Raw genomic sequence first — 60,948 nt, 5'->3', positions numbered from 1 at the left:
GAAAATGTCCATATCTGCCTATAATGTTCTAAAGGGCGCATGGCAGTATACATAGATAGATAGATGACAATTAGGACAAATCTTTCTAAAATGTATTGTTCATTTTCCTCAGGATTTTGCAAGGATTTTTATCACTGTAAGACTGTCCCAAAAAATTCACAACTTTATTTTGTGTTGTTTTGTCAAACATTTGATTTAAACGAGGAAGTTAAATCTGTTGAGTGTTCGATAAATGGCTGGACACATTATGGCATTATACAAAGGTTGATGCAAGAAGAAATAGTAACTAAGTCCAATCGAAATGGTACTCAATGACCGTTATAGATACAACCAAATGGAAGGTGTTTTGTATTGCTATGCATAAACAAAACTCAAAACAATTTCATTTAAAATAGAATTTATTTAATACTTATACAGTGATTGGGTTGGTCCACATAATGTATATAATTAGTTAACATTTTGATAATTTAACAACTTACTAATTAACACATTTAAGTAGATGAAAAGTATGTTACCAATTAGTATTCAGAACTGTTATCAAAATGAGTATACCTTATACAGCGAATCATCATAAACACATTTTATCATAAATATAAACGTTCAATTATGAAGCACTTTGGACAAATTAAATATTGCACAATAAACAAAATAACTCTCACAATTAATTAACATTTTCTGAAGAATTTGTGTTAAAAGCATCAGGCATATAGTTTTAAACCATACCCAATGGAGAAGAACCCCATAAGATCGTGATCTTTCGTTCTAATCCTTTTTTGGAATAACGTGACTCAGTTGTAACTGTATATGTTATCGAATGTTTACCATGTTTGTTCATTAAATAAAATATTTTTAAACTAAACCTTGCAAAATCATTTAACAATAGTTTTTTAATGAAAAGAATAATATTCTAAAACCCAGATTTTAACGACTATTGTTTTGGTAACAAGTGATAACAGGGGAACAATACCTTATTATGCTAACAGAGGCTGAGAGACACTGCCAAGATGTATCAATACATTATAAGAATATTTAAACTAAATAAATACGGTTAATACCTGATTGTGCATTTGAAACAATTAACCCAAAATTACATTTATATTACTATCTCATCTCATTTGGTTAAACAGATGTATTGTAGTTATTTCCATAATGTCATTAAATAAAACTAGAACTGACTATTAAGTATGAATTTATACACATCAAAATAATTCACACATGCACTAGACTTCAGAAATATTGACTGCAATTCACAAAGCATTGATATTTTGCAGAATTTCTCACAAAATGTCAAAAGTAATGACGTTTGAAAAGAGCTTTGATATAATTTTAATACTACACAATACATTGGAGCATCTCTACATAAGTATTATGATCACAAGACTAGAAATCTTTAGAACTGCAACAACTACTGCATAAATGGATCCACTTAAATGTGAACAGACGACTTTTCCTTTAAAACAGGTCATTAAATAAATCCACGTTGATATTCACACAATATTTGAAAAACAATTCGATGTTTGCAGCACAAAACATCAAAAGCTATCACAATTTTAGAATGCATTAGATTTTAAAGCTGCAACAAAATAAAATTTGGCAATAGGTCTTACAAAATTATTCCTTTCTTATGAAAGTCATTTTATCATTAATATGCTCAAAAACACTTGGTACAAATCAAATAATAGTATCATCTACCCATGCATTGTTGAATCAAGTAGTGTTACCACTTCAATACACAGTATCAAATACAGAAATGATGCAAACAAATTAACACTAAGAAATAAGATGTAAATTAGATACAATTTCCTCCCATTCCTTTCAATTAACTACTTTGTGCCTCTTTCTTGGAAAACTGAGCATAATGCCAGATTAGCCTGTGCAATCTCCTTAGACTAATCATTCCTTCTGGACTTTCATTTAAACCTTTCAGTGCGGGAACTGAATTTTGAAGGCCTTTGCAAACAGTTTGGATCCAGATGAGACGCCACAGAACGTGGCGTCTCATCAGGATCCAAACTGTTTGCTATTATGATAGTATTCTTTGAAAAAAATCGAAGAAAATGCTAATTTAAGAAATTCAGCAGACGACATTTTAGCAGAAGACAAATTTCCCAGCATTCAAAAGGTTAAATAAGACCTCCTTGAAATGAAAGAATTCCATAAAAGATGAAAGTGTCGTACCGCATTAGCCTGTGCACAGGGTAGTCAGGGATGACACTTAACGCATGAATTAATCCCAGTTTTGCCAGGACAAGGCCCATATATAGGCTGCTGCATTAAGTCAATAATTTGTATAATTTGCTATCCCTCCAGTGACCCTTTCACGTCTTTCATCAACATTGCGCCTATCACCATTTTCTCACAATTGGTTGTAAGTTTAGCAGCCCCGTTTTTAGTATCCACGGAAATGAGCACCAGAGTTTGAGTTGCCAGGGTCCGAGCAGCGAATAAGAATTTATTTTCTTCTGCAGACGGCACTTGTAGAACATTGGCAACTTTAAGAACTGCTGTGACTATTGACTTCATGTCACTTTTATCTGCGGGAAGTTTCACTTTTGTTGAGTTCTCATTCATTCCAGCCAGTTTACCTGAAAGACATTATTACGGGCATAATGTGATTATATAACAACAACAACAACAAAATTAAGCTACAAATAAGCTTCTAGCCTCAAGCAAATGATCAAGCAAATGGTAATTCTTCAGGTATTCAGGTTTACATGTACACCTGCAAAAAACAGCAACATTATTTCGAGCATAATTATTTCAATATAAAATACATGTGAAAATAAAACAAGAGGGCCAAGATGGCCCTAGTTCGCTCACCTGGGAGGACTCAATTCATTTAATCTTTACCAAATGTAAAACTTGACCTAGATATTGTCCAGACAAACATCCTGGTCAAGTTTCATCATTATTCAACCAAAACTCTGGCGTATGGAGTGTTTTTGTTTTTGTGAGATTTTACCTGGTGACCTATATTTTGAGTTGACCAAACATCAAACTTTGCTTACAAAAATATATATATTGACCAAGATTCATAAAATCTGAAACAAAATTGTGACCTCTAGAGTGTTTACAAGGATTTTGTATCATATAATGAACATTTGGACAATCTAAGGGCACTAATTATGGCATTAATTATGTGATTTTGCTCGTTATCAAACTTGACCTAGATCTTTCAGCAACTTTCATAAAGAATGCTTGAGAAGTGTGAATGCTAGAGTGTTTACAAACCAAATGTGGATGAACAGACAGCGGACAAAGACCAATTCTAAAACCTCACCCAAGCAGTCAGGTGAGCTAAAAAGTGTGTTTCACCGATCTGAGCCATTTTCCAACTTGTCCGAGAAATCAATAAAACCAATGTATTGACTAAGTTTCACGATGATTAGGCAAAAAATTAGACTTCTATAGGGTTCGATCACAAGGTTTCTCTCTAGTAACATAAGGAAAACTGCACCCCCCCCCCCTGGCGGCCACGTTTTTTTAACGGATCGAGACCATTTGCGAACTCATCTGAGATATATATAAAACCAATCATTTCACCAAGTTTCATGATGATTGGGCAAACAATGTGACTTCTGGAGTGTTCACAAGCCTTTTAACTATATAAATAGAAGGAAAACTGCCCGTCCCCCTGGCAACCATATTTTTCAACGGACCGGAACCATTTTCGAACTCAACTCTCATATCAAGAAAACAAATGTTCTGACCAAATTTCATGAAAATTGGGCCAAAAATGTGACTTCTAGAGTGTTCACATGTTTTCACTATATACATATAGAGCAAAATGCCCCGCCCAATGGTGGCCATGTTTTTTCACTTATCTGGACCATTTTCGTACTCGTCTGGGAAATCAATAAAAACAAAGTATTGACCAACTTTCATGATGATTGGGCAAAAATTGTGACTTCTAGAGTGTTTACAAGGTTTCTCTGTAGCCAAATAAGGAAAACTGCCCCGCCCACTGGCGGCCATGTTTTTCAACGGACCGGAACCACTTTTGAACTCAACCAACATATCATTAAGACAAACATTTTGACAAAGTTACATGAAGATTGGGCATGAAATGTGACTTCTACAGTGTTTACAAGTTTTTTCCTTTTTTTGACCTAGTGACCTAATTTTTGACCCGGCACGACCTAGTTTAGAACTGGACCGAGATTTCATTATGACAAAGCTTCTGACCAAGTTTCATGAAGATCAGACAATAAATGTGGCTTCTAGAATGTTTACGAACAAATGTGGACGGACGGACAGACGACGGACAAAGACCGGTCACAAAAGCTCACCTGAGCAATCAGGTGAGCCAAAAAAAGGTTATTAAGGGCATGTGATGTGAATCCTGAAAGTCACAGGCATAATTGATTCCATTTACAATTTAAAAGCGGATGGTGCATTAAACAATATTTATTTTTTTAAATACCATTGTCATTTAAAGATATGTTTTCAAGGAACTGTTTGTACACATTATAACAATATGACAGGTCAGCTTCAGCTGATCCAGTGAAAACTGACTTAGGAATATTAAATAATGTGGGGCCAGGGCCCATAATCACCAAACAATTCTTTGACTTAATTTAAAAGAACAGACTTTGAACCAATACATTTTACTTCAGACTTTGAATTGATGTGTGCTATCAATGGAGCTTATGTCCTCAGCACACTGTTCTAAATGAATAGTGATGAAATTTGAAGTGTCAAATGCCAAGTTTTACTAAATAAGAAAGAATCTTTTCAAACATTATAATATGAAGAATATTATTCATTTTAAGACTTAAGTCAAATAATTAGTTGGTTTATGAAGGCCTAGATGTAATAACTCAAATCACAATTTTCATTTAAAGATATGTTTCTAATGAACTGTCAACACTATTATAAAAATATGACATTTCAGGTATCCAGACAATTGCTTCCACGGACAATCGCTCTTATGCTAATTTTGACAAGGCGGACATTCGCTCCTACCTTGTTTTGACAACCTGCACAGTCGCTTCTACATTATTTTGACAACCCGGACAGTCGCTCCTACATTATTTTGACAACCCAGACAGTCGCTCCTACATTATTTTGACAACCCAGACAGTCGCTCCTACATTATTCTGACAACCCGGACAGTCGCTCCTACATTATTTTGACAACCCGGACAGTCGCTCCTACATTATTTTGACAACCTGGACGATCTCTCCTACATTATTTTGACAACCCGGACAGTCGCTCCTACATTCTTTTAACACCATGGCCATTGGTTCATACAATTAGATACAATTCTTCAGAGTGTTGGGCACCAAATTTGTCTCGGGAACTAGAATGTGTTGTGAATAATCATTATTGACTTGTATACATCCAGCTGTGTGTATAAATATACATAAAGGTTTCTTTTCGTTTTAATGTGTTTTGTTTTGCATATTTTATTGTGTTTATATGTATATAAATGTTAATACATGTATTTGCATATTTCCTTGCTATACATCCATGTGCATAATATCATAAATACAAGTTAATTAAAGACCAACATTTCCATTTCTCCTGCCGTTTTGATATTTTATTTGCTTCGCAAAATCGTCACTTATTCCAATAAATATCATTTGCGAAATAATGTCTCTGATAGGAATTACGTAGGAACAATTGTCCAGGTAGTCAAAATAATGTAGTAGCGATTGTTCGGGTTGTCAAAATATTGTAGGAGTGACTCTCGGGGTTGTCAAAATAATGTAGTAGCGATTCACAAGGTTGTCAAAATATTGTAGGAGTGATTGTCAAGGTTGTCAAAATATTGTAGGAGTGATTGTCCAGGTTGTCAAAATAATGTAGTAGCGATTGTCCGGGTTGTCAAAATAATGTAGGAGCGACTGTCTCCACCTTGTCAAAATAAGCGTGGGAGCGATTGCCCGTGGGAGCAATTGTCCAGGATTCAACATTTTAGCTTAGACTGACTTACTCCTGCAAAAACAGGCTAAAGAATATTCCAGAAAGGGCCCAGATGTCATTACTCACCCCCCCCCCCCCCATTCTCACCCTGCTCTTTAATGAACTCCTTCTCATGCATGTTGTATGGCTGCAAGATCTCCCCCACAGGTGCCGTGATCTTGACATTGTATTTCTTCTCCTCGGTGACAACCTCGAAGGTCGCTGGCTGGGTTGTATCGTTAAAGTTCACACCCATCAGCACTGATGTGGAATTCTTGGTGGCTAAGGCAGCTGTACGGAAAGATGAGATTCAATAGGCTTTCTTTAAGACTGCACCAGGAATTTTATACATGCAATGTGACTGTATATTTCATAAGTTAGTCCCTGGCTATGGCACACCTTGGAAGATAAGAAAGGATCTCAATGCCTGATTTTGTTGACAAGATATCATTGCCTGATTTTGTTGAAAAGATTCTATTGCCTGATTTTGTTGGCAAGATTTTATTGCCTGATTTTACTGACAAGATTTCATTGCCTGATTTTGTTGACAAGATTTCATTGCCTGATTTTACTGACAAGATTTCATTGCCTAATTTTGTTGAAAAGATTTCATTGCCTGATTTTGTTGACAAGATTTCTTTGCCTGATTTTGTTCACAAGATTTCATTGCCTGATTTTGTTGACAAGATTCCATTGCCTGATTTTGTTCACAAGATTTCATTGCCTGATTTTGTTCACAAGATTTCATTGCCTGATTTTGTTCACAAGATTTCATTGCCTGATTTTGTTCACAAGATTTCATTGCCTGATTTGGTTGACCCTTTATCACTCAAATACGCACTTTAAAGAATTAAGAAAAGTCCCTTAGAAAAATCTTATTTAATTTGAGACCAATCTTACAAGATTCAAACTGTAGAGATTTCATTTCATACCTAAAGTAACAAAGAGCAGCAAACATCATAAAGCCTGAACAGCCTGCAAATTACTCGCAGACTGTTCATGTTTTATGCTGTTTGCATATAGCCATTTTCAATTTTCTTCCGAGGGGGAAAAGGTTAAGATTAAACTTGTAATTTTTTACTCAGTAAATTTTTACAAACAGTAAGCCGTGTAAAATAGTAAAATTTACAGAACACCGTCCATTCCTACAGGGCTGAAAAGTAACTGAACATAATCACAACCCAGTATAATTGCTGAAAGCACTGTGCTTAAAATCCTTAAAATCAAAATTGAAGCCAGCAAATTCAAAATCCTTACCAATTTCAGGGAAGTCTTGTACCTCCATATCAGGTTGGATTTTCTGAAGAGAAAGTTACAAACTTCAATATTCATACTTAAAACACTATCCTTAAAAGTAGTGCCTAAAACACTTCAGCCTAAGTAAGCTACATGTATGTATGGAAGTGTACTTATAATCTCCCCCCCCCCCCCAAAAAAAAAAACACCAAGTACTGGTTCTACTATGGAAACAAACTTGCGAGTGTCTAAATCAGCCTTAGGCTTTCAATGCAATCAAGCAAAAGGAGTTTTAAGGAATTTTCTTTTTGAAGGGAGTAAATATACATGTAGCTTCTAATCCATTAGTGTATTTTTAATCTGAATACCAAGTCTAAGTTCTCCACTATTCACGAATTGCAGTAACCCTAAGTGTCTGCTTTATCCATATACCAACTCTAAGTACTCATGTACTCACCTTCTGTCCTATCCTGATATTGGACACTATACTTTCACTGCTGTTAGTGAACGTGAGCTCAATAGAGACCATTTTTGGAGTGAATATGGATATTGTTCGGGTGAATTTGTATGTGATGCCCAGGCCATCGCCTGACAATTTATTCAATAACTCATACGTCTTTCCCTGGACTTGTGGTGTGAACTAGAAAAAGGAAAGATAAACTAAGATTTGAAGATAAACTAAGATTTGTTTACGCTTAAAGCACTGTAAAAAGCTTTCGTAGCTGTTTATTTATCAATTGATTACATCAATATTTTTTTTGATTATATAATAGAAAAGCAATCTAAGCAATTAAAAGGCTTTACAAACAACTTTTATCTAAAAAAAAATCTGATGAATTTCTATGAAGTAAATGCTTAAGTGACATATATTCTGATAAGTTGTGAAAATTTTTATGTACAAAGAGGTTGCACAAAAATTACACTAAAAATGTGTGAAAATAATTCCAAAATCAGAGGCAAGGAAGCCAAGGCTTTCAGTGTGCCAAAGTTAAGAAAAAAGTATATCAAAGACAATTTTGGGGGTTTACATTTTTACTTATTTGTCTTTTTTTTACCATTTTAACCTTGACATACATAACCAGTGTGTTGACAGCACCTTTTATCGCATAAGCAAATCACAAGAAGTTCTCCAGAAATTAAATATAAACTTCAAATAATATTAGGCTATCAAATCACATAATCGAACTCACCATTTGCGCTGAAGGTGTTGCTGCCTTAGGCTTGGACGTCTGGTCAAGACTTAGGGCACTCATTGGGGTCAAAAGGTCACCAGCCCCTGACCCTGGCATTGCACTCGAGGTCATCGGTGGTGGCACTGAAAATACATGAGACCGTAAGGAGATATGATTAGAAAGCAGTCAGCAGAATCAGCAGTAAAGCATGGCAGTCTTGACTTTGTATACGAGCCTTGCTCTTTTAAAAATTGAGCTCAGTGCATGAGCATAAAGTGTTGCTCCAGATTAGCCTGCGCAGTCAGCACAGCCTTATCTAGAACGAAACTTGGCCTTGACTGGATTTCTTTGCTAAGAAAACACTTCCTTTAAACAAAAAATAACATAAAAGCAGAAAGTGTTGTCCCTCAAAGCCTATGCGTACTGCTCATTACACTCATGCACTAAGCTCAGTTTTCTCATAATGCCACACATATTATGGCATGAGATTACAAACATGTCGATGGCTCTCCAATAATAACCTGCCATGACCTTTATTCATGATTACATTAAAGTAACAATATTTAAAAAAAACAGTTGTATTACAACAACTGCAATACTTGTTAAGATTTTACACAGTAATTGTTTTATTTTTTTAACTTTCGTTATTGTATAAAAAAAACACAGTATTTGGACAATAGACCCTTTTAACAATACAGATAGTAACTAAAATAGCAGTAAGTGCCCATCATGAAGTCCAGGTGTATTCCTCAATGACTCCATTAACAATAAGGCTTATCTGCTACAACCATTATTATATTCATTTGCACATTGTTTGATTTAAGAAAAAATAAATTTTAAATACAAAGTTTTCCTTTCTTTAATATTAGTCATACCAAGAGAATAATTTCAATGCTTTACAATTAAAATGATAATGTTTATGAATATTTTTTTGAGTTCTTATAAAAATACTACAGGATAGATGTTCGACTAGATGTTTTACTTGGTCTTGATCGCTGAGGTACTCAAATGGTTTGCCACCATGTTAACTCGATAAGAAAACCAACTGCTGTCTCACAAAAGGCACAAAACACATAAGGATTAGAGGGCGTTTTTTGCATCAGAGGATGAGAGCATCGTTCTGCTTGAGATGATGAGAGCATCTTTTCAATTTAGATGATGAGAGCATCTTTTTGTTTTAGAGGATGAGAGCATCTTTTTGTATTAGAGGATGAGAGCATCTTTTTACTTGAGATGATGAGAGCATCTTTTTGTATTAGAGGATGATAGCATCTTTTTACTTGAGATTATGAGAGCATCTTTTTGTATTAGAGGATGTGGGAATCTTTTTGTGTTAGAGGATTAGAGCATCTTTTTGCTTGATAGGATGAAATCATATTTTGTTAAAGAAGATTAAAGCATCTTCTTTGTTTAGAGGATGAGAGCATCTTTTGCTTGAGAGGAGGAGAGCACCATTTTGTTTTAGAGGATGAGAGCATCTTTTTGCTTGACAGGCTTTGTCATTTTGTTTCATCAGTTCTTGTTTTCTCACCATCTCCCAAGTCCAGTAGCAGGTCAAGATCCTGAGGTTTACTAGGTGGCGACTTCTGTTGGGCCTTCTTCAAGGGCTCCTGCAAAAACAAGTAACAAGCATAATTTGTCTGAAATACCGGGAAGCCTATGCCTGCAAAACAGTACAAGTATGGGGTTAAAATGCTGCTCTCTAAGAAAAAGATAAATACTATCAAAGCATACAATAAAACTGTGAAAGATTAACTAGACTATTCTTAACAAAATGTACTTAACAAACACAAAGCACAAATGGTGATCAGTATTTGTTATCACAAAAACAACAAGACTTTTGCCAAGCAATATATGTCCCCTACCAGCTCCACCAATGACAGAAATTCCACAATTGTCAGAATTTATTTATTTTTTATTTTTTTATTTGTTGCCATAGCAATCAGAATGTTAAACGTAGGAACAAAATGAAATGATGTGCATAATGTCCATATTGCCATCTATCAATGTTTCAAGTTTCATGAAAAAATATGAAGAACTTTTAAAATTATCGCAGGATCCAGAAAAGTGTGATGCACAGACAGACAGACAGACTGACAGACAGAGCGCAAACCATAAGTCCCCTCCAGTGAAACCGGTAGGGGACAACAACACATATTTCCCAACTTCAGTAAAAACAAACCAATTTTTGCAATCCAAAGCAACCCAGCCTCATTCCCAATCTGCAAAAAACACACTGCATTTAATTCAGGGGCGTGATTTATGAACCACCTCAGGGAAGGAAAATACACTACCCCTCCCCCTCTTTAAAGGGTTCAACTTAACTCTTCATTTGTATATAGATCCTGCACACTTAATAATTACTTTTAACATAACTTTGACATTGAAAGAGAGGAAATCAGCTGAAAGGAGGAAAAATTACACCCCTATGATAATAACCAACCTGTTTGGGTTTTTTCTTGACTTCTGGTTCACTTTCAGAGGTCGACTCCTCAGAGCTTTCATCATCTGAATCCTCAGTGACGCTGTTACTTTTCACAGCAGGCCTCGTCACTGCCACTTTCTGAGTGGGCTTTTTCTGTGGAGTTGACTGAAAAGATGATACTGATAAGTTGACTGAAAAGATGACATTAATGAGCTGACTGAAAAGATAATACTGATAGTTGACTTAAAAGATGACACTGATAGTTGACTGAAAAGATGACATGTATGAGTTGACTGAAAAGATGATACTGATAGTTGACTTAAAAGATGACACTGATAGTTGACTGAAAAGAAAACACATATGAGTTGACTGGAAAGATGACACTGATGAGTTGACTGATAAGATTACAATTATGAGTTGACTGAAAAGATGACACTGATCATTTAACTGAAAAGATGACACTTATGAGTTGACTTTAAAGATGATACTGATCAGTTGACTGAAAAGATGAAACTGATGCATTGACTGAAAAGATGACACTTATGAGTTGACTGAAAATATGATAATTATGAGTTAACTGAAAAGATGACATGGATGAGATGACTGAAAAGATGACACTTATGAGTTGACTGAAAAGATGAAACTGATGAATTGACTTTAAAGATGATACTGATGAGTTGACTGAAAAGATGACACTGATGAGTTGACTGAAAAGATGACACTAATGAGTTGACTGAAAAGATGACACTGATGAGTTGACTGAAAAGATGACACTGATGAGTTGACTGAAAAGATGACACTGATGAGTTGACTGAAAAGATGACAATTATGAGTAGACGGAAAAGATGACACTGATGAGTCGACTGAAAAGATGACATTGATAAGCTTACTGAAAAGATGACACTGATGATTTGACTGAAAAGATTACAATAATTGGTTGACTGAAAAGATGACACTGATGAGTTGACTGAAAAGATGATATTGATAAGTTTACTGAAACAAGAGCACCGCATAACGGGAGGTCACAGTGACAATGACCTTTGACCTAGTGACCCCAAAATGGGTGTGACGTGTAGAACTCATCAAGGTGCATCTACATATGAAGTTTCAAAGTTGTAGGTGGAAGCACTTTGATTTTAGAGCCAATGTAAAGGTTTTAGCACGACGCAGACGGCGGACGACGAGCTGGCAATCACAATACCTCGGGTTTTCTCCAAAAACAGCTGAGCAAAAAATGACACTGATAAGTTGACTGAAAAGATGACACTGATAAGTTGACTGAAAAAATGACACTGATGAGTTGACTGAATAAATGATAGAAATAAATAGAAGCACAAAATAATCAGATTTACAATGACCTCAAAATCGACTCTGGACGGCTAAAATCCGGATATCCGGATAATTGACACCCCTGCATTTAAGCCCCTCTAAAACAATTTACCCCGTATAATGTGAGGTTTGGTGAAGATTCAGTGGAATATGAATAAGATAAGAGATCCGAAATGGAAAATTTTGCATTTTTGGGTAACCCTTTCCCACTTAAACGCAAAGTGAAAATGGCTATATGCAAACAGCATAAAACCAGAACAGCCTACGAGTAACTTGCAGTCTGTTCAGATTTTATGCTGTTTGCTGCTCATCAGTATCTATGGGTTGGAAATGAAGCCTTTAAAACTTGAATCTACTAAGAAAGGTCTTGAATTAAATATAACTTTCTAAGAGACTACAAATGCGTCAAAATACGTATTTAAGGGGTCAAGGGTTGAACAAATGGCAATAACTCTGACGTGTAGGTGCAATTAGACTGGTCATCATTATCGATTGCAGCCACTACTTAGTTTTTTATCTCCCTTTACCTTGTCATCACTGTCTTCAGAGGAATCTGTGACGTCATCAGAAGAATCTTCTTCCGTATCCTCACTGTCCGAGTCGCTCTCTGATTCACTCCCTGTCTTATCCTCATCTGAATCATCACCTGAGTCTTCCTCATCATCACTGTCTTCGTCTGAACTCTCTGTTACTCAAGTAAGATTTTATATTATAGACAAATTTATTCTTAGACACAAAAGACTGACATTTCATATATGAAACTTTTACTTCCTGTCATAAGCGTCTTCTTCTGAACTCTCTGTTACATCCAGTTAGATTTTAAATAATGAAATAGTTTACTCCTACACAACTGAGTGCCATTTTTTGCATAAAACATTGACTTATAGTTTTCAAAAAACCATTAAAAAATGCATGGATATGATGCAGATTTGTAAACTATTGCTAAACATTTCTTGTATTTTTAGATTGTCATTACTTGGTAGAACACGTCAAAAAGACCAAAAGACAAGCTGAATATTCATGGTAATACATGTTGAAGGCTTATTGTATGAGTCTTCAGTAGCAAAGGTTGACACACAAATAAGGGTTTAAGTCAAAACTGAGAATATCACAAACATGTTAAACCCTTACGCATTCTCTCAATAACAATCATGTATTTCGTGTGTAGCCTGCGACATAAAAATCTCAGACACATACATGGAATGTACATTGGAAATATAATCCCATCTGTTTTGAACATATGGTAAAAAAAGAGATGTTATGTTTTCACTTACCATCTGCGCCGGAGGTCTCAGAGCTCGAATAGAACGCCTTCTCCTTCTTTGGTTTGCCTTTCTTTGTCAGCGGCGTCTTCTCGGTCCAGGGCATGACCACCTCGACATTCCTCACTGCTGGGTCAGGGGCCACTTCTGGCCATTCAGGGAGCTGCTGGTACCCGGTTGCTCTGCTATTGATCATGTGAGAAAGGGTACCGAGCTGGTACTGATCGCGGTCTGAAAACAGAGATGTGAGACAGGGATCCAAGCTGGTATTGGTCATGATCTGAAAACAGGGGCATCTTGCAGAAAATAGCTAAGATTAGAATGAATGCAGGTCATTCACTGTTGCTTATAATGATCATAAAACAGAGGCATAATGTAGAAAATTATGACAGTGGGACAGGGTAGCGAGATGAAAATAGAGGCACAATGCACACAAAATTGCTATGATAATAATGTCTGCAGGGTAGAAGACTGGTGCTGGTTATGACCAGGAAATAAATGTGGTACTGGTCATTATATACAATTTTTATTGGATGAAACAAGAAAATCCAAACACAAATATTTTACTCAACAAGGGACAATATTGTCACAAAAGCTGGTTTTCAATGTGAAAAAAGTCTGATAAAGGGAGACAACTCAAACTGAACTGATTGTTTATAATTAACCCCCTTTGTTTCAAAATAAATCTATTTTTAGTTGTGGCGACCCTGACCTTGGAGATATTGACATAATTCTTTCGTGTGACACACCGTCCCATGATGGTGAACAAATGTGCCAAATGATTTTAAAATCTCACAATGAATGACATAGTTATGGCCCGGACAAGCTAATTAATGCCCATTTTTGACCTTTGAACTCAAAGTGTGACCATGACCTTGGAGACAGTGACGTCATTCTTTCGCGTGACACACCTTCTAATGATGGTGAACAAATATGCCAAATGATTTTAAAATCTCACAATGAACGATAAAGTTATGGCCCAGACAAGCTTATTCCGCCCGCCGACATTCGCCAATCTAATAACCAGTTTTTTCCTTCAGTAAACCTGGTTAAATATTTGCAACCAGCTGTTATGGAAAAGGCATTTCGGAAAAATAATAAAGCAAATTAAATAACTTTTCCGTCATACCACCAAACTGACCTTTAAACTTCGACTCCAGAACTGGCGCAGGCTTAGTTGCGAGGAAAATCTTCTTGGCATGCTTGGCCAGGATCCCTTTCTCCCCTGAAGGCAACACTAGCTGGCGGAGGAACCGTGAGCGGTCACGAATGTCGTAGTTCTGATCGTACTTGGCGAGGTTGAACACGTACTGACATAGAAGCTTGGTCTGCTTGCTGTTGGTTATGACCAGTTTGGCACCGAGATTGAGAATCTGCAGCTTTACTATGTCCTCCTGCAATCCAGGTCAATCATAAATAGTTCCTTTACCTCTTAGATATGTATTTTGACGCATTTGTAGTCCCTTAGAACGTTAAATTTAATTAAAGACCTTTCTTACTAGATTTAAGTTTTAAAGGCCTCATTTCAAACTCTGAGAAACTGATGAGCAGCAAACAGCATAAAACCTGAACAGACTGCGAGTGACTTGCAGGCTGTTTTGATTTTATGCTGTTTGCACATAGCCATTGTCACTTGGCTTCTGAATGGGAAAGGTTTAATTGAATCCTTTTAATTTTAGCTCAATTGCAGAGAAAGCCTAAGGTTTATTGAAACAATCTCAAGTCAGGTTCCTGAGTAGAACCAGTTCTTGGTGTCTTTGGGGGAGATTTAAAGAACGCTCCCACAAGCCTTGAAGTGGGATCGAACCTGTGACCTTTTTGTTGCTAGGCACACCATATTCACTACCACCTTTTTGTTGCTAGGCACACCATATTCACTACCACCTTTTTGTTGCTAGGCACACCATATTCACTACCACCTTTTTGTTGCTAGGCACACAATATTCACTACCACCGTTTTGTTGCTAGGCACACAATATTCACTACCACCTTATTAAATCACAATTACACTGTCTGTCTTCTTTGGTTTTATTACATGTTTGGTTAACATGCCCATAAAAGCTCTGCTACACTCAAAATTATTTAATCAATTTTCATAACAAATTAGTTGTCGCCACTTTTTCTTTATGTAAAAACCATCTAACCTTATTATAAATGACAATTATTTACGAAAGCTTACAACTAAATTAATGCCATTGGCTATATTATTACTTTAATTGCTATGATTTCCAATAATCACACAAATTTGTTACTTCATAACTCTTAATATGCTTTCTTTTTTATATAATTAACATTTTGATAAACAATACAGGTGAACTAAATAATCAAATAATGTTAACATTGTTGTAACTGTACTAAGTTGATTAGTAGATTCCTATTTCTCTATGCAAACTCAACCACACATGCTTTATCCTTACCTCTTGTATGAAGGTCTTGGCCATCTTTCTCAGCACATCAGGGGCTATTTTGGGCACGCGGTCGCTATACTCGCCTATCAACCAGAGAATGCTGGCCCGCGCCATGGGAACAGTGATGTTGTCGACCATACGGGCCATGTGCACGATGATGTCTTTGTGGGTTGATGTCTGGAAAAAATCAAACAATTGTATAAATTGCTTTGTTAATTGAGTTTCATTTGGCGTAAACTGGGCTGTATGCATGTGTGCAAAAAGCCATCCCAGAGTAGCCTGTGCAGTCTGCGTACAGACGGACAATGCAAATTATATCTCCCTCCTCCTTTGGCGATGGATAATATTAAATGATATAATTAATGTTTTACTTACCTGTTTTGAATATATTTGCCCAAATAAATTTGAAAATCTGTAAAAGCAGTAAAAAGAACACGCTTTTGTTTATTTTTGTCCTGAAAATCATTTTGATATTTGGAAATAGCAAAAAAGGGCTCTATAAACCAATTTTACAAAAAAGTAATGAGTGGATATTCTTTTGTTATATTATTTACGAACATTTATTTATCACTGATTTTTTTTAACAACGAAAAGAATATAAAATAGAACAGAGAACCAACCTGCATTTGTAGTAACTTCTTGATGACAACAACACTTTCTGCTACCACACTCTCTGAAACATACAACATAAACAATTTACATAGAAATGGATGTAGCATATGAGTGAACAACGTAGGTACAGATACATGTACTGTATATTTAAACAAGATGTGTTTGTGAAACACTATGTCCCCCCCATATATTTGACCTTTGACCTTGAAGGATGACATTGACCTTGACCTTTCACCACTCAAAATGTGCAGCTCCATGTGATACACATGCATGCCAAATATCAAGTTGCTATCTTCAATATTGCAAAAGTTATGGCAAATGTTAAATTTTGACACAAACAAACCAACAAACAGACAGGGCAAAAACAATATATCCCCCAGTATATAACAAGACACCGTCGGAGACAGGTGATACTCCCCAAAGGTTTTTTTTGTCACAATATTGCACTATATATGCAGACAAGGCTATTGTCAAGCAATATGGTCCCCTACCGGCTCCACCATTGTCAGAAATTCCAACATTTTCAGATTTTGTTTTGATTTTTTTTGGTTGCCATAGCAACCACAGTTTTTGACGTAGGAACAAAATGAAATGACATGCATAATGTCCATATTGCCATCTATCCATCAGTGCCTTCCCCAGGCCATTTAAGCGCCCCTTGCCGGGGCGCTTGAATTTCGAAATCAGAGTCCCCGGGGCGCTTGAAATTTTCCGATCAGTGTATTCTTCAGTAAAAGAAAGTGGAGATTGTCCAAAAAAATCAAGGTTTCCCTATCAGTGTATCAATATTCCCTGTTTTAAAAGAGCACTCGGTACCTACTTTCACAAGTAATCGCTATAAACACCACATGGGGTAATGGATAATCCACTGATAAGAGAATAGCATGACGCGCGTATCGATTATTCTAACATTACACGGTCATTTAAATGCTGACAAGGATGTATCTGGTAACTTTCCAGTCGTCAAACTGTGAAGTTCATCGTCCAATCGGTTACGCGAATGCTTATGGGGGCGGGGTTAACTATCGACCATTATTTTTGATTGACGTCGGGCATGAAATAAGAGTTTATCGCAGCTTGATTAGCAAATAGTTGTACCATTTGAGTAATATAAAACCGGTAATTAGTACAGTGCACAACATTAAAGACGGTTTCGGGCATCATCATCACACCTTTTTACTGTAAACAAGTGTTACCTATGACTCATAATTAATACGAGAAATTAATTGCAAGTGGTAAACAATTAATTATTATAGCGGTTACAATTATGTGATAACAATTTATTTAATTCCAGAACATGTATATTTCAACATGTCCATTTATAGAACTGATTCACCTCGTTTTTTTGACATTTATTCGACACGTAATGCGCTTTAACAAATTTTCGTTGAATTAATTACGCACACTTGTAAATGTTTCGTCCGATAATCGATAGTTAGAAGACTGATGATGGCAACCGGCCGTGATCCTCGTGGACAACGTGAATTTCATGCATAATTCCGTCAAAACATTTATTCGACTCGTAAAGTGTGTAAACAAATTATCGTTGAATTTATTACGCAACGGTTAATATTTGTTGAAATCTCAAATGGGAATAATTAAATTTGTAACCCGAAACCCATTACCGTAAGTCGATGTTAACGCGTTTTTAATCCGAAACACACTTCCGAATGTAAATGTTACCGCAACGTTAAATATTTTTGCTTCAAATAAGCAGTGCAAATTTATTTTGTGTCGAATCTTTTTCTCAATTAAAAAGAGCGCGAAAATTATGCAGCATGTACAACGTCGCGTCTATTGCATACAAATGACGTGTATTGAGCGTTTTAACAAGCACACAACAGGTCAGGGGATTGACGCATATTCAGAGGCAATATTTCATCAAATCTATAAATAGTCACTTAAAAAATGGCAAGGTTTGTGTTAAAGAAATAACTGAAAGCTTTTATCGTAAATATTTACCAGAAAGAGATTGATAAAAACGGAATAAACGGGATTATCGGGTAATAAATAGAAACTTGAAAAATAGTAAGTATACAGTAATAGAGTCGGGTTGAAACGGATGGATTGGGGAATCGTTCGAGTCGGGATTTTACTATTTGTGCGGAAAAGTTTTAAAACAATTAAACAATAAAAAAAAATATTTTTAAATGACTGGGGGATTTTTTTGAAGAGTCATAGTGCACCAAATGACGTCTTTTGACGCTGTTTTTCTTTGAGTTATAACGCACCACAGAACGTGAATTGACACGTTAAATTAAAAAAAAAATCAACGTCGGGAGGGGACACCCCTCCCGAACCCACCCCCGGGGCGCCTGAACAAATTCCTGGGGAAGGCACTGATCCATGTTGCAAGTTTCGTGAAAAAATATTAAGAACTTTTAAAGTTATCGCAAGATCCAGAAAAGTGTACAGGATCCACCATTTTCAGCAGTATTTCTAGTCTATTTGTTGCCATAGCAACCAAAATTATTGACGTAGAAACAAAATGAAATGACGTGCATAATCTCCATATTGCCATCTGTCCATGTTTCAAGTTTCATGAAACAAAATATGAAGAACTTTTAAAGTTATCGTAGGATCCAGAAAAGTGTGACAGACTGACGGACCGACGGACACACAGAGCGAAAACCATAAGTCCCCTCCAGTGAAACCGGTAGGGGACAATAAAAGGAAATCTCTTGAGGGGCATAACTTTGTACAAAATAATATGATGGATGGTTTAGCAACTTAAAAATTTCAAAGGGCCTTAACTCTCTTAATAAATCATCTAACCAGAACCCACAAATAACATGCGCATCTCCTCAAGGTAGTTAAGCTTCCCATAAAGCTTCATTGAATTCCAGTCAGTAGTTGGGAGGACAAGAATTGCACTATATGTACAGTTAATGGAAAATTTCAAAGGGCCATAACTCTGTGAAAAATCATCCGACCAGAACCCGCTGATTATATGCACATCTCCTGGTAGTGAAGCTTCCCATAAAGTTTCATTGAATTCCGGTCATTAGTTGCTGAGAAATAGCCCAGACAAAAATTGTGCACGGACGGAAGGACACACGGACAGACGAAGCATCGACTATATGTTCCCCCCAAAAATTTTTGGGGAGCATAAAAAACTGTAAAATTTGACACATTTGTTTAATAATTATCTTACTGTTTGCTTATAACCTGCAAACGAACACAAACCCCTTCACATTATTATTTCAGTGGTTTAATTATGCTTCAAAGTAGGCACATGATTCACAAAAGAAGGAAGGGAATTTATGTTTCTCTTAAGTAGGCAAGTCATGTTCAATTTAACAAAAAAAAAAAAAAAACAAGATATTTATCTGCCTCTCGGTATAAAAAGAAAGACCTCGGTATAAAAAGAAAGTTCCTGTCATATTTCAACATTTCATTATTTATACAGGATACCCTTGAGCTTTCAATCAGGGCTCTTCTAAGAGACAGACGCTCATCAGCACATGGAACGCATACCGTCTCTGTTAGACATGAGCAGGACAAGACCATTCAGGCAGGTATCTGTGACCTCTGCAATGTTGCTGGCACAGCGACCAATGGCTTGTATAGTGGCCGCTGCAAACTCCTTGTCTGGGCTTGTCACATACGTCTGGAAGATTAAAGTAATAAGAATAAGGGCTGTCCAAACACATGGCTCTATACTATTCTTTCACTTTGATAGTATGATGTACATAGTCAAGCTGAACTGATAAATGAAAACAATAAATACCACCATGCAAAGACACCAGATTTTCAACTTTTTACCAATTGCTTTAATTGAATTTAATTAACTTCAAAAGCAAGGTCTGCATCAAAGCCACCAGCGCACACAATAACATCACAATACCTCCATCCAAGTTTAAAGAATTGAGCAGAAACCAATTATCATTTTTTAAGAACTGGACACAAGTTGCCCAAAATAAATGCAAAGCATGTAAAGCATGTAAGCTACCCACAACTATAATTAAAGCACAAAACCTCCATCCAAACTTAAGTTATCAAGCAGAAACTTTATCTCTTACTTTAGTAAGTGACCTTGCCACAACTGATCTGAAATGCAGTCCCAACTTTGATCAGCCTGTAACGATCCTACACAAATGATTTCAGTACAATATCTCCACCCTTACTGCAGTTATTGAGCGTAAACTTTTATGATTGTTTAAGATACATTGACCTTGAATCCACTGGCCCCAAATATAACCCCATACTAGATCTGCATGTCAGCTAGAGATATAAGATGTTGGATGTAACCTGAATTTCCTTAATTTACTTTGTATAATTAGCGGCATAATTCTGCAGGTCAGCGTTGCAGGACTTCCAAATAAACAAGTATGGAAGCTCCTGGACTTTCAAACTTGCCGTAATTGAGATCTATCATGGAAGGCTGAGCATTTGGAGGAAAACAAGAGATGTGTTCGTCAGAAACACAATGGCCCTTCTGCGCCGCTTTGAAATAAAAATTTGTTTGACCTTGAAGGATGACCTTGACCTTGAACTTCCACCACTCAAAATGTGCAGCTTCATGAGATACACATGCACACCAAATATCAAGTTGCTATCTTCAATATTGCAAAAGTTATGGCCAAGTTTTTTTCGGACGGACAGACTGACATACTGACGGACAGTTCAACTGCTATATGCCACCCTACCGGGGGCATAATAAAAGTTATCTATTAACCTGTTTTTTTCGTAAATTTGGATGTAAATACTTACTGGAGAGTTCCTGTCATTAATCAAATTCTAAAAATATGCTATATATAAATTATGATCTGCTCAGGATTGTGTCCCCTACTTCACATTGTAATTTCACCTGGAGCTCCCTGACAATGGTGGGGACGTAAGTCTCGGTTGCGAGGCTGGTCAGTATCTCCAGCTTCAATAGGTTTACGTGGGTTGGGTTGATGGAGCTCACGTAGAAAAGGGACTTTCACGCATGTGCGTAAAGTGTTGTCCCAGATTAGGCTGTGCAGCCTGCACAGGCTAACTAGGGACAACACTTTCCGCTTTAATTGTATTTTTTTGTTAAAAGGAAAAAAGTTCTTGACGAAAAGCCATCAGCAGAAAGTGTAGTCCCAAAGAAGATTGCACAGGCTAATCTGGGACCACATTTACGCATTATGCATTAAACTCACTGTTCATGGAGCGAGGCTCATATCTTAGTGATAAAATGTGTCATGTTCTGATAAAATTGGGCTTAATGCATGTGCGTAAAGTGTCGTCCCAGATTAGCCTGTGCAGTCCGCACAGGCTAATCAGGGACGACACTTTCGGCTTTTATGGTATTTTAAGTTTAAAGGAAGTCGCTCCTTACAGAAAATCATGTTGAAGCGGAAAGTGTCGTCCCTGATTAGCCCGTGCGGACTGCACAGGCTAATCTGGGACGACAATTTACTCACATGCATTATGCCCAGTTTTCTCAGAACAAGACACAAGCTATAGTCTCACCTGAAGCTCCCTGAGGATGGTGGAGATGTTTGTCTCGGTGGCGAGGCTGGTCAGGATCTCCAGCTTTAGTAGCTTCACGTGGGTTGGATCGTTGGAGCGAACGTAGAAACTCTTGAGGAATTGCTCAAACATGCCCCGCTGCTTGATTGACATCGTCGCGATGTTGCTTAGAACTACGTACTGAACTTCTCTGAAAAAACAACAGAGGAATATAGAGTTTTTATCCAATTTTCATGCTAATATTTATAACATAAAACTGTAAGAAAAACATGCCCCGCTGCTTGATGGATACTGTCGCGATGTTGGTTGGCACCCAGGGTTTTTTTTAGACAAAGGGGAAGACGCTGAAGGCTAGTAGAAAGGGGAAAAAAGATTGCGAAAGAGACATTTGGGTAAAAAATAAAAACTGTTTTAATCAATGTCTATAACTCATCTTCTCTGATTTCAGGTTTTTTTTCACCACTGTCGGCGCCTCTGGAAAAAAGCAAAAAAAAAAATAGGCCCCATTCCCAATCAAATCTAGATGAAATTTTTCCCAATTACAACACAAAGTTTTCTGTCAAAATCATTAAAAAAAACGTTAACAAACACTAATGACATTAAGAGTGACTTCCCTTTATCCATTACGTTATATAGCATGCACTTAACGACTCAGATGTAAGCATGTTTAGTTTGAGGAATCTTCTATCAACATTTACAGAAATAAAGTGCAAAAATGTTCTGCATGACTTTGCAAAAATTAACAGGAACCGCAAACTACACATTCTAATCCAACTCCGTAAACGCTTATTTCTATTTTAACGTGTTTTCGCGACCAACGCAAATGAGCTAGTATTGCGATGGATAATTAAGCAATGAAAATTAACAATAATCAATTTAAAGCTGAAATAAATGCTACTAAAGATGTTTTGGTGAAAAATGATATTATTGGAGGGGAAATTGAATTTTGTGGGGAAAACATTCTGGTAGGGGAAGACGCCGACTATCGGCGTCACTTTCTTAGTAAAAAAAAAACCTGGCACCACATACTGAACTTCTCTACATACAATTGTTTTGTTGAATAAAATAATGACTATGTAGTCTAGTTGTACGAAAAAACTTTAATAAAGCCTGTTTAGGCAAAATCTATCAGAAATGAGTGAAAAATATTTTGTAAATTAATTTTTGGATACAAAACTGAGTATTCTTTACAAAAAAACAGAGAAATTTACAGTTTAAATCCTATAATCATGTTAATATTGATGAAATTACTCTTTAGGATAAACTTGGCGGTGTTTCTGTTTTCTATCCTCTAGAAAAAAACCACAAACTTATAGGAGTGTTATCAATAATAGGATAATAAAAATTAACAGGATGAAATTACAGTTAAGAAAATGTTGGACATACAGAGGCAAACGCATAAACTAAAAGCAAAACGTTCATAATTTGGATACACTTACAGGGAATATCTAATAAATTGTTTAACCTTACAACATCTTGATAAAACTTATGGGTAAGATGTCAGAAACTAAATAAACTTACAAGGAAGATCTCATGAAGCGAAGTGGATAAACTTATGATTCAGATCTGAGAAATTGAACAAACTTACACAGTAAACTTATGGGGAAGCAACTTATAAGGAAGATCTCATGAAGCGAAGTGGATAAACTAATGATTCAGATCTGAGAAATTGAACAAACTTACACAGTAAACTTATGGGGAAGCAACTTATAAGGAAGATCTCATGAAGCGAAGTGGATAAACTAATGATTCAGGTCTGAGAAATTGAACAAACTTACACAGTAAACTTATGGGGAAGCAACTTATAAGGAAGATCTCATGAAGCGAAGTGGATAAAGTAATGGTTCAGATCTAACAAATCGAATAAACTTACACAGAAGATTTCAGAAACTGTATAACCTTTCAAGGATATACATATCAACTCAATTAAATAACAGGGTAGATCTCATCAACTACATAAACTTAAACAAAAATTGTTCATTAATTGATTAAACTTAAAAAGAAGATGTCATCAACTGAAAAAACATATGGGGAAGATCTCAGAAACTGCATAAACTTATGGTGAAGACATCAAATAAATAAACTGACTAAGAGATCTAAGTCATCTGATTCACTTACTGGAAAGATTTCATCACATGGATAAACTAAACAACAAGATCTACTCCACCAGTTAAACTTTTGGGGACAATCACATCAAAGAGATAAAGTTCAAGGGATTCAAATAAATAAGAAACTGGAGAACAAATCAGCACGAAGGTAAACTTACGGAGATGATCTCAGCAATCTGATGAGAGATTTGGCCACCACAATCACTTCAGAGCGTGGGGCACAGTGGTGGTACAGCTGGGCCACAGCCATCACAACCTGAAGCAGGATGGGATGAGTCTTTTATTGGGAGCAGTGATGTTGTCAACCATCTGAGCAATGTGCACGATAATGTCCTTGTGGGTTGATGTCGGAGACAATGCAACAATTGTTTGATTTCTTTTGCTATTTGATGTCCCCAGAAAATGTGAATTTATTTAAATTTACTTTAGAAGACCTGTACTGTAAAGAAGCCAGATTTTCACAGTAAATATATTTAAGACTTCATACAAATTAAAAGATATCCAAATCACACAGTAAATACCTTATCAGTTCCAATATAGTCAATTCATAGGTTTGCATCAATATTCACTCTCTTACCAAAAATAAATACAACATCTTACATTAAGAATTTAACTGTCAATGTGTTATTATTTACACTTAGTTATATATAACCTATTTAATCTTGCTCAATTGCATCAAAAGCCTAAGGCTCATTTGAAACGCTCTTGAGTTCATTTCCTGGGACTAGAACCAGTACTTGGTGTCTTTGTGGGAGATTTAAAGAACGCTTCCAGTGTCAAGATTCGAACCCGTGACCTCCCAATCGCTAGGCAGACACCATATCCACTACACCACAGTAACCCGTGACCTCCCAATCGCTAGGCAGACACCATATCCACTACACCACAGTAACCCGTGACCTCCCAATCGCTAGGCAGACACCATATCCACTACACCACAGCGGCCTCTACATTAGATCGTTTACACTTATCTATCAATGTGAGAAATGATAGGTACATAACAGTGGGAGGTTACTAGTTTTATATGAAGAATACAGAATTTAACATTTTACAACTCAAATACGCGTGGCCAAGTGTTGTCTCGGATTATTTTCTATGGAGATGAGGTATTGCAAATGTACAGTTATTTCCAGGATTCTGAAATTTGAAGTATGATTTGTTATCATTAGATCACCCCATGCAATGCTTATGGTGGGCAATTGTAGTTTTTTGTTGTCCATAGTCATTATTGTCATCAACAATTACCAATGATACAACAATCTTTATGAAACTTGGTCACCACATTTGAAGGAACAAAGTTTACGTAAATTAAAACTAGGAAAAATGTGTTCAAAAAGTTAGTTACCTGGTCAAAGAACGACATCCACAGTTATGTACTTAATATACTATGAATTATCACAGACAGATTCAACAATTTCAATTTAACAATTAGGAGACAAAAGCGTTAACAGTTTATATCTGACAGCTAAATGATTTTATAGATGCAAACTCTTTGTTTCACATTAATGTGTGCTTTTAATGCCAAGTATGCTTTATCATGCATTTAAATATACATAGGGGCAAGCCTAGCCATGTAAACCTTTCTTAAACTCGATAGATAAATTTAAGCACACAAAGACGCTTACATAATTATAATTCTGAATTCTTAAGTTTTGCTGTCTAGGAGAGGTTTACACTGGCGCAGACTCAATATCAATTATCATATTGTATTTCATTTTAACAATTTAAGGAGACAAAAGCATGGTCAGCACACTCACTGCAGCGTTTCTGCTGTTTAGGAGAGGTTTACACTGGCGCAGAATCAGTCGATGGTCCGCGTCCATGATGTAAGGCTTGTGTTTCTGCTTCCCGTCCCCAGCCCCCGTCTCCTCCTTATCCTCCTGGTCTTCTTCCTCCGACTTCTCTGACTCATAAAAGGGCTTCTCAGTGTCCCCAGCAGGATCCTGAGAAATTGCGAGACAATTTTATTGGAAAATGCAATCAGTTCATAGCCGTATAAACACAGCACATACCAATTCAATAGCATGTCAAGGGAATGCAATTAACAGAATTAAGTTTACTTACGGACATGTTCTATAAGGGTGTTATATTTGAAGTCAAAGTATTGCTAAAACAAAATGAGTATTAATTATTCAGGGCCCTCAATCTATCAAATCTGCTGCCGAATTTCGGCGGCAGTCCCCCACCTGAAAAGTATACTTTTTTCCCCTTTTGGGGGGAAAAATTCCCCCTAAAAAAAGAAACGCAGCGAAAATTCCCCCTCCTAAGGGCTGCGGACCCCTTCCCCCAAAGTAGTGTGAGGGCGCTGTTATTACTTCTACTATTAAATACCTTTTAACCATTCCAATAAAAAGATACAAACAGCAACGAAAAATAGAAGCATGGAGACAATAGCAACATTGTCTTTATTAACTGATTGCCATTGAAATGAGTCGCACTCAAAAAAGTGGGCTTTAGGCATGCGCATTAAGTGTCGTCCAAGACTTCAACATAAAAAGGTTAAAACCCCTGACATTCTCAAACTCATATTAGCCACTATTGATGAGAACGGTCGTAGTAGGGGTAGTGGAGAAGCATGAAAAACTGTGTGAGTGAAACACAATGCCTCTGCCTTGTAACTTTCTTATATCAATGGACAAGAAAAAAAAGGAAGTCATGCGGGTAGACTCACACACCATAAATCAGGTGAGTATCTGAGAGGGTCTCCGAGACAAATCTGGAACATTAAAATCACATACCCCAGTGTTAGGGTTGAGGAACTGCGTGCGTGCGTATCGGGTGAGCATGTTGATGATGACGACCTGACCCCATTCCTCCACATCCACGAGAAGGTTGCACAGTTTGCGGTAGTTCTTGTGTATCAGGTCGATACGCTCCGGGCACAACTCCTCGAATGCTTGAATTGCACTGCCAGCAACCAACTATATGGAGGAAAACAACTGATGTGTTGTGATACATGAGCAGAGTTATGAGAAAACTGGGCTTAATGCCTGTGGGTTAAGTGTCATCCCAGATAAGCCTCTGCAGTCCGCACATTTAAGGCCAAACTATACTTATAAGTAAAAATATTCACTTACTGTTGTCTTGTCTGCCAGGAGTTTCTCTATCACTTCCACCAGCTGGTCCTTTTGTTCAGGATCAATACTATAAAAAACAGTTAAAATAAATATGGATGGAGAATTTAACATATTAACAAGCAAATTCGCTGAATTGATATCCCATGCCCAATTAATCTTTGTTTATGGATAGGAGCAAATCAACTGATGTACAATATAATAAAACAAAATGAAGTATAGGGTAACTATTTTTATGCAAGGCAATACTCCTCATAGATATCTTTACATCCATAAAGTTTCATTTGGAAATCTTGTATCTTATCTGCGAAAAAGCCCTGGGGCCCGTCTTATCAAACATAGTACGACATTCTCACCTTACGATGCAATTTTTGAAGCGCCATATATACCTTACCGTCAAATATATTTGAATAAAATATTACTTTTGTTGTACATTTCCATTCATTTCTAAATAAGCTGTCAAATATCTAATATATAACATACAGATCATAATCACTTTTATTTTAAAATTAAAACAAGAGCACCGCCTTGCGGGTGCAGACCGCTCATCTATTTTCTTTTTAAAGGTGAAGGGACTCTCATTTTCAATCACAAAGGAGGGAGGAGTGGAGTGAAGAGGGGTGTATAGTGTGGGGTTGTGGACATTTATTACATTATCTTCCAAAAAAGCGAAAAAAAAAAAAAAAAAAAAAAAAATCGGGGGGGGGGGGTATAGTGTGAGGGTGTGGTGATAATTTGTGAGATGATCTTAAAAAAAAAAAAAAAAAAAAAAAAAAAAAATCAAAAAAAAAATTTGGGGGGGGGGGTGGGGGGGGTGGGGTGGGGGTATAGTGTGAGGGTGTGGTGGTCATTTGTGAGATGATCTTATAAAAAAAAAAAAAAAAAAAAAAAATTAGGGGGGGGGGGGGAGGGGGGGGGGAGGGGGGGGAGGGCACGGGGGATGGTTTGGGTGAAGTCTATTGTGGTATGTCAGGTAAGAGTAGTTTCATCAAAGTATCAATCAAATCTAATCATAAATAAAGAAGTTATGGCAATTTTAGCAAAATTTAATAATTTGACCTTGAGAGTCAAGGTCATTCAAAGGTCAAAGTAAAATTCAAGTTGCCAGGTACAGTAACCTCATGATAGCATGTAAGTATTTGAAGTTTGAAAGCAATAGCCTTGATACTTCGAGTGGATCGAAACACAAAATTTAACCATATATTAAAAGTTACTAAGTCAAAAAAGGGCCATAATTCCGTAACAATGACAACCAGAGTTATGCAACTTGTCCTTTTACTGTACCCTTATGATAGTTTGTGAGTGTTCCAAGTATGAAAGCAATATCTATGATACTTTAGGGGTAAAGTGACCAAAACATAAATCTTAACCAAATTTTCAATTTTCTAAGTATAAAGGGCCCATAATTCCGTCCAAATGCCAGTCAGAGTTACATAACTTTGCCTGCACCGTCCCCTTATGATAGTTCATAAATCTTGCAAGTATGAAAGCAATAGCTTTGATACTGTAGGAATAAAGTGGACCTAAACACAAAACTTAATCAAATTTTCAATTTTCTAAGTATAAAAAGGGCACATAATTCTGTCAAAATGCCAGTCAGAGTTACATTACTTTGCCTGCACAGTCCCCTTATGATAGTTAGTAAGTGTTGCAAGTATGAAAGCAATAGCTTTGATGCTTAAGGAATAAAATGGACCTAAACACAAAACTTAACCAAAATTGTCAATTTTCTAAGTATAAAAAGGGCACATAATTCTGTCAAAATGCATGCCAGAGTTATCTAACTTTGCCTGCCCAGTCCCCTCATGATAGTAAGTAAGTGTACCAAGTTTGAATGCAATAGCATTGATACTTACTGAGAAAAGTGGAACTAAACGCAAAACTTAACCAAAATTTGCAATTTTTTAAGTACAAAAAGGGCACATAATTCTGTCAAAATGCACGCCAGAGTTATCTAACTTTGCCTGCCTAGTCCCCTCATGATAGTAAGTAAGTGTACCAAGTTTGAATGCAATAGCATTGATACTTTCTGAGAAAAGTGGACCTAAACGCAAAACTTAACCGGACGCCGACGCCAACGCCAACGCCAACGCCAACGCCAACGCCAACGCCGACGCCAAGGTGATGACAATAGCTCATAATTTTTTTTCAAAAAATAGATGAGCTAAAAATTCAATCATAAGTTTACAATGTCGTACGATCTTTGATAAGACGGACCCATGAAATGTAACATCATACGAAATCAGTGTAAGCTTATCGTTCTTAAGCATTGCCATTCTCCTAATGGATATCAATACAACCATGAAGTCACATGTTGAAATCATGTATGGTAACTGAGATATAGCCCTGAAAGGTTACATCATACAAAAAAACAACTCCAATTCTATATCCCTCTGCATTTTTTTTGGAAGGGGGGGGGGCGGGATAGATATGCTATGTTCAAAGATGGAATATGCTATGTTCAAAGATGGAATATGCTATGTTCAACGATGGAATATGCTATGTTCAAAGACGGAATACTGCTACGATCAGTCACAGTCCAAAGTAAACAATAAGATCAATGTGAAGTGAAGCCATACAGTCAAAGTGAGGTTATTTGGTCTCTGCCAAAGTGTGGCTAGTAGGTCTATTCCAAATTGAAGCCATACGGTCAATGTCAAAGTGTGGCTATTAGGTCTATGCCAAAAAGTGGCTATTAGGTCTATGCCAAAGTGAAGCCATAGGGTCAATATCAAAGTGTGGCTATTAGGTCTATGCCAAAGTGAAGCCATATGGTCAATATCAAAGTGTGGCTATTAGGTCTTTGCAAAAGTGAAGCCATACGGTCAATGCCAAAGTGTGGCTATTAGGTCTATGCCAAAGTGTGGCTATTAGGTCTATGCCAAAGTGTGGCTATTAGGTCTATGCCAAAGTGAGGCTATTAGGTCTTTGCAAAAGTGAAGCCATACGGTCAATGTCAAAGTGTGGCTATTAGGTCTATGCCAAAGTGTGGCTATTAGGTCTATGCCAAAGTGTGGCTATTAGGTCTATGCGAAAGTGTTGCTATAAGGTCTATGCAAAAGTGAAGCCATACGGTCAATGTCAAAGTGTGGCTATTAGGTCTATGCCAAAGTGTGGCTATTAGGTCTATGCAAAAGTGAAGCCATTCCGTCAATGTCAAAGTGTGGCTATTAGGTCTATGTGAAAGTGTTGCTATAAGGTCTATGCAAAAGTGAAGCCATACGGTCAATGTCAAAATGTGGCTATTAGGTCTATGTCAAAGTGAAGTCATACGGTCAATGTCAAAATGTGGCTATTAGGTCTATGCAAAAGTGAAGCCATACGGTCGATGTCAAAATGTGGCTTTTAGGTCTATGCCAAAGTGAAGCCATAGGGTCATTGTCAAAGTGTGGCCATTAGGTCTATGCCAAAGTGAAGCCATATGGTTGATGTCAAAGTGTGGCTATTAGGTCTATGTAAAAGTGATGCCATAATGTCAATGTCAAAATGTGGCTATTAGGTCTATGCCAAAGTGAAGCCATAATATCAATGTCAAAGTGAAGCCATATGGTCAATGTCAAAGTGTGGCTATTAGGTCTATACCAAAGTGTGGCTATTAGGTCTATGCAAAATTGAAGCCATAGGGTCAATGTCAAAGTGTGGCTATTAGGTCTATACCAAAGTTAAGTCATAAAGTCAATTTCAAAGAGAAGCCATAAGGTCATTGTCAAAGTTAGGCAATTAGGTCTAGGTCATTGTCAAAGTGAGGCTATTAGGTCTATGTCAAAGTAAATCTTTAAGATCAATATCACAGTCAAGCCATAAGGTCAATGTCAAAGTGAAGCCATAAGGTCGATTTCAAAGGGACGCCATAAGGTCAATGTCAAAGTGAAGTTGTAGCGTTAATGTCAAAGTGAGGCTATAAGAACTATGTAAAAGTGAGGCTATAAGGTCTTGGTCAAAGTGAAGCTTATAAGATTAATGTTAAAGTGAAGCTATAAATTCATGGCAAAGTCGAGATATAAGGTAAATGTCAAAGTGAATTTTGAAGGTAACTGGCAAAGTAAAGCTATAAAGTAAATTTCAAAGTGAACTTTTGAGTTCAATGTCAAAGTAATGCTAAAGATATTGGGGTCACAAGCTATCTGGCTACAATGTCAAAGTGAGGATATAATATAAGTGTAAGAAAAATTAAGTTATAGAAGTCATTTTCAAAGAGAAGAATAAGCCCAAAGGCAAAGTGAAAATATAAGGTCAATAAACACAGTTCAAGAGTATAAAGACGCTATAAGTTCAATGGTAAAATGACTCTAGATAAGGTAAATGTAACAGCAAAGCTAAAAGGTCAGAGTGATGCTATGAGGTTACTTAACAAGTGAAGTTTCAAGGTCAAGATGATGCTATGGGGTGAATTAACAAGTGAAGTTTCAAAGTCAAGATGATGCTATGGGGTGAATTAACAAGTGAAGTTTCAAGGTCAAGATGATGCTATGGGGTGAATTAACAAGTGAAGTTTCAAGGTCAAAATGATGCTATGAAGTAAAGTAAAAAGCGAAGTTTCAAGGTCAAGGTGATTCTATGAGGTGAATTAACAAGTGAAGTTTCAAGGTCAAGGTGATGCTATGAAGTAAAGTAAAAAGTGAAGTTTCAAGGTCAAGGTGATGCTATGAGGTGAGGTAACAAGTGAAGTTACAAGGTCAAGGTCAAAGTAAAGCTATATTCCAGGAAATCTGCTACCATTTACCTGTAGAGTTTAGGAATGGCGTGTGCGGCAGTTTTTCTCACATACGGTGACATATCCATCACTGCCTCCTTGATTGACAGCATCATAATCGGTGCAATCATCTGAACCCGAATATTGGACAGGACACGTAGGGCACTGGCTCGAATCAACTGGTTAGGGTCCTGTAACAAAAATTGCATAATGGAATAGTAAGGGAAGAAAAACGTTGTACATGTATTATATGCAGGTTTTGTTGTCTGCTGTAGTTTTGTGTATTTTTTTCTACACAATTTAAAAAGTACAATATCATTTGTACATGTATTACCCAAAACCCTAGCCACCCCCCCCCCCAAATAAAAAGGAAAAAAAGCTATTGTTTTGGTAAGGTCACAATTTCAATGGATTCCTTGTTAAATTTCAAATTCAATTTTTTTTTACAATGACACAAAAAACAATTACATACATGTATTAACATAATTGTATTGTCATTTGGTTAACAGTCGGGTTTGCGCCTACTTCTGCTAATACCTGTTCGACATAATAGCAGCTAACTTTCAGTTCACATAATGTGCACAGACTTTGGAAACCTTAAAAAGCAAACTGGTAAATACCTACATCAAAACTCAAAACTTAAATAAGACAAGGGCTGTTTGTAAAACACGCATGCCCCCCAAATGGGCTGTCAGTTGAACCGGTAGTGGCTTCAGGTCACTGTGACCTTGAACTTTGACCTAGAGTCCTGAAAATCAATATGGATCATCTGTCGGTCATGACCCATGAACTTTCCTGATCCTAACCCTAAGCATTCGTGAGCTATCATCCAGAAACCATTTTACTGTTTAAAGTCACTGTGACCTTGACCTTTGATCTAGAGTACTGAAAATCTATAGGGGTCATCTGTCAGTCATGACCAATGTCCCTATGAACTTTCCTGATCCCAGGCTTAAGCGTTCTTGAGTTATCATCAGGAAACCATTTTAGTGCTTCGAGTCACTGTGACCTTGACCTTTGACCTAGTGACCTGAAAATCAATAGGGGTCATCTGCCAGTCATGATCAATGTACCTATGAAGTTTCATGATCCTAGGTGTAAGCATTCGTGAGTTATCATCCGGAAACCATTTTACTATTTCGAGTCACCGTGACCTTTACCTTTGACCTAGTGACCTGAAAATCAATAGGGGTCATCTGCCAGTATTGATCAATGTACCTATGAAGTTTCAGGATCCTAGGCGTAAGCATTCTTGAGTTATCATCCAGAAACTATTTTACTATTTCGAGTCACCGTGACCTTAACATTTGACCTAGTTACCTGAAAATCAATAGGGATCATCTGCCAGTCATGATCAATGTACCTATGAAGTTTCATGATCCTTGGCCTAAGCGTTCTTGAGTTATCATCTGAAAACCATTTTACTATTTCGAGTCACCGTGGCCTTTACCTTTGACCTAGTGACCTGAAAATCAATAAGGGTCATCTGCCAGTATTGATCAATGTACCTATGAAGTTTCATGATCCTAGGTGTAAGCATTCGTGAGTTATCATCCGGAAACCATGTTACTGTTTCAAGTCACTGTGACCTTGACCTTTGACCTAGTGACCTGAAAATCAATAGGGGTCATCTGCCAGTCATGATCAATGTACCTATGAAGTTTCATGATCCTTGGCGTAAGCATTCTAGTAGAATCTGATGTTCAAAGTGACTTATGATTGGAACATTACGATCATAATATTTTACAAGGGTGGGGGGGATTAAAATTAAAATTTGTAAAAGTAAGGTTTAATAAATTTTAAAAGACTCATAACTTTAAAGCTGTCATAGAATTTATCAGCGTAACAAATGTGAAAAACAAAAAATAATGTTCCTAAAGAATAATGTAAAATATGTTTTTATAAGATATAAGTGAGTTTTGACAAGACATTTAATAATTATTTTTTCTCAGAGAGGCAAATTTGAGAGTTTAAATGTAGTTCCTGAAGATATAATATAATTTAAAGGCAGACTAAACTTGTGCAAAGGTTTGACTTTTTTCAATCACACTTACTTATACAAATCAAAACTTTGTGATTTGATGGATTTTTGAAGTTAATTTACATTACATGTTTGGTTAGCATATTCTTCAGTATTACAACAGTGAACCCTTTCACTATTTAAACATAATATAATACATGAATTAGCATCAACCAGTGCTCCAGCTAGGCGCAAATGGAAGGGCGCCCTCCCCTGCCCTTCTGAAGCCCCGCCCTACCTTTTTATCTATAAAAAATATAAATAATTTTTTTTTTGACGTATGATAATTTATAAATCTTTTCTTTCATTGTTATTAATTTATTCCTCATTGTAGACATTTTATTTGAATGGTTTAATAGTAATGGGATTAATATATACTAACAATTATTAATAACATGTAAATTAATATGCAACAGGGAGCATTCCAGATACGCCCGCGCACTCTAAAGTGCCCTTTTGCCAAAATAGCCCCCCGTGTTCTTTTCAAATCCTAGCTGCAGCACTGCATCAGCATAACGCATTGCATTGTGTTTGCAGATTTCTGTTTTCCAATGTTTTGAACTGCTTGCATTGGTTTAAAAGTACGCACACACACGCCCTAAAACCCAAAATCCTGCACATGGAATTAAGCCCTGCTCAGGAAAAATGTGGCTTAATGCATGTGCATTAAGTGTCATCCCAGATTAACCTGTGTCATCTGCATGTGCTTATCAGGGTCGACACTATCGGCTATTATGTTATTTTTCGTTTAAAGGCAGGCAACCTTCTCTTCGGAAAATCCTGTTTAAAGCAGAAAGTGGCGGAGGGCACAGGCTAATAGGAAACAACACTTGACACACGTGCATTATACATGATTGTTTTTCCCACAATGTGCAGGTATGGAATTACGGGCAACCATCTTAAGATTTTTGGTTGCCCAGCTTAAGACTAACGAGTCCAGTACCATGCACATGTAGTGTCATGTGTATACTTATACTTTCTTTAAATAAAGTAATAGATAACTACATGTATACAACAACATTGCTTACATGACACTTTCTGTGTATTATGTCTTAACATGAGTCTGAGTTGAATCATTTCCTTGGCCTTTATAAATTAAAATTATAAAACTAATTATTAATCAACAGTTGCCAAATTTATTAAATGTTGAATTGCACTGAATTATTTCAAGCTTAAACAACCAAGTTGCCAGGGTGGACTACCATCTTTTGAATATAGGTCGCCTGGGCCAAAATCTACCGGCCCCCGGGCTCACAGGCAACCACTAATTTCCATCCCAGGTGTGACTGAATTACCTTAAGAGCCCTCTGGAATGTGCTGATAGACAGGAGAGCCAGGTCTTGCTGCTCTTCAGCATACCTCGTCAGATACACATAGACCAGTTTCTTCACCTAGATATCATTAAGCAAGTGAAAAATACAGGGAAACAAAGAAAGTTTTACAGCGCAAACAACATTCAATCTGTTTTATTAGTGGCTTTTTAGTGGAATATAGGATTGTAATAGAAACAAAATAAATTTTACCACATCAGATACACATAGACCAGATTTTCACCTGGGGATCATAATACAAGGGAAAAATAAAGTAACAGCAGTAAACTTCAAAACATGATACAAATTAAATCTGTTTTATTGTATGCAATTATCTATTTATTTTATATTGAATATTATTTCAACTTTTTTGTTATATTCATTAGTTTTATATCTTTTTTAAATTATCTTTTATATTATTTATCACATTAAATGGAATATAGAATTGATTCATTAAAAAAAAGCCATTTCAGGGGCGAAAAATGCAAAATTTGTCCATATAGTATATCCGTCTACCGGTTACTCAGTTACTTTTTATTGATATGTATTCTTTGATCTGAATAATATCAACTGAATACATCAACATATACATGGTTGATCAGCTATTCTAAAGAGCCAGAATTCTTTCCTGAATTATCCATGGAAACTTTCCACAAAACTAACATATACTCATTTAGCTTCTCATATAATAAAGTAAATGTCATAAATGTCATTACCTCTAAGTTTTTAGAAACTACATTTTTCACAACAGCTGGAAACAGTTCCGATGCATCTTTTCCTTTTGCTATCATCTGAAAGACAGTCATTTCATCGCATGATGTTCAGATATCAATGTGTATTTCAAATATACATTATCAAGATGTGTCAATATGGCATGTATGCCTCCACTTTCTTTTTGTGTTTCAACACAGCTTTTGTCATCAACCAGCTGTTTATGGCTTAATATAATATTTGAAGACTTGACCGTTTAGGTAGTGAGACAAATATAACAGGTGACAAGTTGTATTATTATGGATTGAATTCGTCCCAATCCTTTTTAAACAATCAATAAATGGCAAACTTATGGCCGAGACAAGAATTTTCTAACTGGCAAAATTTTAATTTTGACTTAAAAATATGACTTATGTCTTTAGGTAGGGAGATTCGTCTTATAATGGTTTGCATTAACGACACAATATTTCAAAAATAAAAATCTGGCAATATATGGCAAAGTAACAGCTAAGAAAAGAATTTTCAAGCAATTTTATTCCCTTACAACAACAACTTTAATAAAGAAAAGAAAGAAAGGTCATCATCTGGGTTTTATATTGTTGACAATTTGAAGATTAATGTTTAAATAGACAAGAATTGCCAGTGTCTAAGTCTGTAACTTACACCAACTATCCTTTTCATGGCATCTAATTTCTGTGAATCTTTGTTGCTGTCAAGCATAACCTTCAGGTCATCATGCCTAAAATTAAACATAAACAATATAAGCACAGCAGCATTTAGGTGTGGAATAAATCCACTATGAATATGCAGCGAAACCCTTCATAAAAGATGTTACATCACAAATATTTTTTAAATAAACGATAATTAGTCGTATTAATATATTTGCTTTTTTTCCCAAATGTGTATAGTCTGTAAACATCAAAACAATTAATTGTGTTGATAGTCTCAAACTGCTATCTTGAAAATTGTGGTTCTTCTTGAGCTGTGGATTCTGATTGGCTGTCTGAATTTCAAGTTTGCATGCTAAATATAATCTTAAAACTGACATTTCAGGGGAGATTTATTTCTTGTGAAGAAATGTAGACAGACAATGTAGTATGGAGAATACTCATAGATAAACGAAGTTTTGTTACTTAAAAACCCTATATGAGCAAAACATTAATAATGAAATATTTTATAAGAATGTATCGTGTTATGATGAATTACGATCTTTACCTTTAACTTTTATTTTTTAACAACAAACCAAAGGTTACTGAGTCAAAACTTTTTCTGCAATAACTGCATCATATGTAAACGTTCTATCAAGGGATATTGCATAATATTAATAATTTATACCCGCGTCTCAAAAAGAACCCACAACTCCACAATAACCCGGTATGGTCTTAACGTCTTAACATCGTTTCACAACAATGACATACATAAATACAATGCAATGAGTGTCTAACTGTGCTCATTAATTCGAAGAGATCACTAAATGAAACCTAAAAAATTAAAAAGTAAAACCAATTTTAAAAATATCACATGATTATATTCCCCACCCACTCCCAACGCATTACTTTTTATAATCATTGTTGAAAAAGCTACTGCTGGCTGGGTCTACCGCGGCGTCAGCCTCCCCACTTCCGGTAGACGACGGTGGTCTCTCATTGTAGCCGCTAGACGCCTGGAAGCCTCCGTTTGCAGCCATTTGTAGGCAAAACTCGAAAAAAATACACCGCCAGCTGTCAAACTCCGACTTACTTCCGGCGTGAAGTGTAACCAATTAGGTTATAACAAACTAAATCCTATTCCATTAAAGATTTTTGTTCAAAAACATACTTATATGATATATTCTATAATTGGAGTTGCTACCTAGTTTTCGGGCAAAATATTGCTTGATAACCATGTATAAAGCCATTAATATCATAATAAAATAATGTGTAGAAAGTACATTATATCCCTTATTCTCATAGCATCGGCCTTCCTCAAAATATCGTGACTTTAACCAAAAAAAATAAAGAGATCTGGAAAGAAAGTGTCTTCGCTTTTTTATAAGTTATGATTTATTTGATGGTTATCCATGACTATAAAGACGACCATTCTCATGATTTCCGATGTTCATTGGAAAAAAGCTCGTGTTTATTCCAGGGTGATGCTATGTTTCGTTTTTCCATTACGATACTTTAAATTAAGAACAAGCCCATGATGTGCATAGTAGCAAAATTACTACAGGGAGCTAAGTGTTGGAAGTATTTCGACAAAAAAAAAATCGATCAACATGCAGTTTTCGTTGTTATGTCCTAGAATACACATTTATCTATAGATATAAATATAAAACATGCGTGTTTTTGTATTTGTTCACTTCCAAAATTCGTACGTATTCATTAAGAGGACCAATACTACGGGTAAACATGCTAATGCTTTCAATAAAAAGTAACTCAGCCAAACAATTTAATTTGATTTCTTGATGAAAAAAATGCTATTTTACATCTTCCAAGCCGTTAGAACTTATTTTATTAACTTGGTTTGTGGTATTTTAGCGTCATGAAATCAAACCTGCCTAGGTCGCTTTGACATTGCGGATATGGTACTGTCGCCTGGCCATCATCATCATCAGCAGCAGCAGCAACAGCAGCAGCAGCAGCATCATCATCATCATCATCATCATCAATCCCTTAACCGGTGTAGCCGTTGGGAGAGATAACGGACGACGATTCAGAAATCCTCCTCAAGTCAGGTCTGCTGTGTGCTGCTGAGAGTAATTCATCTATGGGAAGGGATGTGTATTTTTTAACATTATCCATCTAGCGTTTTTTTCTGACGGCCTCGACGTTGACCTGCTTCTAGAGTGCCCTGTAGAACAGTCTTGCACAGAGAGACGTGCCTGGTGACGTGTCAAAACCAAGCCAAGCCTCGTCGTTTGATGGTCACCAGTAGGGGCTCTTATGGACCAACAAGTCTTGCAGTCATGTTCCGGACGTAATCGTTTGTCTTGTGCTCCGTATAAGACTTCGGAGCAGTCTTTGGAGACCTTTATGTTCAAATGCCTGTATCCTGCGTTCTGCGTGAAGCGTCCAGGTCTCGCAGCCGCAGAGTAGGATGGAGACTACGAGGAAATTGTAGAGCCTGTACTTGGTGGGGGAGATGATGGAACTGCTTGTCCAAAACCTACCATGGCACTTCTTATTGGGACCTCAGCGGTATTGGTACCATCCTTGGCCAGATTTACGCCCAAGTACTTCAAGCTGGTCACTTCTTCTAGATTCTCGCCGTTTATGGTGATGCCTGTTCTGGTGTTGGTCGTGCTGCTCTTCGACTTCTCCGTGCTGACCTCCATCCTGTATGCTCTAGCTTATTTATAGTCTGTGGGTATCTTGAAGTTCACTGCTAGTGCCACCAGTGAGGTCAATATCATCAGCGAATCTCAAGTTGGATATACTCTTGTTATATTGTCCAGTTTTATACGACCAATATACAATGGCAATCCAATCCAAGATTTAAAGGAACGCATGTTTGTTGGAGCAGCATCCGGTTACCACATGCAGCGTAAAATAATTATAGTAGCTTTCTCCCAAGGACCATTTAAACTTAAGGCACTGATTCGGTACTGTTCTTAAGAGCTCCGCAGCTGTCATATTTTGGTCCCGCGGGTGGTATTCTCTCAGGACTGGGCTTGCAGCAACCTAGTATTCAACTACGCGTTGGTTTTCTGTCAACTGTTCACAGATTTCGTTGTTGGTGTAATGAAATGAATTTACCAACAAAGCTGTATTATTAATAGTAAGTACAGAGTACACAAAACTTTTAAGAAAAAATATACTACTGCCTCTTTGTGGACTATCGAAAAGCATATGAATGTATACATAGGAGCAGCGTTTGGTACAAGCTAATTAAAGCAGGAATGGCCGGATAATTACTATCTGTTTCAAGGTCAAAGTATTTAGTTAAACTTCGTGTAAAACATTTACGAACATTTTTTAATAGCAATTTCAGATTTTTGTATGGTAATATAACCTCTCCGATCTGTTGCTCTCCCTTTCGAAATGCAATTACGAGACAATACAGATGTGGTATTAATATTGACCAAACCGCTTGTTTTGTTTATTACTGTTCGCCGACGACACAGTGCACGTGACGGAATCTAAAGACGGCTTACACAACTCCCTTAACTGTCTACTTTGTGATTGTTAAAAACGGAACCCAACAATGAATACCGAAAAAAAACCGCTTAGGTCATGATCTTTTAAAAAGGGGGAGAATAAGTGTACACGACAAATGGTCTTATAATTACCAGGAACTTAAGATAGTTAACTCGTTTAACACTTCCTGGGTTGTGATTACCAGCGGTGGGTCATTCGCTCTAACTACGAAACCACTGGCGGGGAAAGGATTGCCATTATTATATTCACTAATGTATTTAATTAAGTTTAACAAAGTACCTCTAAATGTACAGTTTAACCTATTTGACGCTTATGCTGTATCTGTCTTAAATAGCTGTTCAGAAGTTTGGTTTCATGATCAAGCAGATACTTAAGAAAGAGAACACAAACGTTTTGGGTAAATGGGTTCTTAATGTTTAACCATTTACGAATGCTCTTTTCATTGTATAGCGCATCGCGTCGATTTCCATAGTACATCGAAAGATATATTATAATTATTATTAGTACATGCATTTTAAAGATTCGCCCTGGTAAAGAGAACATTGTATTTTGCATACCATTTTGAATGATGATTTAAATATCATACATGTACAAAATTCTCGTACAAAGAGTGACTCACAGTTAAGCTTTATACTTCAATCATCTGGTTTAAATGAAATATGGCTATATCCTCACTCCATTAAAAAAAGAAACATGAATCCCAAAGCTACTAACTCGACAGAAATTTAACTTTGACTTATCTACCTGGCTTATTTAAATTGGAAATCTTCGATGGGTATATGAATAAGTTTGCTTTTCTGATTTAAAGGTTTCACTTAAATTCAAAAGGTTTATAATGTATGGTGTTCTTTTTGCCTTCGCTCAGTTATTTTTTCATATATAGAGGTTCTCATGTTAAAGGTCAGAGTTACCATTACATCCCGCAAAGCAGCAAAGTTCTTGCTCCATCATTGCTTTTCGGGTTTCACTTGCTTTTAGCTATTGAACCTTAACAATGCGAGAACTTTTGAAAAAAAAGCAAATATAAGCCATTTAGATATTTCAGAATACATAGATACATCGGCATATTGAAATCGTTCGGCAATATAATGTAGCAAGGCAGGATAGAACAGGTACTCTCTGCGATCTAAATGGTATTGAAGACGAATTTCACTAGGGTTTTTTAGTGAAAATATACATGTGTCTACTCGAAAAGAACATATTCAAAACACACGCATATGCTTACATATATTTGTTGAATGCAAAGCGAAAAATAAACAACTGCATGTATGCACAAAATTCGCAACATACTGTCATTAAACCTTTAGATTAAGAGCCATATTAATTATGCAGTTTAAAAATTATACATCTTGGAGTACTCAAACTGTTCAAATACCATAGCCTTGTTGAATGTTTTTGTTATGGTACCTTTTAGATGCATGTGTATGTTCTTTACAACAAAATATTGAATACTTTGTTCTATTGATGCTGTAGTAATTATGTCGCTTTTGTTTTCTAAACCGTACGCTATTATTTAATTTCTTACAATGAAGTATATCTTTATAGATCATCTTATTAACGTATATAAAGACAGCAATATGTTCACAACATAATTATCCCGAGGCGACACCTTGTATAAACATGCGACAACATTCCGCACCCAAGTCACTGCCCTAGAGTCTGCATTATAGTTTTGACACGCTTTCAAATCTTTAATTCACATTTTGTCATTTCATGGATTTAATTATACTTGACCGCATCAGCTATGCTCCGTTTTCAAGTTGATTGCCTTTTTATACACTGACATTATGGGCGGAGTGTTTAGGTAAACACCAATAATTAATGCGGCTTTCTTAAGCTATTAAAACGCTTAGTGTTACATCGGTGACATTTAATTTCAATACGTTATTGTAGCGAAAACTGAGCTAGCGTTAAGATTTTTATTTTTTTTAAAGAAGGCAAATTTGTTAGTTTGGCCGACAGATTGTCGAAATTGTATCGTCTTATACATAAAATTCGTCTTCTTCGTCGATCGTTCACATAAGTATTACACTGCTAATCGGACGCAGCAGGGGTTTAGGAATCGGCATTTAATTGATGCGCGCAAAAACAAACGAATGTGTTCGCATCTCAACGGTTATTTCTTACGCTATCCTATCCGCGCATCAATTGACTGACATCGTCAAAGAGACAAGTACAGCCGAGATGTCATCGTTAAAATGAACAGTTGGGGGGAGTAATGCGAAATTAAATTTGTGACATGATAGGTTTTACATTAATTTAAATTGTAATCTTGTGATGAATTTAATACGGGTGCTGTGTTATGAACATAATCGTTTATCAAGTATGCATTAAATTTTATAACCTTGTAGCATAAGTTTCGTGTTCGTATTTGAATGCAGTCTTTTACTTCCAAACTGTGTGCAATTATAGAAATGTAACTCTAGTACATTTATGAGACAAAATTATTAAAGTGAAATAAAACGCCTGTACATTAGCGCCTCTAATAATCCACCCATTAATCAGTTTACAAAATAACAAGATAAGGAACTATTTGCTGAACATACTTGGACTAACATTGCAATGGACAACGTAAGTACATGATTAATACTTTTCATTTAGGTATGCTTTGGTTTGGTTTGAATCTATACAGTCTCAAAGTAAGTTTAAATATTACCAGTATATCATATGCAAAAAAGAATTTTGTTTTGAAATCTACTGGAGTGTATTGACAATCAAAAGCATAGAATTGCATTGAGTAGATTTCTGTTGTGTTCACATCATTTGTAATAGAAAGAGGAGGATTTAACCCATGTATGCCTAGCGTCTAGAAAAAAGGCCTTGGCAAACAGCGTAGACCCAGATGAGACGCCGCATGCGGCGGCGTCTCATCAGGGTCTGCGCTGTTTGCTTAAAGGAATTTCTGTAAGAAATATTATAAATATAGAAATAAATTTACTAGACATCCCTAATTTTGGAAATAAATTGATCCAATTTAGAAGGAAGGGAGAGTCCACTAGGCATAAATGGGTTAATAATATTAACGTCGATGATCGTAAGTGTATAGAATGTACCACAGTAAATCTGAATATCATTTTCTATAATTTTCATTTTCCAATTTATATAGATCTGAGGTTAAAAATAAAAAACAACAACATAAGGCTATCATTTAACACATGAATTATTTCGAAAAAAATATGCCGCCAAAGTCTGTAAAACGTATCCGTACACTATCGAAAGTATCAATGTTGTAATGTTTAAACGAAAAGATATTACTGTTTCTGTTGCTTCTTAGTTGTTTAAAATTCCTTTATATTATATACAAATGCTTTTATTTTGCTTTTGTGTGTGTTTTTATATATCTATATCATCTATCGTTAGACATTATGTGTATGCTACGAATTACTTTTCTATACTTATGGGATAGTAATAATCACTATTGCATACATTAACCTTCTGTATAGCCGAACTTCATTTTCCGGTGTAGATCTATATGTATTTATGATATTATTTATTTTGCCAAAAGCATGTAATGCCGACAATGCGAAAAAATAAACCATAAACAGTATAATTATTTACTTGCATCATATATCAGCGTTTTAATTAAATAACTGTCATTTTTGTTATTATTATTATAATGATGATTATTATTATTATTATTATTATTATAATAATAATAATTATTATTATTATTATTATTAATTTATTTATTTATTTATTTATTCACTTTTTTCATATTATTATTTTTTTTAAAGATCAATTTCTAACATGTTTGCACTTTTGGCAATACGAGTTCGACCGGAAAAGTATTTTATTGAACTGTCGCGTTGTTCAAGATCAATGTTTTGCTTAAATTATATGTTTTTTTTTGTTTGTGTTTTGTTTTCAGACTTTATCTTAACTTTTGTACATTGTAATATTTCGCTGTTACAGATTCGACGAGCAATGAAGTGGTTCCTTGCAGGCGTTGTCTTAATTTCAGCAGGTCAAATACATATGTTTGGTTTTGTATAACAAGGGGTCGAAAATGTTATGTTCAGTTCACGCTTCTCTTACAAAATAGTTAATATGCAATTTAATAATATAACTATTTGCATACATTTGGTAATATACCAGTGAATATTATATAATGATAACAAAAACAATCACATCCACAGTCATGTAAAGGCATTGGAATGAAAAGGTAATGGAAGCTGACAGACATACAGAAAGACGGAAGGACGAACCGACCGACCGACCGACCGACCGTCAGCCAGACTGACAGACAGACCGACCGACCGACCGACAGATTGACTGACTGACTAATTCATTAATTATTTCAATAACTCATTCATTCATTCATTCATTCATTTATTAATTGAATTCAATTCATTTATTCATTCGCTCATTAATTCATTCATTCTTTCATTCGTTTATTCATTCGCTTAATCTCTCAATCAGTAAGTAATATATTCATTCATTCATTCATTCATTCATTCATTCATTCATTCATTCATTCATTCATTCATTCATACGTTCATTCATTCATTCATTCATTCATTCATTCATTCATTCATTCATTCATTCATTCATTTATTCATTCGTTCATTCATTCATTCATTCATACATTCGTTCATTTATTTATTCATTGATCTGTTCAAGCATTGTAATATCCTTTACAAATTTTTTTTGTTGGTTAAACTCCTTATCACGTGTGTATGAAATAGACAAATTATTTCATATATCGTATTTAATAAATATAGCAAGTACAGATTTGAAGATGCGCATTTAATAGAATTTGATACTTGGTTTCAATCATCGGCCATATGCTGACAAACACCCCGTGAATCGCCCTGTCAGATCTCTGTCAGTACGCTGTTCTCTCTTGGTTGACAAGCCGGTCAATGTTCACGACATACATGTACTTGCTAAATCAATAGCGATTTCACGTTAAGCAGTTTACGGTCTTGCAAAGGCAGTGACTCGTTTTGTTAAAGGGACTGTCAACCACGAATGACGAAAAAAGAAAAGTTCAAAAAACCGTATTTGTTTACTGGCGTTATTTAAAGTTAACTGGTAGTTACCTGGTAGACATACCCAGTAAAATTTATTTCCAAATATACCGAAAATATGAAAACTTAACAACTTTTTTCAAGTATTGTAGTATACCAGTCATGATATTTTAATCAATATAAACTAATAATTGTAAAATAATACGGTATTTTACAACTTTTCTTTTCGCCGTCGTCGTGGTTGACAGTCCCATTAAAGAGCAAGCGTATTCAATATGTCAGTTTGATTTATCACACTGTAGTATTTTGTTTATGCTGGCAGTTTAACAACTTATATCTAGCAAACTTTTGGCTCTTAGGATGATGCTTATTTTCATTAAAATCAATTTTTGTCTGTAAATTAAATGCTATTTTCAAACAGTATAAACTTATTTTAGATGTAGTACAATCAAAATGACACATATTTTTAAAAAAGCTTTAAAAATTTAATGCTATATTGTTTAAGGCTAAGCAGACTGAAGCAAAACTTTTTACAATATCATTTTTTATAGTTATGCATAAGAAATTTGTATTCATAAATCATAATTGATTTATTCAACAAATACTTAATTGGCTATAAATCAAAGCGTTTATTTTGATATCAGATTTTACGAATGCACTGCCAAGATAAGTTTTTTTCTATCCAAAAATTAAGATCAATATAATGTAAATATCAAGTTGGATTATCATATTTTGTTTCCTCAATGTTAATACAGTTCTTTGAAACAAGATATCGTAACAACACTATCAATTAACGATAAATAGTTGATAATTGAAGAATTCACCTTGTCTGTCTGTCTGTCTGTCTGTCTGTCTGTCTGTCTGTCTGTCTGTCTGTCTGTCTGTCTGTCTGTCTGTCTGTCTGTCTGTCTGTCTGTCTGTCTGTCTGTCTGTCTGTCTGTCTGTCTGTCTGTCTGTCTGTCTGTCTGTCTGTCTGTCTGTCTGTCTGTCTGTCTGTCTGTCTGTCTGTCTGTCTGTCTGTCTGTCTGTCTGTCTGTCTGTCTGTCTGTCTGTCTGTCTGTCTGTCTGTCTGTCTGTCTGTCTGTCTGTCTGTCTGTCTGTCTGTCTGTCTGTCTGTCTGTCTGTCTGTCTGTCTGTCTGTCTGTCTGTCTGTCTGTCTGTCTGTCTGTCTGTATGTATGTATGTATGTATGTATGTATGTATGTATGTATGTATGTATGTATGTCTGTATTGTCGTTCAGTTAACGAATCAATCAAGGAATGAATTTATAAATGATGATTTAATTGAACAATGAAACAATAAATCAATTAATCAATCTATCGGATGGTAGTTAAGCCAATTAATCAATAAATCAAATAGTCAGTATTAATCAATAAATCAAAAAGTCAGTTACCAAATCAATAATAAGCTGCACATTATATATTATTTGTATTTGTTCCAGTGCAGGGATGCGATGACGATCCAGCGTTTGTAAAAGACGGAAAGACTTGCGCAGCACTTATTTCTAGCGCCGCACGCCATTGCTATGACGTCACAGTGGAGAGTGCGTGTTGCGCTTCCTGTGCAACTGTAGAGAGAGAAGTCCAGGGTACTTAGTCGGGTTATTCGTCCTAAATGTTATATTAAACAACATTGATTGTAAATGCAAAAAATATATGAAACATAAAAATGTAGCATATACCCAGCACAGTGTCTATAATCTTGCTATCGATCTGTCCGTATATTAAATAAGTAATAAACTGTTTCAAGAAGTTCTTCTGTAAAATTGAGAATGAAACTATTTTAATATTGTTTCAACGATCGAATTTCTATATTTGTGTTTCATTGGGCTTTTGTATACCAATAGAAGTACACATACGTCATTGCCTCACTTCAAAAACTCTTTTGGAAAACCGTGTTAGCATTTGACCTAAAAATTCCATCCCAAGAAAAGCTTTTCTAAACTAAATCAACGCAAGCATGCCCTTTACGACAATGAAGAACGTGCATAAATTGCTTACCTTTTATGCTGAAAATGTGCATTTATGCACGCATTATGTTTAATCATGTCTAGGTTGTGAATATGGCGATCGGACACCGGGATGCGTGTTATTCCTCTGCCCTTCTATTGTGAATCCTGCTGACTGCTGCCAAACCTGCGTGCGTACCCACGAATCATTTACTTGTTTCAAGACACTTTGGTTTTTTTTGTACAATATTGAAATAACATGACTAAATAAGTAAACCAAGGAAGTAGATCGATAAATAAAATATGTAATATATAAATAAATAAATAATAATATAATACTATATGAAATATTTAATATTAAAAAAATAAATAAATGAATTAACATAATTAATTAATTAATTGCCTCTTCACAAACGGCAGACGATAACAACAACCCAGGCGCCCACAACAAATCAGGCGTCAATAACAACCCAGGCGTCCACAACGCAGGCGCAAATAACAAATCAGGCGCCCACAACCAGTCAGGCGCCCACAACAACTCAGGCACCCACAACAACTCAGGCACCCACAACAACTCAGGCGCCCACAACAACTCAGGCGCCCACAACAACTCAGGCGCCCACAACAACTCAGGCGCCCACAACAACTCAGGCGCCAACAAACAGTCAAGCGCCCACAAGCAGTCAGGCGCCCACAACAACTCAGGCGCCAATAACAAATCAGGCGCCAAACAACACTCAGGCGCAAACGGTAACCCAGGCACAAAATACAACCATTTTGCCAACAACCACTCAATTGAACAACCAATCTACTGAAAATCAGACTTTTACTGAGGTGTCAATTACAACTGTGCCAACAACAGCACAAGAAAACAGTACAGTAACATCTACGGATATTTCTGGGCAGCGAGGCAGTCGCATATCAGATGAAGGTAAGATCTTCCCTATTTAATAATAATTTAGGAAGAAGTAATATATTTTATGAGTCTCACTTACAGATGTATGGATTGTTTGAAGTATGTTTGAAGTATGAAGTATGAGTTCGCTTTAACCAAATAAGTTCCGCAACTGAAAAGCCTCATTGTTTTTTAGTATTTTTCAAAAACCGAGAAACAACTTTTCCCCTTGTTATTATACCATAAAACACGCCTTGCAACCATATAATTATTAAAGATTGCACATACACAAAATATAATTGTGCGACTGTTTCAAGGGTCGGTGTTTAATTTCTTTGTCATTTATATCAGAAAAGTTTGGAATCTGTAAGAGAAAGTCCGCCTTTTCAATTTGACAATCGGTAATCAGGTAACCTATCATTTAAATTATATATGCAATTTCACACCTTGCATGCATTAAGATTACACCGTTGTGCAAACTGAAATTACATGATTGGGAAAAAATAAATATTACGTGTCCATACAATTGCGGTTGCGAAATCCTTCGTTTCGATGCTTCAAAACGGAGTTACGAGAGAGCCCGAATGTCATTAATACAACCCGTTTACTATTCGACCTGGTAGGTTTAAATGTGAAACACCAGACATAGTTCACAATAATCTTTCTTCGGAATGACATGATCTAAAGTTTTTAAATACAAACACCAAACCGGGGTACAAAACTCAATTTAAAATCACATACCGCTTTAACTATTTTTATCTGATCGAAACTACCATTTGTCTACAAAATGTGTATGCGTTGCATGTGCAAGAAGATTATAGCAGGTTTTCCAAAAATAGTCGAGATCCGGATTAAAACTCTTTAACTAAGATTCGATCTACTGCCTTCACTTAGATGCTGAGAGGATAAGAGTACGAATTAATCGTTTTGCATAGTAAAGTAAATAGCCCGTTTATAGCTGTGCACAAACGAACTAGTATTTTATTTTGAACTCGATATTGAAAAAATTAGGTTCTTGTAACGGGAAAGGCGCGCATTATTCCAACTTATTATCTTTTGATGTACAATGAATGTGTCTGAGGCAAGTGATACGCTAAGACGTATGTTTTCACTTTAACCAAATAATTTGCCTAGGATGATATACATGGCTTAAAAGTGTCTGACAAAAGATCTTTCACCGAGGGAAGCGCTCTCTTTTCACCGAAGCAATGTATGTGTTCACAATAAGTAGAACATAAGATACCTACACAGCTTTTTAAACAGTTTAAAGCGGAGCTGATTTGAATTCACGCTCTAACCAAAATTGAAGTAAATAAACCGCGTGCTATGGTCACACACTGAAGTTGTATAACGTTACACAATTGACCACTCACCAAGAAAGAGATCGATTACTCAACATGGTGTTTTTAGTTGTTCGCGTAAGCGAAGGAGTTTTCAATTCAGTCTGCTGTTAACTACGCCTAGAACGATAACCACTGCATCTGCTGCATCCGCGCAAAGTTGTCTTCTCACAGAAATCAAATACTTCATTGTTTTTAGGTGCATCTACTTTCTAGCTTGTTTTCGTTGTGATCACAGTTTGTTATCATTTCCTAAATGAAAGCCGAGATTAAGTGTATCTGGCATTTGTTGGAAAACATTTTGTCCTGATCAAAGCCGGAATCTGAGATTACAGCGACAATTTGTGGAAACTTAGCGAACATTTATTTTAGAGAATAATTTTGTCGCACATTTTGTAAACTTGTTAACTTGATTTTATGAACTTCAATTCACTATTTAATTTAAAAGAAGTTATATATTAACCCCTGTTCTCACAAGGCTGCGACTTTACGTCGATCATCCCGATCAAGCCACGATCTGAACACGGTTTGGATCGGGACGGATCGAGGCCGATTGGAGTCTAAATCGAACAATTTGACAACGTATGGTCTTCATTTTTACTTTTTTTCTTTTTCTTCTTGTTTCTTGTTGGCCACGATCCCGCTACGCCTGTTTTGAGCATGTTCAAAGTAAGCGTGGCGAGAGCGTAGAGCTCTCCGATCATGAAGACTCTACCCCGATCACACTGCGCTTATGAAGACTCCACTACGTTTCTCCTGCGATTTGTCACGATCGGCCACGTTTTCGGCCACGCTTGATCGTAGTAGAAGCGGCGTCTATGTGTGAACGGGGGGTTAATTAAATTGAACTTCGTTCATATGAAATGTTCTAGACTAAGTTTAGATAGAAATATAGGAAAACACACATTTATAAGTTCACAAGGTTGTAGCACTATTGATTTTGTTCTCTGTGAAAGTAATATGTTTCCATTGATTCATAAGTTTGAAGTTTTTTATCCTTATATTTTATCAGATCACTGTGTAACAAAAATTTAGTATTTAATGTAAAACTGAGATTGAGACATATCCTAATAGTAATAGCCATATTGAAAATGATACCAAAAAGCTACCATTCACTTATAAATGGGAAAATGAAAAGAAAATGGATTATATATTAATTCATTTAATTGAAAAGATGTAATAAATACCTTTGAAACTATTAATGGCTGTATAGATCAAACCCCAAACAGTGATTCATTGGATAGTTATTTATCCCAAGTTTGCGATGTAATTGAAAATATTAGTTCACCATTATTTAAAACAAGCTTGTTGACAATACAAAATTGGTTGATAAAAACAATATTTTTAATGCTGCCTCTGTTGATAATGAATGTAAGTATTAAAAATGTTATTATATGAATCTTTATATGTACAGACATTATCCCTCGGAGGAAAATAGACAAAGCATGGTAGAATCTAGGAGCCTTTATAAAAGTACAATTAGGAAAAAGAAATATGCTTATGATAAAAATCAAACAACGAAATTAGAAAATGCAAGACTTATAAATGCAAAATTTTACTAGAAAATGTAAAAAAAAAATACATGTAAAGATAATAAGCAAGATATAAGTAGTATGGAGTTTTTAAACTATTTTAAATTAATTAATGACCCTAATTCTAGATTCTAGATCAAGCTGATGAAGATGTTTTGTTTTATCAGGACCGGTACTTAAAGAATTAAAGACTTAAAGAGAATTACATATAATGATTACTGAGTTAAATGTAGCATTTACTGATGAAGTAATTATAAGTGCTTGTAAGCAATTTCATAATGGTAAATCAAGTGGCCCTGATTATCTGCTTAATCAGTTTTTTTTTATTATTTTGGAATAAGTAGTAAAAGTTTCTTAAAAGTTTTTTGTAATTTGTTTAATAAATTCTTTGAATATGGACATTTTCCTGAAGTTTGGTGTGATGGATTTATTGTTCCATTACATAAAAATGTGATACACAGGATGTTAATAATTACAGAGGGATAACATTATTAGGTACTTTTGGGAAATTATTTACTAAAGTCATTAACAATAGACTTAACAATTGGGCTGAACACTATCATGTTTACAAAGAGGCACAGGCAAGATTCAGGTAAAATATGGGAACTATTGATAATTACACGGTGTAATTAATTATTTATTAAATGAACAAAAAAGATTGTATGCCGTATTTGTTGATTACACCAAAGCGTTCGATTATTTGGTGATGGTATTAACTGTTGAAGCAAGGCGTTAGAGGAAAAATGCTTGATATCATAAAATCTATGTATACAATGTGAAATCAATAATAAAAAAAAGGGAATACAATAAGTAATGAAGATTTTTCCTATTTTTTAGGCGTGAGACAATGGGAATCATTATCACCTTTTCTATTTTCTAAAAATTTGAACGACCTAGAGGAACATTATATGATAAAAGGAATAGATATTGGTATGCTAAAATTATTTTTGTTGTTATATGCAGATGACATTGTAATTATGGCAGAACTGAGGATGAACTAATGAAAGGTTTGTCTTTGTTAGAGGAATATTGTGACAGGTGGAAATTATGTGTTAACACAAATAAAACAAAGGTTATGGTTTTTTAAAAAGGGGACAACTTAGGAAGGATATTTTATTTTTCAAAGACCAAGTGTTAGAAATTGTTAAATCATTTACATACTTAGGAATTGTATGCACTCAATGAGGATCTTTTGCAAATACCTTTGAAACATTGCAGGTCAAGCCTCAAAGGCTGTTTTTAAGCTTAACTCATATTTAATAAATTGTCTAACATTATCAATACTTACCAAATTAGCGTTGTTTGATCAGCTTTTTTTTACCAATGTTAAATTATGGGTCAGAAATATGGGACTTAAAGGGGCATTTTCACAGATTTTGGCATGTTTTGAAGTTTGTCATTTAATGCTTTATATTGATAAATGTTAACATTGGATATAAAAAGCTCCAGTAAAAAATAAAGAATAAAATTAAAAAAGGTAACCCTAAGCAGAGCTCGAACCACTGACCCATGGAGTCTTGGGGTAAAAAGTCTCTCACTTTGACCACTCGGCCATCCGTCCGGATACAATGAGAGGTGTATTTTATACTTTATATAACCAATCCTCGTCGTTTCACAAAATGTAACGACAACAACAGAACTTTCCAAATTATCTATTCGTTTCGCGTTGCACCGCTTTATGATTTTCGGGTTTTTAAATCGTCAAAATATGCATATAATGGCTATATTAGAGCATGGTAAATGTTCAGTATTATTGTTTTCTCACAAATATCATAACTTTAACGAAAATTTGCGAATCTGAAACAACTTTTTTCAATTTTGTCAATTTTTCCAAACGTGAAAAGGCCGAGTCAATTGCACTTGAAAGTGTTCACCTAAATTTTTGAAAAGAACTACTTGGCGTGAAAATTCAAACTCAAAATAATTTTGTATATGGGGCACTTGGAAGAATATCTTTGATAACTAAATGAGCCATAAATGTAATACGGTATTGGCTGAAAATTATACAGTTAGAAGATCATAAGTATGTAAAGTGTATTTATAGCCACATGTGTGAGAATTTAATAAATAAACCAAATACACATTCTTGGGCAAAATCTGTATGTAATATGTTGCAGACCTTAGGCTTTCAATATGCATGGCTGAACCAAGGTGTAGGTGATGAAACGTGTTTTTTTATCCTTGTTAAAGTCTAGATTAAATGATACATTTATCCAAAATAGGATGTCAGAACTTAAATGATTCCTCAAGAGCAATATGCTACAGGCAGTTTAATAAATTTGAATTGCAACTTTATTTAAACAAAAAACCGTCGGAGACGGGTGATGCTCCCCAAAGTTTTTTTTTGTCACAATATTGAACTATATATTCAGATAAAAGGAACTGTCTTGAGGGGCATAACTTTGGACAAAATAATACGATGGATGGTTTAGCAACTTAAAAATTTCAAAGGGCCATAACTCTCTAAATAACTCATCTAACCAGAACCCACAAATAACATGCGCATCTCCTAAAGGTAGTTAAGCTTCCTATAAAGCTTCACTGTATTACAGTCAGTAGTTGGAGAGAAATAGCCCGGACAAGAATTGCACTATATGTACAGTTTATAGAAAATTTCAAAGGTCCATAACTCTGTAAAAAATCATCCGACCATAACCGGCTGATAATATGCACATCTCCTGTTGGTAGTGAAGCTTCCCATAAAGTTTCATTGAATTCCCGTAATAAGTTGCTGAGAAATAGCTCGGACAAGAATTGCACTATATGTACAATGGAAAATTTCAAAGGGCCATAACTCTGTGAAAAATCATCCGACGAGAACCGGCTGATAATATGCACATCTCCTCTTGGTAGTGAAGCTTCCCATAAAGTTTCATTGAATTCCAGTCATTAGTTGCTTTGAAATAGCCCGGACAAGAATTGCACTATATGAACAGTTAATGGAAAATTTCAAAGGGCCATAAGTCTGTGAAAAATCATCCGACCAGAACTGGCTGATAATATGCACATCTCCTTTTGGTAGTGAAGCTTCCCATAAAGTTTCATTGAATTCCGGTCATTAGTTGCTGAGAAATAGCCCGGACAAGAATTGCACTATATGTACAGTTAATGGAAAATTTCAAAGGGTCATAACTCTGTGAAAAATCATCTGACTAGAACCGGCTGATAATATGCACATCTCCTCTTGCTAGTGAAGCTTCATTGAATTCCGGTCATTATTTGCTGAGAAATAGCCCGGACAAAAATTGTGCAAGGACGGACGAACACAAGCATGGACAGACGAAGCGGCGACTATATCCCCCCCCCCCCAAAAAAAAAATTAAAAATTTGGGGGGAGCATAAAAATGTTTGCATAAATAAGTTTAGATCTGATCTTTGTAGATTACGGGTTTCATCCCATAGATTAGAAATAGAATCAGGCAGATGGCACAAACCTGAAGCCATACCATTTCAATATAGAAAATCTCAACATAGCATTTTCCCTTCTCTTGCACGATTGTATGTTAACACGTGCACACTCGTTAGAATCATGTATACGGCGCAAGGGCACATGTTCAAAACATAAACGGGATCTTGTCTATGCGATAACAATTTTACAATAAGTTGTTCCGTCTTTCTGAGGTTGTCAATATTTTCGTTTATTTTGCATAGAACAATTACTTAGTTCTCAAATGGAGAAAAAAATTGTATCCGCTTGAGGCTCAAACGGTTTCCAAAGTACAATAGAACCTTTTGTATTAAGCATCAATACAGAAATACTTTCGTCTTTTCAGAACTTTTTTCTGATGGATATTTTTAGCAGTGTCCTAAGTAGAACGCTTTGATTTGTTTTCTAGAGCTTGCCATCATCCTCGTGGGCATTGTCGCCGGTTTGATTTTCATATTTACCCTGGTTGCTCTGGTTTCGTGGTGTATACGTGCGAGCAGAAATGACTATTGGCGCCACCAGAAGCGCCATCGACGCCATTCAAAGGTATTTGTTCATGTTGTACGCACTTGTTAGTGTTCAAATCTTTTCAAGCGTAAACTTTGGTGTACAAGTGTATCCTTAATTAATTAGAGAATTTAAACTATTCATATGAACCCGTTTTTTCATGCAAAATCGTTTTTAAACGCAGTCAAATTTGGTCAGCCTTTGTTAGTCTGTGGGTGTTCTAAACAGGTTTCTCGTAAAGGAAAGCCATACAAAAGAATGAACCACAACTTAAATTTGAAAAATAAGAGAAAAATAACATTAATATATGATACCATTAAATTGTTCAGTTCGTTTGTCTACCAAAATGTTTTAATATTGTTCTTTTTTGTTCTAATGTAATTGTACGCAACAAACAGTTAGCTAAAAGACCAGGCGTATGATATGGGCATAAACAATGAAAAAGACTGCACGATCAACAAAATATGCTTGCCTTTAACTGCGACGGATGAGAGTCAACTATAGAAACTTCATTTAGTTTGTTATTTTTGTTAGCTATGTTTATCTTCTCCAGCAGCAAAATAACCTCACCGATATAATCTCGACCGATGACAGGGTAATACACAAACTGGTTTACGTTGATCACAGCGTTAGCTATATATTTTACTATTTCAGCATCATGGGAACCACATCGAGTACGACAACGACGCTTACGTGGACCCTTCCAACAGCATCTACGTGCCGTATGCAGGCCCTCCGACGCTCACTTCCGGGATCAACACGTCGGCGTCGGCCGCCTCGGAACCCTACCGAGTCATAACAGCGTTCTCGAGTCAGCCATACACACCGTACATGTTCAACCAAAGAACCGGTGAATATGAACAAGGAGACTACCGTAGACCGTACCGTTCTCTCGATCACGTGACCTCATCTGACGAGTCCGTGGATTGGTACAGATCGGTACCGAATATAAAGCTACCCCGCCCGTACTATAGTTAATAGATTCCCCCAAAACGCAAGACATAATCAAATAAACAATCTTTAATTAACCCATTTATGCCTAGCGTCCTGAAAAAAGGACATTGCAAACAGCGTAGACCCAGATGAGACGCCGCATGATGCGGCGTCTCATCTGGGTCTACGCTGTTTGCTTAAAGGAATTGTAGTAAGTAATATTCTAAATATAGAAATAAATATACTTGACATCCCTAATTTTTGAAATAAATTGTTCCAATTTAAAAGGATGGGAGAGTCCACTACGCATAAATGGGTTAATAACTAAATAGCTGGAACTTTGCGGCTTAGCTTCAAAATTTATCTAGAAAGCTAGTTAAGTAGGAATACTGTGACTCACTCTTGGTCCTCACATAATACATCCTATGGCTTGGGAAGAAGACCTCAATAACTTTGAAAACCACAGACACTATATATAACGTCGAGCGGTTGTATGGCTTGTTGTTTAGATGATTTGTGTATTGTTGCACGAAGGGTGTTTCATGATTTGTAGAGAAGTCTTCAATGTATTGCACTTTAAAAATGTATCAATGTATCAATGTATCAACAATGTATACAGAAACTTGTTAAGAGATGTTTACTTATAGCTGAATAATTAATGAGAAAAATGTTTGACACATCTAAAATATAAATACTGTCGTCATGCCGATGGGTACGTGTTCACTTTCTTGGTGCAATGAACACATCGGTATAGAATTATACAATGATATTAATGTATTATTAGGTAATAAAGAACGTACAAGTAACTTTCTCGACCACTTTGTTTTGAACATTTCGAGAAAGACAGTGCAATTCTCAACAATAGCAACTTGCTTGTTTAAGTAATGAAAGTATTGTTTATTGTGTAATTAATACATTGTTGTTCCATGGTAACTACTTTATACGCTGGTACAAACAGGCATGATTAAGTATATATATATAATAAGTATGTTTGTTTTTATAACATTGATACGAACAAACTGCATACTTTGGCGTATTATACTCGTTTGCATTGAACGATTTATTCTACTATTGTTCAGTAATTTACTTTTCGGAAAAATGAGTATTCCAACTTAATCACATGCATATGTATGGAGATACAAATGTTCATTTGTTTCCATATATTCGACGTCATTCATAAGAAATGTAGTATTAGTACAATCAATGCACCGGTATGTGTAATAAATGCTTTTATTAATGTATACTGCTCCAATCTTTAAACTACTCAAAGCGTATACTGTTCATGCTTTCCCTTAGCGTTGGAAAATTCAGATTTGTGGTCTTAAAGCCTTAACTCAAGCAGCAGAGGTGAAATGCTATATTGTCCATTAGACTTTAAGAAACTCAGAGCTGTAATTAAGAGCCAACACGAAATTAATCCATACAACATCGTAGAACTGTTAATCTGGACGTACGTTTGTTCGCAAGACTCATGTTTACAATTTCTGCTTTAATTAAAAACGGCTATCACGAAGACATACATTAAATACATTTAATACATACGTTTAAATAGGTAAATGCATGTAGCGTATTCGATTTTCGAGTTGCGTACAACGCAAGTAGAACCCTACTCAAACCAGGGCGGCGCTCCAGGGGCGTCCAGGATACACGCAAAACGTCGAAATGCGCGCTGCGCGGTCGCTGGTGGCGCCGGGCAAATACCTGAAACGCCACATCGCGGCGATTATATTGAGCAATTTAAAATCATGGGTCGCGGCTTTGAGTTTTCACATGTCGCTGGGGAACGCGTTGGAGAAGCCGTAGCGTGGTTTGATTCTTAGTTTCCTGTGTCCCATGGCATGTACATAAATGTCGAAAATGGAGGACTAGGTAACCGTGTCTACCTTTGTATTGCCTTTTTTCGTCATGCTGTTGAAGCGCCGAACGAAACTATCAAATTTTGGCATTATTATTTGTTAAAATTTAAAATTCAGATTATGATATGCGCCGTTAGTGCATGCGTCATGACAACGCCGTATGCTCCTTTAGGCAACGTCTTGTGGGCGGTGAGAACACATTTAATGCTGTGGTATTTTCTGTAAGGACACGATAAGGACGTTGCCATGATGCCGTGAGTCCGTTTAATGATACACATTGGCCCTTTGTTAATATTTTGCAACAATCGATCAACTAGATGAAAATGTTGTTTTTTTCTCCAAAGCTTTGATGCACACGGGCTTAGTCTGGGTGTGGTGTCAATGGTGTCTTTCAAACAGCTAAACCAGGTCTCATAGGTAGTCACTATTCTGTCCAGAAACAAGACTCTTGATTCGTTCATCGATGCAAAACTGACGATGAACAACAGTTCATGTGTGTAATCATTTTTTATTCTTGTTCCATACAATTGTTCATACCGCTAATATATCTTTCCATTAAAACACAATAACATCAAGGTAGAGCAGTTCATGCCAGATATGAAACAACGGCAAGCATTAAATATGTTACATCAGGGACGGCCAATGTGACCACGGGGTACAGCAATGCTGTTGTGTACCAGGTGTCCGTACACATTTCGGACGAAAACATGTATGACACAAAAAAGGCGTCCAAACCGTATGTCGGAAATATGAGATTTGATACAGTGTCGTATTGATTCTTCAATACCGGCGAAAGGCTTCCGACAGTATGCACACAATGCGTGGTTGGTATTCGGAAAGCGATTTTGACTTCGGTGAGAAACATGTACATGAAAATCGACATTCGTATAAAACCGTGTGCACAGTATATGAGAAGCGTACACAAGTAAGATAAATAAAATCATATTTAACTTGGCCATATTTAGTTCTCCGTTTTCACGAGCATAAAAAGTGTAGGAATAACGTAATGAAACTGCTGTCCATATTTAAATAAGCGATATATAGATTGAGTAATATACAAAACAGCAGTTTGAAAACCTTATACGCGGATGAATACTCGTAATGCATACAGAGATGGAGTTGGACCATGTGACATTGAAAAAAAATCATTTTGAAAAATGGATGATACAAATATCTTAAAAAATGCAATGTTAATAAACAAAAGTAATTTTATCCCACCTATATATGAGGAAAATCCAAAAGGAGAATATACCGAAGACTTTAATTTCACTGCGTTCTTGCAGCGAAAAACTTAGCCTGAAGGTTTTTATTTAAAATAAAAATGAAAAACATTTTTGTTAGTTTGGTCGACATAATGTCGAAATCGGATCTTCTTATACATGAACTTCGTATTCTTCATCGATCTTTTGCATTATTTTTAAACTGCTTAACCGACACGGACGTGCATCGGGAATTTGCACTTGGTTGGTGCGCGCAAAAACAAACGAATGTTTTCGCTCCTCAACGGAGATTTCCTACGTTATCCTATTTTCGCATCAATCGACTTACATCGTCAAAGTTACAAGTACCGACGAGACATGATCGTTAAAATGAAATTAAATGTGACATTATATTTGTGACATGATAGGTTTTACATACATTTAAATTGTAATCTGGTGCGAATTCAATACGGGTGCTGTGTTATGCACATATAGAGAATAATAGGTTAGTGTTGATTATAGATCAGGTTTATCATGCGAGACATAGAAAACAAAGAGCACGAGCCTGGGCGAGTGCTTTTTCGTTTTCGTGCCGAGCATGATACACCTGATCTATAATCAGCACTAACCTATTTTTCTATTTATCCCACTTTTTTATTCAGTAAACCTTTTTATTTTAACAAAATTAGTTTTCATGAGTGTTTGTCGTACTTTGATAATGACTGTAGTGTAACCAAGGTCAGTGTATTACTCCGCGTTCCAAAAATAACCGCGATCAAATTGTCAGTTTTAAAAATCAGAATATCGTTCTGTGACAAAGAGTCGTGCGTTATTAACAACAATTTTATTCATATTGAATTGCAATTCTAAAAGTTGTATAACATCAATATAACATTCAATTGTTATATTCAAGGAACTACCTTTGTATACAACGTAGCCTAACACCACACACAATTCACTTTCAAAATTCAAACATTTGCTGATGAAGTGACTGGGTGGAGCGAACATCAAGATCAACTTTTTCAACAGTAGACATTGGTTGTGTTGGCTTCATTTCGGCCACAGTTTGAGTGCATGAAGGTTAACAAGAGGAAATGGTTGGGTTGTTACATTTATTGGACTGAGATAGAATGTTGGAACACTTTTGCTGCTGTTCAACAGATATGGTGGAATAATTGGTTATGGGTTGGATATTTTTGTGCCCTGTTATGGCAATGATTTCAGTGGGTGGAATGTTTCCATTTCGAAGTTTTTGGACCAGGAATCTGCGAACTGAGTGGTTTGTTATTCTCTTGTGCTCGGGAAAGCCGGCGTCTTTTGTCATGGCCTTCAGCATCAGACCTAGCTTGTTGACACCCAATTGTTGACGCAAGAACCACTGTGATGCAGTGTCAATTGTGCGTATTGCCAGGTAGAAAGGGTGCTGATCTGAAGAAAAATCAGATGGACGCATATTTTTAGTAAAGCTTGTAAATTAACACAGGATTTCTTGGTTCAGAAGTGCCGAACATCTTGGGAGACACTTGTCTTATGTCAGCGATGTTCTCTCCTGTGCGTGTTTTCGTTTGGCGCTTGTTTAACTCAAGATACTCCACATCATTCGAGTCTACACGGAGGCGAACGTCTCCCCACCTTACAAGATACAAGAATCTTTATTTTATGTCAGATATGAACAACAACAAAAGACAGCATTTAAGTTGAAGCGGATGTACTTTGTAAAATGGGGTGAAAAATAATGAGAAAAATTGGTACATATTTTGTGTGTTTGTGTGTTAAAAAGGTTTGTTACCGCAAATTGTATTGCTCCGTGGTTCCTCGCAAGCCAAAATGAAGGCAGTTGATCATCCAGATTGTATTTAACAAGGCCTTCGGAGACTCGGTGCCAAACATCCCCTTCTGCCAGAGCAGATCGATGTCGGTATCAATCAGCGGATGGGCCTCCCTAGGAAGGTTTCCCTTACCCTAAATAGGTGTTTTATATTTCTTATACTGTTTCATTTAACTTTTCGACTATATTTTTTAATTCAGATTTATTTTTTTAGTATTCTATCTTTCGTAGGCTTACAGTAATACTGTTTAATGTGACTTTTCGACTTTTATTTATTAATTTCAACTTTATGTCGCCAGCGTAATAGTTTCGTACAGACTACACTTGGATTTTTCCCCAATGATGTCAAGAATGATACGTTTTCTGTTCAATATGTTATTTTGACAATTTCTTTTAATTATAACCGTTCATCTTAATTTTACCTGTTTCTTAAGACTTTTTTTCTTTGCATTGTAGGTGTCTCTTGTGAGTGTAAATTGGACTCCAGTCCCTGTCATGACTGAACATCCAAAGCGATGTCGTTTTAGGTACCTGTCAACATTAGCGATGATGCCACGGAGAGAGCTTGGTTCAGAATCTGTGCCATTTGACTTTTTAAGGGACAACAGGAAAGTGGCCAAATACTCATCAAGAAGAGTTGGTTCTATGTGGTGGATTTCTT

The 60,948-nt window shown here is 36.0% G+C and overlaps 2 protein-coding genes across 2 annotated transcripts; one reads left to right on the top strand and one right to left on the bottom strand.

The window, feature by feature from the left end:
• Positions 1–380: 380 nt before the first annotated feature.
• Positions 381–37,465, bottom strand: LOC127853317 (AP-3 complex subunit beta-2-like). Its single transcript, XM_052387732.1, has 23 exons — positions 37,269–37,465; positions 36,376–36,451; positions 35,718–35,792; positions 34,987–35,082; positions 31,702–31,862; positions 26,982–27,048; positions 26,643–26,825; positions 25,662–25,847; positions 24,063–24,160; positions 21,797–21,986; positions 19,829–19,961; positions 16,360–16,412; positions 15,749–15,916; positions 14,473–14,725; positions 13,344–13,562; positions 12,597–12,754; positions 10,759–10,905; positions 9,847–9,925; positions 8,334–8,458; positions 7,601–7,783; positions 7,165–7,207; positions 6,016–6,198; positions 381–2,585 (listed from the first exon to the last, which is right to left on the bottom strand). The coding sequence occupies exons 1-23, from the start codon at positions 37,397–37,399 to the stop codon at positions 2,299–2,301; spliced, it is 3,294 nt and encodes a 1,097-aa protein (XP_052243692.1). The 5' UTR covers positions 37,400–37,465; the 3' UTR covers positions 381–2,298.
• An 8,810-nt stretch (positions 37,466–46,275) lies between these two features.
• Positions 46,276–55,485, top strand: LOC127852466 (prostate androgen-regulated mucin-like protein 1 homolog). The gene is made up of 5 exons (XM_052386420.1): positions 46,276–46,288; positions 46,876–46,961; positions 47,191–47,701; positions 54,374–54,510; positions 55,126–55,485. The coding sequence occupies exons 1-5, from the start codon at positions 46,276–46,278 to the stop codon at positions 55,447–55,449; spliced, it is 1,071 nt and encodes a 356-aa protein (XP_052242380.1). The 3' UTR covers positions 55,450–55,485.
• The last annotated feature ends 5,463 nt before the right edge of the window (positions 55,486–60,948 follow it).

This window comes from Dreissena polymorpha, chromosome 12 (genome assembly GCF_020536995.1).
Source record: "Dreissena polymorpha isolate Duluth1 chromosome 12, UMN_Dpol_1.0, whole genome shotgun sequence".
Lineage (NCBI taxonomy): Eukaryota > Metazoa > Mollusca > Bivalvia > Myida > Dreissenidae > Dreissena > Dreissena polymorpha.
Note: the sequence above shows the minus strand (reverse complement) of the source record. Positions and strands in the feature narration are given on the sequence as shown.

Bases quoted from the DNA above. Each gene is read 5' to 3' on its own strand.
- LOC127853317 (XM_052387732.1), bottom strand. From the start codon at position 37,399: ATGGCTGCAAACGGAGGCTTCCAGGCGTCTAGCGGCTACAATGAGAGA. The intron at 35,793-36,375 runs GTAAGTTACAGA...ACTGTCTTTCAG, and splicing joins CCATGAAAAGGATAGTTGGT to ATGATAGCAAAAGGAAAAGA. The intron at 16,413-19,828 runs GTATGCGTTCCA...TGTATGTTTCAG, and splicing joins GCTCATGTCTAACAGAGACG to AGAGTGTGGTAGCAGAAAGT.
- LOC127852466 (XM_052386420.1), top strand. The intron at 47,702-54,373 runs GTAAGATCTTCC...TTTGTTTTCTAG, and splicing joins CAGTCGCATATCAGATGAAG to AGCTTGCCATCATCCTCGTG. The intron at 54,511-55,125 runs GTATTTGTTCAT...TTACTATTTCAG, and splicing joins GCCATCGACGCCATTCAAAG to CATCATGGGAACCACATCGA.